Raw genomic sequence first — 72,089 nt, forward strand, 5'->3', positions numbered from 1 at the left:
GAATTCTGGGAGTTGAAGTCCACAAGTCATAAAATGGCCAAGTTTGAAGACCCCTGGCCTAGAGGGGAAAAAAGTGAATTACATCAATGTCTGTGTATGCCCCTCTCTTTCTCTCTCTCTCTCTCTCTCTCTCTCTCTCTGTGTGTGTGTGTGTGTGTGTGTTTTACTTAACACATTCTGACTAAATAAGTTCCAAATAACACTCATATTCTCTCACATACACTTTCTCCTCTTTGATGTCTTGTACAACATCACAAGACGTTTCCCCTCTCAGCGAATTGCTTGTATGTCTCAAATTTACCATATTGGAAAACAAGACATTTGGAGGGCAGCCTCTTAAAGAAGAGTCCAAAGCTGGCCAACCCAAAAAGATGCTTATTCTTTTCTAGCCATTTTGAAAAATGCATTAATATGATTATGAAAACAGAGAAGAATAAGTTATACAAGAACAGAATATATTCTGTGACCATGGAAATGATGATCTAGCAGTCTATGTTTTCAGTTTAAAGGTCTGAATATTGGATAGGACATTTGTAATAGTGTAGTATCATCGGTACTGAAATAGAATATTTAAATAGAAGAGAGGTTTAAATATTTAAAGGGATTCATGGTGACACAGCTCTTACACTCTTACACTCATTATCTATTGTTTATTTAAACAATTTAGAAGCTGCCCAATTTCTGAAAATTCTGAGCAACCTGTAGTTAAAAAATAGGAACAATACAAAAATAGTAATCGTGGAAAGGTAGAAAAATAGAAATGATTCTAATAGAAAGAAAGCTTGAAATGATAGTATACTTGAGCTGCTTCATAAAAATGGCTGATGTAGGTTATATTCATGGTGAAATAACTTAAAAATTATCTATTCAAAAGTTGCTGTTGTTTCAAAGTTGCCCCATGTTGTGTTTTTGGTAGATGAGGTAGAAATCTAAGTACTAGCAATGAGACTATAAGCAGCCTAAGATTCACTGAAACTTACTCTCAAATCAACATGCTGAAATGTCTATTAAACTAATAAGAGCAAATTTGGAAAAGCCATTTCGCAAACTTTTTTTCCTCTCTTGTTACTAGTTCACTTTCAAGTACATTGGATTAAACTGCAAACACTTCCCAGGTCTGTTTCTGAAAAGAAGATGACTATGAGTAGCCTTTGGCAGCAGAACTATTGTTTTTTAAAATCAGTGTATAATTCCACCTGCAAAAATACTAGAGTTTTGTATCTTGAGAATTCACTGTGCTTAAGTGAGTGACATGTGACTGCCATCCAGTGCATGTCCAAACATGATTAAATTTGATTGGTTTTAAACTATTTGAATACCACAGTCCTGTACAGATATATATACTCAGAGAATTCTGAAGTTCACATATCAGAAAGGAATTAAAGTTGGCAAAGAATAATTTATACCAGTGAAAATCACTGAGTAAACTTTGCATATCAGTCTAAAGCATCTTAAAAATGTTTACATACCTAAAATAGTAAAATAACCCCATGAATAATACTCACAGTTTCCTGGAAGAAAGTGGAAGTTTCTGTTTGTGTGTTGTGTGTGGTTGTTTAACAAGAATATAAAAGTGAGCTTAAATGGAAAAAAATCATTTATTTTCAGATCTGTATTTAAGTGTGTTCCTCTAGCCAAAAAAGAGCTTTCATTTAGTTCTGTCTTGCACTTTCTTCTACTACATTTTTAATTCAGAAAATTGCTTTTACATGGTAATTTAACTCAAAATCAAATTTATAATTTTTTACATTGTTTTCTATTAAAGCATTTATATATATATGTAACAACCTTGGCTGGAAGCAGATTTCCATGTTTACTGTAAAGAATGGAGGGAAAAGGATGTATTTCAAAAGTAAAGAAGTGTTTTGGCTTTGGAGGAAGTACCTGTTAGAACTTGAATGGCCTGAATGACAAACGTCTGTCGTTGTATTATGTAAATTTTTGGCCAAGTTTTCCACTTTTTTCTTTAAGGGACTGTGAGCTTGCTTTAAAACCGGAAAACAAGATGCTGTCATCTGAATGGCATGCACTTAATTTGGGGTATTTCAGTGTGGAGTTTTTTTAGTGCAAAGCAAATGCTCTGGCCTTGAGATAGGGTCCTTTTTCCTGTCTCTAAACAGAGGTCTTCTCAGTACTAACTGCTGGTGATCAGTTAAACTAAAGACCTCCCAAGGCCTTCCAGAGCTCTTGTAGATTCAGAGTTTTTATACAAATTGGAAACAATTGCTTACAGTCCAAGCAATCTTATCACAGTTATGAGATAATGGTAATGTAAAATTGCTAGGAAGTGGGTCAAAAAGTACTAACAGAAAATAATATTTGGTTAAAAAAAATAATACAAAGTCCAGATTATATTTTGATAATGGGAAGTCTGTGAATCTAGATTTACACAATGTAATAGAATTTTATGGCTGTTTATTAATGCAAGCCATGTTAATCGGTGATTTTACTTGATGGGAGTCTACAAAGCAATAATCAAATGAGTGGTGTTTCCTAAATAGTATTATATTTAGGAGGAAAAGTACTCCAAAAACTATTGTAAAATGCTACCATTTTATTTTTACCTGCCCTTTGAACTTCAGTAAACATATGACTAAAAATACACACATCTCCTTTTCCTATGTAATTGAAGCATCAGGTGAGCTTTGTGTAATGCTGTGCTCCCTCTGCTGATTTTACAGTACCATAAAAGAATAGCTGTGAAAGGGAATTGTCTCACCGAAATGAATGCCCAGAAGAAGATGCTATGTGTTATGAGAAAGTATACAACCTAAGATGCTGGGACTACCTGCAGTACTTGGGTTTGGTTCCCAAAGACCTCCAGAGTTTGTTATCAAATTTCTAATAAGACAAAAGATGAAAATGATGAGTGTAGGCATCCATACAGGAGGACAAGAGGCAAAATATTTGTCACAATACAACAATTATAACATATTTGCCTCAGATGTTTGGATGAAAATACCTGTGAACATGGTGCCAGGTGCTTTTGTCATCTTTGCTGAAGATACCTGTCTTGAAATGTTACTATATTAACTATCATAGCTGTGCAACAGTTTGGAATTGAAGAGGACAAGGTGCTTTGGGGCAATTATAAATGTAGCAAGTGTAAGAATACTGTTTTTCTCTTCAAATTGAAAGCACTGTACAGCAATCTAACAATCTAACTTAAATTGCATTTTTAAAAGGTGATTAAAACTTGACTTTAGCCTGGCACCACTAACTATTGTGTGATGTGATGTCCATGCACGTCATTCAAATTCACACATGGCCCTTTAAAAGGCCAAAGAATTGATCAGTCAACCCTCTATCCCTTCTGATAGAATCTTCCGTATTCTACCATTCTTTCTTTCAATGTCATAGATTTTGTACAACCAGTGTAAAATTAGGGATATGGCTGCCCATGTTCACAGGTCTAGTGATAATGTTCTGTTTGGTGAAAAGAAGTTATGTCTAGAATGCAGTGCAACAGGACAATCAGGTTAACAGAAGGAAGCTTCTTCATTGTATGGGGTAAACACTGAACAAAATGTTGTTAGCCTATTTATTATTTATTGCCGTCAGTGGCGTAGCGTGGGTTGTCAGCACCCGGGGCAAGGCAAGTAATTTGCGCCCCCTAACCCGTGGATTTTAGCACTCGAGTCTCTTCCACTAGATTAGTTAAAGAAACCCTTACCCCCTAAGCACATGTATTGTTTGTTATGAAAATACTGATGTAATTAAAGTAAAATGCATCTAATGCGCCCCACCAGATGTTGCACCCAGTGCGGCCGGCCCCCCCTGCACCCCCCACGCTACGCCCCTGATTGCCGTAGCATAATACCCAGCAGATATATTGAATGACAGTTTCTTTGATTCCTAGCTGGGTTTTTTTAATTTAGCCACACAATTAAGGTGTGGTAGAACCACACATCTGGAGGAGACAAATTTCTAGAAGACAAAATATGGGAGTCTAAGGGATTGCGGGAAGTTTTCTTCCTATGTAAGCTTGTGGCACTTTGGCCGAAGCATTTTAAATTACTGTTGTTTAAAGATATTCCAGAGTTCTGTGATTCCATGAACTAATTTATTTCCCAATTGGCTGTGGAGCAGTTGAAACCATTGCAAAGTTAGGTGGTGGCTATTTCTTCTGATACACCATGGCTCCATTTCCCATTGGAAGGAGCTATTGTCTCCACCGCCTCTCTCTTCCTTAGTTTCAGTTCTTGTAAAGGAAATGCTAGCCCAATGACTTCACTGTTTACCTCAGAAACTCAACTAAAAGGAGCATTGGTGAAATTGACTAAAGTTCCTCGTTAACACGGAATGAAAATATTTTTTTGTTGTGGCAATCCTGTGGCTCTGCATCATCTTTGGCAATAGAGAGAGTAATTTTTATTCTTTGCCCTCAGCATTTTCTGGAGCAGCTAATAATCTACTGATTTTTTCTGAGGGCTGCAGAAATGAAAACAAGACAATGTGGAAGTATGTGTGGCCAATAGGATAGGCTTACCTTACCCAGTCCCATGCACACTTTCTCAGGAGGGCACTGGAGACCCATCTCCTATTTTTTGTCATATGTATTCCCCTTATGGAGTTAGTAATGCACAGTGCTGTCCTGTTCATTGCCCTTTTTCTATTCCTTGAAAGTAAAATAAAAAGAAATGAAACTCGTTGCCTCCCATGGCTACCAATTCATTTGTGCTAAGTATACTTTAATTAATGGTGAAAGAATAAATGGCACTGCAATTGAGTTAAAGACTCCTGGACGATCTTTGGGAACTACTTGCCCATTTCCTTTTCACTTGAGTTGGTGTGACTGGGAAAGAATAAGCTGTAAGCTTAGGAACCCAAAGGTGATGTGAATGTATTCACCAGGATGCTGTCATTTGCCTATTCCATCTATCACTGTAAATTCTGATCCTTCCTATGAATGGCGAGATGTATGTTTTGAATTAGAAATGCCTCATTTTCAGTTAGAAACAGTCGTTTTGTGCTACTTCGGTCCTTTTAAAGTGTTTTAAGTTCAAAAAATCTTCTTTCGAGATTGAGACACTTTGTAAGTGATTGAAACAGCTCAGTTTGAAACATCTGTTTCAAATTAGAGAAATGGTTTCAAATTCAAAAGGGAACAATTTTCATTTGAAATGATTTGCGCACCCATACATTCATTGGGTGGCTAAATTGGGGGAGTGTGGTTATTACTTGCATCAACATTTTTAAATAGTAGTGAAGTGATTGTTAATCGTAGTAAAGCTTTCTTTCTTTTTTGTTGCCAAGGGATACTGGATCATCTAATGCCAGTCTTTTACCCCTAATATGCTGCATCATTTCTTTACAAAGGCTCAGATTTTGTAGACATAAAAAGGCATCTCTTATTCTTGTGTTTGATTATTCTACATAGCACAACAGTTTCATAACAAAATCCAACAACATTTTCCTCTTCTGGCCACAGTTAGGAGATTTTATTTCTGAAAAAAATTGATAAATGTCTCCAAAGCACCTTTCATACAGACTAGACAAAATAAACCAGAGGAATGAAAAAGATAGGAATATTGTTTCTTCTTGTTTTTTAAAAAGATTATTTCTTCAGTCTGAAATACTTAGGAATTGTAAACTGAAAGAGTTTATTCGGAAGATACCAAGGAAAATTCTCTTACCAATTTCCCCAAAATGTGTCAAAGAGGGCATGGTGTTCCAATAATGCCTACTGTATTGTCATCATAGATAATTCTTAGTTTTCACATTGTAAAAAAAATTAAACCTAAAGTTCTAGGTTGCACTTACTTTAAACACTAGCTCTTTTTGTTCTGATCAAGGTTTTGAGGAGCTGCAAGGTTGGAGCCATACAGCTAGTTCTCTTACTGATGCAAAACCATAGACAAATAACTACTTAATCCTACCTTCCTCTGTGTGAAAAAGAACAGTGGAGGTTTTGATGTATCATTCTAAAAAGCATTTGCCTGCCTCTTGGGTTGTATCAAGATCTGTTCTGATGCAGTTTCAGTATATTGGAAAAGAGAGGGATTAAAGAGTTCTTTGGCTGGATTCAGACATTGTGCAAACTATGGTTTGTTTTTGAATAAGCCATGGTGGCCTGGGTCACACAATCCTAAGCTTTAAAACATGGTTAGTAAATCAGAACAGATAACTTTATTGATCTTGTCAAGCTAAACCTAAGCAAGACAATAATGCAACATTGAATTGTTGTATGCTGCCCAGAGTCACTATCCATGAGATAACTGGCCATATAAATCAGGGGTCCACAACCTATGGGCTGAGGCCCACTAGTGGGCCATATGGGGTTTGCAACTGGGCCATGGAAACTGTCGGTGAGCGTGCATGTGTGCACATGCCTCATTTCTGCGAGCAGCAGGTAAGCACATGTGCATGCTCCATTTAAGTGAGTGGCAGGCACGCATGCACACCGCTCCTGCCAGTTTGCCAGCCACTTGCCCTGAACCATGCCCTCTTCCTCTCTCTCCCGCCGGTCCAGAAAGCCAGAAACGTTGGGGAACTCTGATATAAATGCAATAATTGAATAAATATATTCACCCACTATAATTGGGAGACAGTGGCTGGGGGGGGGATAGTTTGAAAAGTTTCTGGGCCAAATAATTGCCCTTGGGTTCAGTTGGGTAATCCTTAAACACTGAATTTGACTCTAGTTGCCTGTCTTTAATATCAGCTAACTGAAATAAAATGTAAGTAAACAAATAAATAAATATGGTTTTTTAATATATATCACAGTCCATTGTAGATTAAATAAATATGTATCATAAGAGCAAATCTCATTAATATTTGGCTTAGCTTTTTTAACACAACAGGAAGGTTTACAGTCTCAAACAATTGCAGCAGCTGGTAAATTCACACATAAATTTTACATATTAATTGTGTTCTTTTCTGGGATAAGCAATATGATATACAGCACAGATAAGGAGTAAGAAATCGTAAGCCAAAGGAATTAAGGTATGAGAAGAGAAAAGGAAACACACCTATAACTGGTTTATATCAGTACCATTCAGCATTTTTTTCCAAGCTTAGAGTTTTCTAACATTTTCACTGCATTTCTTTTCATCTATTTTTCTTGAACACTAATATTCCCAAACATTTTTCTTTTCAACACATCACTATAATTCTTGCAAAATCTCTTAATGCACTCTGTCTACCATCCATTCAATTTAGCTTCATCCCAGATCATTTCATCACTTTTATTATTTTTAGGTCCATCCATCCTGCTGGAACTCTTTCCAAACGCATTTTTTTTTCTTTCAAAATCACTCTGCATTTTATTGGTCACTTTTAAATTTAGCAGTTTCGTTCTCTTAGCTACATTGCATTCTACTTTTACTCTTGTTTCTTTCACTTCTTTCCTCTCTTCTTATAGGCATTTTTTTTCACCATAATCCCTCAAATCAATCATGCTTTAAAATTTATATTCATTCCATTGTGTCCATGTAGATACTGTAGACTTATCATTAAACCTTGTATTTGAAACAGCGCTTTTTCTAATCAGGTACCTAACAGGCAGTCACCATTCCTATTAATTCTTGGATCTCTGAAAGACCAGTCACGTTTTTTTAATGATCTTTCCTAATTCATACATATCAACCTAACAATTTTACCCCATAGAGTTGTCTTCAAAATAGTGCATCTGTTTCTCATAGCTCATTTCTGGTTCTTACATTATCATTGAGTGTCACACACAATTATCACGAAACTTTGAATTTCTAGCTTTTATTTGCTCCATAACAAGCTAGATGATATTAGATCATATTTTTGACATACATTTTAGCTGTTCCTCTCATAATTAAGCCTATTCTCCCAATTTCCTGTGTTTCCAGGAGCATTAGCTACAGACCACAAGTATTGAATACCTTCATTGAGATCATTCATTAATTCATGCACTTTGCCTTTTATAGAACGTTCAAAGTCACAATTTTCCATATACCATAATTGTCACCGGATGAACTTTGACATTGACATTTACTTTTGCCTGTCAGGTCTTTGGTCACCTGAGCTTTCATAAGATAAAGTATAGATTAGGCTGCCATTTTTGGCCATAGTTATGCCACATGCAGCATTTCCTCAAACCAAAAGGACAGTATCGGTCACTTTTAACACTTCTGACCTTTATGTAAATTCAATCATTTGTAATTAATTTCTGCAAAACCTGGATAAAACCTGATATGGAAGAAACATCAGGCTCAAAACTATAATTATTGGTCTCACATGATGGCTTCCGATGGAGATGGCTATGTGGTGACTAGGAGTCTTTATCTTTGATCAATGGCTTCCCAGGAGCAATAAAACATTAATATAGATTTGGGTGTTGGAAAAATGACAGGATAGCCTTAACCCTCCTTCCCTATTTTCTTCTATTCACAAATTAAAGTTGATACTATACTGAGGGTTTTGCTTAAACTAGGAGTTGGCAATCCTTTTTTCCTTTGTCCATCCTTTGTCCATTGACCATGTGCAGACTTAAAATTTCTCCTTCAGGAATTTTAGCCCCAGGAAAGTGCACTGCTGAATGTTGACAGCAGAAGGACCAAGTGGCGCAATTTGTCAGTCATAGAATTTCTAGGGCTCCTTGGTTAAATCACTGGATCTGATGTATCATTTTGTTGAAGTATAATGTATGCATTGTAGATGCATATTTATATCACCCCCATTCCTCAAGAGCTCCAGAAGCATAGTTAATGTTCCCTCTGCACATTTTCCCCCACAACCACCCCAGAATAGGACAACTGGTCCCAGCCAACTTGTCATGGCCAACTCGCCACAAGACAGCTCACCATGGGACAATTCAATGCTGGATAACTCAAGAGAGGGACAAGTAGAATTGCAGCTCACCCCCAGCCTTGAGGACTTCAAATCTAAAGCAAGACAACGCCCACTGCAATTAATCTGTCCCTCTCTTAAGTTATCCTGTGTTGAATTGTCCCATGGCAAGTTGTCCTGTGGCAAGTTGGCCAGGGTGAATCAGCTGGGACAAGTTGGCCAGACAAGTTGGCCTCAAGAACCCTAGAGTAGAAGTAGGAAGGGTGAGAGAGACTTACTGCCCATATATTCCTCTGCTTTTCAGATTTTTTTTAATTTTTATATCTGCGTCAACAGAAGTTTTAATTTTTTTTTAATTGAAAATATTGAAATCACTTTTTTAAAAGGAGTTTTCCACCCTGCTGAGAAAATGATTTGTTCAGCAGAAAATACTGGTGGAGGAGGAGGGGGGAGGAGAATTTTCAAAGAAGTGTGCAACCTTAAGACATGTCCAGACTCACCCAGGTCACAGGGTACATCTTTTACCAGAGTTGGGACACCCAGGGCCAGTGATATGTTTGCATATGTCACCGAGGAAGTTAAACGTTGACAAAAGCCTCTCCTCCCGAGTCTAATGTGATTACAGTCGATAGACCGTTGCTGCTGTTTTAAAAAACATTTTTGGGAAGGAAGGCAGGGTAGTGCTGGCTGGTTCAAAGTAAACAGAGCCAAACCAGTTTTTATTACATAAAGGTGTAAAGTCCATGCATGCTAGTATTCCAAGTTTCAAATGAAATATCAAGCCAAATACAGTCAGCTTTCTATGTTTATGTAGGCATGTATATATGGCTCTGGGATGTACAGTTCTAGTCTTGCACACACCTATGTGTGTGCGTGTGCATATCATATCATATATCTCTGGTACTAATTATGCAGTTGCCTACTTCAAAGCTGGTATCATATATGCCTAAAAGTAAACGTTCACTTGTGGTCTTGGAAAACACACAGCTTTCTTGCCTCTGTCTCTCCTCTTTTCAAACCGGTATACAGTGTGTGTTTTCTTATTTTTTTAGGATTATTAATAAGATCTAATCTTATTCTAATTTAGATATGAGTACTTTACCATTCCAGACTTGGGGACCAGTTACTGGATTTCCAGTACTAAGCAAATACAAAAATATAGTAGTTGTTGCTGCATTATGTGGAGTCTGTTCATTTGTCTTGAAGTTGACTTCTTTTTACAGTTGTAGGCAGCATTCTGTCTGAAAAAGTAATTCTTGTATCAAAGAATAGTTGTGCTATGTTCTATGGGCACTACTTAATTCTGCTGAGCAAAATGGATTAAATACTGCAATAAGAAGCCACTTCCTAATTAGAATCTGGGACTTCTATGTAGTTTTCTTGACAACTGTACGGAATTCGTGAGCCATGGCCACCTTCTGTGGTGATGTTTCTACTTTCTAATCTAGTCTACAGGCTTAGGATTCTTAACCATTGACCATGTCTTTAACCAGATCCAATTCTCCATAGCTGTCTTGGCATAACTATCACCATCTTATATCACTCCTTTTTCTACTTTATATTTTTTTAACTGCAAAAGCATCATATTGAGGATCTCAAGCAAAGGTCAAAGGGATCATGGTTTATAGAGTGACAATGGCAATAATGCATTTGTAGAAGAATTAATGTAAGTGATATTTGAAGGTTTTGAACATATGTAAAGTATACACCCACAATCAGTCATAACTGCACCTTGTTTTAGGGGCTGATTTTTCAGCTTATAAAGTATAACTTTCAAATAAGCAATTAAATAATATCCACGTTGAGTGTAATCTACAGGAAGCTCTCCCACACAATTCCCACCAAAATTAATTTTGTCATACTAATGATAATAAACTTCCTGGTAGATTATACATTTGTTGATTATTTATTCCCTCCCTAAATTTATTGGATTCCCTTCCCCCAGGGGGAAAAAGTCCAACATACCACTCCTGATATTAATTAAAAAAACCCACTAAAAACAGAAGTTTTGCAAACATTCATAGTCTGTTGATAAGTGTTGCTTTTAAAAATCTTTACAGAACTGTGTCACACCAGGACTTCTGAGTATTTGTGGCTCTGTTCATTATTTTTCCAGGATGTAAATGTAATTGTAGTGACGTAACTTTTTATTTTATAAATACTGAGTCTCACTTTTTTCCCTCTTTCTTTTTAATTTCAGGCTTTACAATGGTTGATACCGAAATGCCGTTTTGGCCCATGAACTTTGGTATTAGCCCAGTTGATCTTTCTACAATGGATGAACACTCCCATGCATTTGACATAAAGCCCTTCAGCACCGTTGATTTTTCCAGCCTTTCTTCTCCACATTATGAGGACCTCCCTCTTGCAAGAACTGACCAGATAGCGCTTGACTATAAATACGATGTGAAATTTCAAGATTGTCAAAGTATGTAAGCTTTTTATGATTTGATCATTGTAATTATTGGAAGAGTGTTCAGCTTTAGTTGGTATCAAACACCACAGCTTATAAATTAACTAGCAAATAGCTTTAAATCAGAGGTTTTCAGGTTGTGAAATCTGTTAGTTAAAAAAAAAGAATCCCCAAACTGCCCAGAGCTGCCCAGAGTAGCCCCTTGGCAAAATGGGCAGAAAATACATTTAACAAACAAACCAATAAGTAAATAGTAGTTCATAAGTTGGTAATTTTAACTAAGATTGATTCATAATATTCATATCCCACCCCAATCGAAATACTGTGGATGGGACACAAATATAAAAATCAAAGACAATCAAGAGTACAAATCTTTATACCTATGGTAGCCACCATCCTTTAATCAACTGGCGCTGTAGCCTCCTGAAACTTCACCCCATTTACCGTATATACTTGAGTATAAGCCGACTCGACTATAAGCCGAGACCCCCAATTTCACCCCCAAAAACTGGAAAAAGTTGTTGACTCGAGTATAAGCCGATCCGCCGTTCTGCAAGCCTCTGCCGCCAGCAGAGGCTCGATCCGCCATTTTGCAAGCCTGAATACACAGGAATACCCTGTGTGGCCGCGGCTCTCGGGGAAGCCCTGGCTGTCCGCTTCCTCGCTCCACGCTGCCATTCGGGGCCCACGCGTTCCCCGGGCATATCGCGGCGCCCAGCAGGCGAGGAAACATGCCCGCTCCAGTCGCCCCCCCTTCCCTCAGGAGACGCGAAGCAAGTGACCGCCCGGAGCTTACCGAGGACTTGCTTCGGTGCTTCCAGGATCGCGCGCACCTCTCCCAAGCCGCCGCCGTCCGGAGACCTGCCGACGTTTAGGGAGGTTTGGGGAGGTGCGCGCGCACCTCCCCAAACCTCCCCAAACGTCGGCAGGTCTCCGGACCTCTGCGCCCTGCCTGCCTGCTTCTTTCCGCAGCGGAAAGAAGCAGGCAGGCAGGGCGCGGAGGAACGGAGACCTGCCGACGTTTGGGGAGGTTTGGGCGCTTCCCCAAAGCTCCCCAAACGTCGCTGGGTCTCCGTTCCTTCGCGCCCTGCCTGCCTGCTTCTTTCCGCAGCGGAAAGAAGCAGGCAGGCAGGGCGCGGAGGAACGGAGACCTGCCGACGTTTGGGGAGCTTTGGGCGCCTCCCCGACGTTTGGGGAGGTTTGGGCGCCTCCCCAAACCTCCCCAAACGTCGGCAGGTCTCCGTTCCTCCGCGCCCTGCCTGCCTGCTTCTTTCCGCAGCGGAAAGAAGCAGGCAGGCAGGGCGCGGAGGAACGGAGACCCGGCGACGTTTGGGGAGGTTTGGGGAGGCGCCCAAACCTCCCCAAACGTCGGCAGGTCTCCGTTCCTCCGCGCCCTGCCTGCCTGCTTCTTTCCGCAGCGGAAAGAAGCAGGCAGGCAGGGCGCGGAGGAACGGAGACCCGGCGACGTTTGGGGAGGTTTGGGGAGGCGCCCAAACCTCCCCAAACGTCGGCAGGTCTCCGTTCCTCCGCGCCCTGCCTGCCTGCTTCTTTCCGCAGCGGAAAGAAGCAGGCAGGCAGGGCGCGGAGGTCCGGAGACCTGCCGACGTTTGGGGAGGTTTGGGGAGGTGCGCGCGCACCTCCCCAAACCTCCTCAAACTTTGGCAGGTCTCCGGACGGCGGTGGCTTGGGAGAAGTGCGCGCGATCCCGGAAGCACCAAAGCCTCGGCCGCGCACAAGTCCTCGGTAAGTTTTTTTTGTTGACTGGAGTATAAGCCGAAGTGGAATTTTTCAGCCCAAAAAGTGGGCTGAAAAATTCGGCTTATACTCAAGTATATACGGTAGTTGTTTTGGGAAAGGCTAACAAGGGACGCGGTGGCTCAGTGGGTTAGGACGCTGAGCTTGTCGATCAGAAGATCGGCAGTTTGGCGGGTCGAATCCCGAGTGCCGCGTAGCAGAGTGAGCGCCTGTTACTCGTCCCAGCTTCTGCCAACCTAGCAGTTCGAAAGCATGTAAAAATGCAAGTAGAAAAATAGGGACCACTACGGTGGGAAGGTAACAGCGTTCTGTGCGCCTTTGGTGTCTAGTCATGCCGGCCACATGACCACAGAGACGTCCTCGGACAAACGCTGGCTCTTTGGCTTTCAAATGGAGATGAGCACCGGCCCCTAGAGTCAGAAACGACTAGCACGCATGTGCGGGGGAACCTTTACCTTTAACAAGGTAATGGCCATGTTTATCTCTGATGGGGCAATTGTTCCAAACAGTGGGTGCTGCCACAAAGCTTGTCATCCACATATTTCAAATGCTTATCATCAGCAGGCCCTCTCTAAATCTCTGAAGTGGTTTCAATTCTGGCAAGAGAAAAGATGAAATATAAAAGATCTGACATTATAGATCTGACAGTATAGAATTCAGAGGAAACTAATGTAGTACTGGCCTGTTGAAAGGTACACTAAGAAGCAGCAGTAGATTTATAATTCTTTTTAATTTATTTTTTAGGTCTCACTAATTTCAAAATTAGTAGTGCAATAAAAATATAAAGAATACAACCAATACTTTTTATTCTTGGAATTAGTGTGCACTAAAGCAAAGCTTGTGTAACAAATCTGTGTAATACATGAAGCAGGATTGCTTTCTACTTCATGGTTGAAGAACTGTAGGGTTTTTTTTCAATCAGCACAACTTTTAGAGAAGAATAATTTAGTAGAGCATGTTAACATCTAGTCTTCCTGTTCCAAAGTATTAGATGCTGCTTAATCTTTAATATGACTTTGGAGAGATAATGGCTTAGAATTTGCCATGGGATTTTTAAATAGTATCCCAAATCAACAGTTAATGGCATGCTCCTTTTGAAAGCCCACACTTGATTTTATGAACTGAGGCACATATAAGATGCTTAATTGACACCAATATGTTCATCATGCTAGACAATTATTTCATAGCACTTTATATAGAAGCCTGTGCCAGTTATACAGATGTAATTATTCATTTTGAAAAGTCCTATTCTTACTTTCATAGTATATAGTATATACTATGAAATATACTATGTATATTCATAGTGTACAGAAATTCTAAAGGATATTATTCCCATGCTTTAGTATAAGGAACTAGCCTGAGAAGTATCAGCAACATATGTGGGCAAATCTTAACTTGTAGCCCCTTCCCCTGGAGACTGGCCTTTTCAGTATTAATAGTTCTTTTAAAATGAAAATATTATGTTTACTACAATTAAAACTATGTTTTGAATAGGATTTCAAATTATGCTTTAGAAAGGTAATATAATTGGTGGCCACCAATATTTTATTTCAGCTTCTTCCACTAGAATGGCATAAAAAATGGTTCTGCATATATACATGAAGAAATATAAAATGGACTCAGAATGCATTTGGGGAAAAGAAAAGGAAGGTTGGGAGTTGGGGTGGAGGTTAAATCTCATTTATAGGCCATAGTCTGGTCAGTGAATTGTTTAAAGTCTTTTGGGAGTTCATACCTGAGATATCTATCCAACAAGGTTAGTTAATAATTCAGATTCCCCGTTGCTGATGTCAGTAACTATGTAGATCTATCTTATATATTTTTTTAAATATCTGAATTTTGAAAACATTCAGATTGGTAATGATTATTAGAGATAATTGGTAATAATCAGGGGTTTGGTTAATCCTTCTTTTGAAATCTTCCTCTTATGTAGATGCAATTAAAGTGGAACCTCCGTCTCCACCATATTTCTCAGAAAAACTTCAGATGTACAGTAAACCTCATGAAGAAGCCTCTAGTTCTCTCATGGCTATTGAATGCAGAGTGTGTGGGGACAAAGCTTCTGGGTTTCATTATGGAGTGCATGCATGCGAAGGTTGCAAGGTAGGTAGTTATAATAATGCATGATTCTTTTAAAAAAATATTTTTTATTACTTTAAAATACTGTCAGGGATTTCTGGAAGCGGCGTTCACACACTTCTGGTGGGGCGTTCTGGGCATTGCAAAAAAGGGCTAGGGCTTCAGTGGGCGCCATCCAGTAGTGGGATTCAGCCAGTTCGCCAAACTCAACAAAAAATTAGCTACTGCTTCTACTGAACTGGTGCCAACCAGTTGAATCCTCCATCTGCTATCAGCCCTCACCATTATATCAATAATCAAAGATAAGAATTCTAATTCAACAAATTCAGTTTATTTCTTTTCTAAGACATGTTAGAACATGCTGTTTTGTATTAATAGAGCCTAAAACATCATCTGAGTTAGTTTTAACTAAAAATTCCTTGTCTGTTTTAACTAATAGGCACATGAAGTAAGGGGACATACTTTTCTAAAAGTATATTTTACAAGCTAATTTTCTGTTGTTAGAAAAAAGCTAAATTGGTAATTGTGCTTGTTGCTTCAGGGTATACTAAAGGGCAGAAAAAAGCTGAAGTGTAATATTCTAATTAGACAAATATATTTCAAACAGGAAGTAAGAAAGTAAAAAAGTGTTTCTCATGTACTCCAAGCTATGAGATAAATACAACCCTTTGACATATGTCATTGTAGACCCTAAAGCATGTTCAGTCTTAACATGTTGTGATATTTATTAATTTATTTATTAAAATTTATTTATTAAATAAATAAATTTATTAAAAAGCCTTCTCTATTAAACATATCACTTTCCCAGAAACTATAATTTAATACAATTTATTACATGAGTATTTAAAATGTTTTGCAGAATTATAAATAAGAAGCTAGAAAATTATTCCATGCATGTGCACACACAAGTTCTCTATTTAGTATACTTAACTCTTGTAGATTATCTTAACTAAGCTACAATGAACTTACCATAAAGTAAATTACACTGGAATTAAAAAGAGTACCTTTAATGTTAATATTTAAAACACACATACACACCATATTGATCTGCTCTGAATGAGTACTGGGAAATCAAATTTCAAAAAACACTACAGATTCTGATCAAATCCACAATAAAATAAAAATATTTCTGGCCAAAAATACATGGTTGGCTTTCAAATTAAATATGATATAGTGGGAAATTCCTTTTGGCTAATATTTTCTGTATTCCTTTATTTTATTGAAGGGTTTCTTTCGCAGAACAATCCGTTTAAAATTAATATATGATCGATGTGACCTCAACTGCCGCATTCATAAAAAAAGTAGGAATAAATGTCAATATTGCCGATTCCAAAAGTGCCTTGCAGTCGGAATGTCGCATAATGGTAAGCATTTGAATTTCTGATTAGTTAATTGGTAATGGTGTATCAAGGGGATGATTTGCATCTGTTGTCTATGTAAACTTTCCCCTCTTCTGCAGTCATGAGGCTCTGTGCATTTTGAATGTACAGAGTTTATAACAGGGTTCAGCAGCTCTCTATATGGAATGTGTCATCCTGTGCAGCCTGCACGCATAAATACTCTTTAACAGTTGCTTGAAAATTTGTGAAATTTCAAATGTTTCACTAATCTCACTTCCATTATATCACATAGGAACATAGACGTCTCATGAAATGCTAAAAGAGTGATTAAAAATATATTTTTAAATATAATGATCGATGGATCCTTTGCCTGTATATACTGTCTTGCCAACCCCAAATTCAACCAGATTAAAAAAAACCTAAAATGGAATACCAGCCTGAAAATACTGAGAATGTATTGGAAGATCTAAGTGTATAGTCCTTTGGCACTTAGATGCAGTACCAGTTCAGTACCGATACAAAGATGTTTAATAATGCCAGTGGCTACAAACTGTGGCAATCCTTCCTACTCATGCAAAATATTTTGTTAAGATCTCAGGGCTTCTCTATGTGAGCAAAGGCTCTTCCAGTCCTGACAAAGGAGCATATCGAGGGAGTGCTGGTTTATATGATAGCTCAAGCAAAATGATTTGGCAGGAATGAAGAAGCATATTCACCCAGCAGAACAGCTTGAAGAGATCTGCATTTATTAGCAAGATGTTAGTTGGCACTTTGGTTGTTGTGTCTGTTGCACACAATAGTTATCTATCTTTGTATTCCCATTAACTGTCACTTAGTTTTCCATAAATTATTTTCTGTTCTCCTTTACTACACTATGCCTTTTGGTATCCTAGCCATACTTTAGAAAGAAATCATACCCTTCTAGTGCGGTGTTTCTCAACCTTGCTATCTTTAAGATATGTGGATTTCAACTCCAATGGCTGGCTGGGGAATTCTGGAAGTCCACACGTCTTAAATTTGCCAAGATTGAGAAACATTGTTCAAGTGTCATTGTAATATGTAGAATATGATACTATCGGTAACATATGAAGTGATTGATAACATACGAACTTATTTTATATCCATCTGGATACAAAATAAAATTCCATGACAATATCGTCCAGTATGGTAATGTATTTCTTGATTGTTGGGAGCTTATATTCTAGCACTTCATTCTTCCTATACTTTTTGGAAAATAAGAAAGTTCACAATAAAATATAAATATTCTCTTGAGGCATAGGCCTTATGTAGGTTTTTTCAAACAGCGAATATTTGGCTTATGTAGGTTATTCAGTAAATATTTGGCTTGAAAAGCTTTGGATTGCTTATTTTACTTCCCTGCCCCTATTACTTCCTCTTCCATTGCTACATCTTATTATGTTATTAGCCTTGTTTCATTTGGTTATTTACAGTTGAGATTATATAACCATAGGTTTTTCTCCCTGTGTGTCTGAAAGCCCTTTTTGTTTTTGACTCATCTGTTGTTTTGCATCGTATACTAATTACATCATTCAAGTGCAATAACATTAACACTTCCAAAATCAGGTGTGCTTTCTTTCTTTCTTTCTTTCTTTCTTTCTTTCTTTCTTTCTTTCTTTCTTTCTTTCTTTCTCTTTCTTTCTTTCTTTCTTTCTTTCTTTCTTTTTTTCTTTCGTTCTTTCTTTCTTTCTTTCTCTCCTTCCTTCCTTCCTTCCTTCCTTCCTTCCTTCTTGAAACTTATTTCACTTGTATGTTAAGGCTGGATAAATATTAATCCATTTTAACTATGGTGAGATGAAAAGATTTTTCCTTTTACCTTTTTTATGCATAATTATTTTTTTAATAATATTTTTATTAATTTTCTAGTTTTACATTTATGTATTTAAAAAGCAACGTGGTGACTGGGTTAATCAATAGTTCAGTAAAATACAAAAATCTTTAGTACAAACTCAAATATTTCCTCTCTTTTTCCCTTAATATCTACTATCTCATATTTAAGCTAATACAGTTCTTATTATATCAACTAAATAAAAACATCATTATTACATTTAACAATACATTTTAGCTTATATATGCCTTAATTACTTTTACATTCAATCTTTACATTCAATCAATGTCCTGTTATTGGTTTTTCCCAATTTTTAGTATCCCATCAATATTCAAATTTAACATTTGATATTTATAATTTCCAGGTTTTAGATAACCAAAGTTTACTTTATCTCAATTCATAACAGAATCTAATATTCAAAATACACATCTTATTTATTTGGATATAATCTTGTTCTATTTCCTAAAAGTTATCTATTTCCCCCCACCTTACATTATCTAATTAATAATACAGTGTCCCCTTTAATAAATCAAAGCCCATTATATATATTATCTGAGTTAATCAATAAATCAAACATATTCATAATATTTTTTTCTTTTGGGTCTAATTTTTAAGTATTAAACAAATAGCATCCTTATTTTCAACTAATTTCCAAATGTTTTAAATTTAATGACCAAAATTTCCCTTAGCTCAACTTCTCCCTTTGACCCTCTTATTAGTAATATGAAATCCCCTCTGATAAATCAAAACCCCAATTTTCTTCAGCCTTATTCTGGCTTTCTTTCTTTGCCAACTAGCCTTCCATGTCAATGCTTTTAAATCATCAAATAGATCTCCCTCTATTATTATATACATATTTTGGGGATAAGAGAGACCATTTAGTTTCCATTTTTTGGAAGGGCTAGCCCATTTGTATTCCTTAAATCATCTCCCTATTATTCCAAATCCCCATAATTGTCCTGGTATGTTTATTTTCCATTCAGTCTGTTCTTCTTCTTGCTCCTCAAATTTCCTCTGATTTATATAGAAAGTCTTTTCCATTTTCAGTGTTGTTAGTCCCTTTTCTGGATACTCCATTGACTGTATTTGTTGGTCAATTGAGTCCTCTGTCATAATATTTGATTGTTCCACTTTATTTATTTTATCACATTTGTATACCGCCCTTTCCCTGAGGACTCAGGGCGGTTTACAGGGAATTAAAAATCAAAACATACAAAAGTTAAAAACCAGTTAAAAAATATTAAATTCACCCTGTACACTTAAAAACCCCAGTTAAAATTTTCTCCTCAGCCTGGGCCCGGGAGCTCAAAGAGCCAGGTCTTCAGGCCCCGGCGGAATGATCGGAGGTCGGGGGCAGTCCTCAGCTCCACCGGCAGCTGGTTCCAGAGGGCAGGCGCTCCCACTGAGAAGGCCCTATCCCTGGGTGTCACCCGCCGGCAATCTCTCACCGGCGGAACCCTGAGCAGACCCTCCCTGTGGGAGCGCACTGGGCGAAGGGCGTTTGATGCCGGCAGCAGGTGTTCCCTCAAATAACCCGGACCCAGGCCATGTAGGGCTTTATAGGTGATGACCAGCACCTTGAATTTCACCCAGAGGGCAACCGGAAGCCAATGCAGCTCGCGGAGTAGAGGTGTTACATGGGAGTATCGGGAAACCCCCATTACAACTCGCGCGGCCGCATTCTGCACCAGTTGAAGCCTCCGAGTGGTCTTCAAGGGCAGCCCCATGTAGAGAGCGTTACAGTAGTCCAAACGGGAGGTCACAAGCGCATGAGTGACTGTGCGTAGGGCGTCTCGGTCCAGATAGGGACGCAACTGGCGCACCAGGCGAACCTGTGCAAAAGCCCCCCTGGTCACGGCTCCTATGTGATCTTCAAAATTGAGCCGTGAATCCAGGAGGACGCCCAAGTTGTGAGCCCTATCGACGGGGGGTAACACCTCACCCCCCATCGTTAGAGGTGGAATAACTTGGTTAACCCGAGACGCCAATATGCACAGCCACTCAGTCTTGGTGGGATTGAGACGAAGCCTGTTTCTCCCCATCCAGACCTGAACCGCCTCCAGGCACCGGGACATCACGGAGAGGGCATCACTGGGTTGGTTCGGGGTGGAAAGAAAAAGTTGGGTATCATCAGCGTACTGGTGATACCCCACCCCAAAACCACGAATGATCTCGCCCAGCGGCTTCATGTAGATGTTGAACAGGAGAGGCGAGAGAACCGACCCCTGAGGAACTCCACAAATGAGAGACCTCGGGGCGGATCTCTGCCCTCCTGTCAACACCGACTGCGAGCGGCCCTGGAGGTAGGAGGAGAACCACCGTAGAACGGTGCCTCCCACTCCCAACCCCCTGAGACGCCGCAGCAGGATACCATGGTCGATGGTATCGAAAGCCGCTGAGAGATCTAATAGGACCAGGACAGAGGAGCAACCCCTGTCCCTAGCCCTCCAGAGATCATTCACCAGCGCGACCAATGCCGTCTCCGTGCTGTGTCCGGGCCTGAAGCCCGATTGGTACGGGTCCAGATAATCAGTTTCCTCCAGGAACAGAGGGAGCTGATGCGCCACCACACTCTCAACAACCTTCGCCAGAAAGCGAAGGTTGGAGACTGGACGGTAGTTGTCTAAAGCAGCCGGGTCCAAAGCAGGCTTCTTGAGAAGGGGTCTCACCACCGCCTCCTTCAAGGCGGCAGGGAAGACACCCTCCTTCAGAGAAGCAGTTATTACTGCATGGAACCAGCCTCGTGTTCCCTCCCGAGCCGCATAAGCTAGCCAGGAGGGGCACGGATCCAACAAACAGGTGGTGGAGCTCAGTCTCCCCATGATCCTGTCCACATCATCAGGGGAAACAGGGTCGAACTCAGTCCAGATAACATGCTCAAGACCGCCTGATTCCTCCACATCAGACTCTGCCCAGTCAGAGTCCAGGCAGGTCCGGATCCGAGCGATTTTGTCCGCCAGATGATGACTAAACTCCTCGGCTCGTCCCTGCAAGGGATCCTCTCTCACCTCCTGGTTAAGGAGGGAGCGAGTCACCCTAAACAGGGCGGCTGGGCGATTATCTGTGGACGCGATAAGGGCGGCAAAGTAGTTAGACTTCGCCGTCCTTATCGCCGCAAGATAAGACCTTATAAAGGTTCTTAACTGCAATCGGTCAGATTCGGATCGGCTGGACCTCCAACCGCTCTCTAGACCTCGTCTCCGACGCTTCATCTCCTGGAGCTCCACAGAGAACCATGGGGCCCAGCGGGATCTGCGCCGAGTCAGAGGTCGCATGGGTACAACGCAGTCGAGTGCCCTGGTGGCAGCCGTTTCCCAGGCCTCCACCAGAGCATCGACTGGGCTGTGGGTAAGGGTGATAGGTATCGGCCCAAGCGCCCTCTGGAACCGGTCCGGGTCCATTAGGCGCCTGGGGCGGAACCACCTGGTCGGTTCCGCCGCCCAGCGGCGGGGGATGGCATGACGGAAAACCAGCCTCAGGAGATGATGATCTGACCATGACAGAGGGGTAATGGACGGAGAACCCCCTCCCAGATCATCCAACCACTGTCCAGACAGGAACACCAGGTCGAGAGTATGATCCCCCTCGTGAGTAGGGCCCTCAATAACCTGGGTCAGGCCCATGGCTGTCATGGAAGCCATGAACTCCCGAGCTAACTCCGACGACCCCCCCAGTGATGGCAGGTTGAAGTCACCCAGGACTATAAGCCTGGGGAACTCCACCGCCAACCCTGAGAGGGTGTCGAGCAGCTCAGGCAGGGCTGTTGCCACACAGCTGGGCGCCAGGTATGTGAGCAACAAGCCCAACTGAACCCGAGGACCACATCTCAAGAGGAGGGATTCACTCCCGGCCATCTGGACAATGGTGGCCTCCCGGGGACACAAAGTCTCCCGAATAACCACTGCCACCCCACCACCCCTGCCCTGAGCCCGTGGCTGGTGCAGCACCCGGAAACCTGGCGGGCATAACTCGGTGAGAGGCACCCCTCCCTCCGAACCCAACCAAGTTTCCGTGATGCACGCTAGATCCGCACATTCCTCCTCGATCAGATCACGGATGAGGGGAGCTTTGTTAACTACGGATCTAGCGTTAAAATAGACCAACCTGAGCTCAGGGGCCTGATCACCCTCATCCCCGGGTAAGAGGGTGCTAACCGGAGGGTCGGAGCGCGCCACCGCTCGGAGATAGCGGGGGCGCGATCCCAGATGTTGATATGGCCCTCCGCGCAAACACCTGCTGCCATTCCCTATCGCCGTGGGGATTTGAAGCCCCACCCCCTCATTCCCAGAACCAGCAGCCACCTCCCCCGATCCCGTCCCGTCAGGACCTCTAACAGGACCAGACTGAGTGCCGGTTAAAGATTCCCTCCCTACCCCCCCCTCCCTCCCCCTCCCTAACCTCTTAAAATAACCGGCTAAAAATTTTATCAGGGGCCTCTTAGCATGTCTTGACTCGAGGCCCCTATCTAAGCCCAGCCACCTCTCGGAATCCCAAAGCTTGGGATCGTCATTAAGGGGAGTATGGAAACAGGCGACAGGTCGCGCCCATGAGGCAGGAACTGCCCTAAGGGCATACAAGTCCGCTTCGGAGTAATGATAAATCATACTGCGCTGGGATAGTCTTTTAGGGCAGATGTTATGAATATGTCCAAAGGAACGCTCAATGATGGTGTATAGATGGTAAAAAAGTCCAGTAGGCATATCTCCTAGTCTGCAAAGCCATCTCAGCTCTCACCTGAGATGGAAATCCAAGGGACAACCTCAGTCGTCCTCTCACTCCGGCTGAGGAGTCCAATCAGGAGCAGAGAGAGAAAAGGGAATCCTGAGCCAGGGCCACCCCAACTGGTCTCTCACACCAGTGAGGTGGTCGCTGACCAGTCCAAAACCGTCCTCCCACCACGGTCCGGTCCCGGCCACACTGGACTATCAATAGGAGGGATCTTAATTCCCATCAGGCATGGAGCTAGCCAAATGCCTGCCTGTCAACAGGGAAAGTAAGAACAGGCAGGCCAGGCCTCTGTCGATCCTCGCATCTCCGGCCAGCGCCACCAGTCCGGGGGGGGGGGAAGAACAGAAGCATTCTTTCCCAAACGCCCGTCCGCCAGTCCAGGCAATCTTCCAACGGCGGAGAGAGGCAATCCCAGCAGATGTATTAAGTCCGGGAATTCGCCAACATGTCCGCCGAGGCCGATGACCAGGCCCACTTCTTCTGTTACCTTCTGCATTGTTAGTTCTTTAGTTGTAGTCGGAATTTGGGTTTGTATATCTAAGCTGACATCTTGTTCTTTTCTGTAACATCTTATTTCGTCACAAGCTGAAAGGATGGTTTCATGTATTGCTTTCAACATGAAAAGAATCTTTTCTTGGTCTTCATTCATCTTCTCTTAATGGTGTGTTAAGTTGAGGACTTTGAAATCAGATGATGAAAATAATTGTATAGCTGGATATGGGACCTCTATTTCAAGTGTTTGTAGGTAGTCTTTATAATAAAAGTCGTTTGTCAAGTAAGTTTTTATAATCCAAGATATTTCATCATCTCAAATAATGACCAATATTCCTCAAATAAAAAAGTAGGAAGGCAATTCCCCACACACAGCTCTAGAAATCAATAAAGGTTTACATTCATAGTTCAAGGAGGCCAGCCATGCCACCCAGAAGTTCTCATTATAGCTGAACTTCTCACAGGTGGTGTTTATCAAAATTAAAAGAGTCTTATTTGTAATCTGGGCTTCAAGCCAAGTCTCCTTTAGGCAATAACAAGTTGTAATACCAAGCTTCACCACAAGATGTCACAGATGCCGCTTAAGGTTTTTTAAGTCCAAAATTTTTATAGTCCTTTTTCCAATTGTATTTCTTTTTTATAGATAAAAATAAAAGTCTTCAGTGAAAATAAGAAAACTTTTGGTCCCCAAGTTTCAGAAACATATAAATCCAATTAGATTAAAGTTATTCTTTTAGTGCTTTAACTCCCCTGGGTAGTCAGTTGCTTCTATTCTTAGAGGGTGGGATAGAAATTCCCTTCCCTCTCTTCTCACAGGGGGAAAGATACTTTGGGCAGCTTTTACAGGAAGAAAAATACTAGGATCTTATACAGAAGATCAGATCTCACCCAGTTTCATCCGCGTTGCTTTAAAAGTGCCTGGTGGTAAGTTTGACTTCGGCTGTCTACAGCCTAGTGACGAGCCATATTGCTATGGCCGGTCTTTGCTCCGCCGGTGTGGAGGGCTGCCCTGGATCAAGCGGAAGGGCTGCCACCCTCCTGCAGTCAAGTGCAGGTCCCCTTCTTGCTTGTCGCCCCTACAGGGTGACTTTCAACCCTTTCCAGGGTCCCCCAGCGGAGCGAAACCAAACACGGAAGACGGAGCTCACTTTCCAGCATCCGTGGCGGCCGCGATGGCAAACCGGAAACCTTTTTTTTTAATGCATAATTATTAATGAAGTGCCTAGCTTTTGGCCGAATAAGAGTTTTTTTTCTTCCAAAGAATTGACTGATAAAGAAATGAATACACAACCATCAGCCCCATCTTCCATAGGCTTATATGCATTTTTGTGTGACTTCATCAATAACCTGGATAGTTGGCCAATACCTCTATCTGGCCACTGAAAGAGTGCAGAATACAGTACAAATGACTACTATTGTGCAGGGGAAAGGGCAGATGGGATCTTCATTGTGGGAAGGAATATTGAAATCCATAGTGTCAGAATGCAGGTCAAGACTGGAATCCTTGCCATTGGAAAACCACTCATCCTACAGCTCCAGAAGAAATGCAGTTAAATGATCTTCACAGCATTTCTGCTTCCATTGGAGCTGAGTTAGCAGCTACTTGGCTTAGCTTTCCACCCCCAATTTAAATCCTATAGTTTCATGGGCTTACAGTTAGTGCCATTCTCAGAAGAAGAAAGTTGCACACTAATGCCATTTCATCTAGTCTGAGGAAAGAAAGAACATCTAATGGCTTTATACTAATTGGTGGCATCAGAAAAGCCCTCTGGTGTCCCCTGATTATCCAGGAGAGGAGAAAAAGTCTTTGCAATATGATTACAATGGCTCTAAGCTAGAAGTACTTGATATAGCGTTCTTTGGCAAGTAGTCTCAACATTATGTGGTCCATGTTTGAACTATCTGAATTTGACCTTGTTATGAGAGTACTTTTCATGAAGTAGTTTATTTGCTGCTACTTATTTATATTTTTATTAAACTTATATGCCGCCTATCCTCCAGTAGGACAATTCTGGTGGCTAATAGAACATAAAAGGATAAACAGAAAAGGAATTAAAAGTTTTAAAACTATGCACATTAAAAATTTAAAACTATGCAGAAAACCAGAACCAAGGAGACAGACAGGATGGGAATGATTCCATCAATCAATTTGAGTGCCTCCCTTGTGATCCCAAGACAATTGGCAAAATCAAGTTTTAATACCCTTCTGAGAGCCCTAAAGAGTGGGAGCAGTTCTCATTTTCAGTGGTAGAGTGTTCCACAGGTCAGAGCCACAGAGGAAAAAGCTCTTTTCCCTGACCCCGCCTGCCAGAATTGCATAGCAGACAGGGTCCATAACTGACCTCTTCTGTTGGAAGCGTTGACAATGTAGAGAAGTATTTCTGCTAAGGGAGGTTAATGTTGTTTCATGTATCCTCATTGGCAGTCCAAACAAAGCCAGGTCTCATTTACCCCAAAGCATTGTGATATTAGGACACTCATTAAATGATTCTACTCAGTAGAGAGAGAAGAGGATGCCAACAAAACAGAACAACAAGATAAAACAAAGCAAAAAAATAGCATGGTCGTAAATTGCCACAAAAGACTGAAGATGTATATTTCCTTTCTTTTCCAGATTACGTCTTATATTCCCCAAAGGCAACTTTTATACTTGCAATTTTTAATGAGCAAAAAAATCAGTAAAAAACAACAACACCCTATTTCTACTTCCTTCTTGCTCATGTTTTTGACATATTCAGTGGTCAATCTTCCTCAGTTATACAATCTTGCCTAGTTCTTCTGGGCTGCACATTTATTCTTCTATTTCCTTAAAGGAGTCCCCACTGACTTTTAAAAGAATATATTTGAGTATAACATACGGTTTGGCCCTAACACAGTTTGAAAGAATGAGGTTGATAGATTTAGGAGATGAATGTATGATATGGGACAATTTAAAGACCATTTAAGTTCATGCTGTAAATTTATGAGAAAATATTTAATGTTATAATTCTTGAGAGAATGAATTCTAGTGAAGGTTCTGTTCTCTCCCTACTGGCAAAGCCAAACGAAAACAGGAATAGAATGTCATAACAGAGTCTTATGTAATTAAAAAAACTAAAGAATTGCAAACATTACTGGGAAAATATCTTTTCTGTGGTTTTTATTTTCTCAGTATAAAATTTAGTTTCCTGACGCCAGAAGAAATTCTTAACTTGTTTTTTATTACCAACAAATAAATTGTTATGAGAAGTATTTTCTCAAATCTGATGTTATTTTAAAGGAAAAAATATTGCTGTGAAAATATTTTTATAGAACCTCATATGGACACACATACTTTGTTAGTTAAGCCCATTCTGAACAGTATACGGTATATTATCTATTATGGAAGAATAGTGAAATGTATGGGATTCCTTAAGACAGAATAGAAAGACATGGGGCTCTAATATACAACTGAATCCAGTGACCTGAACTTTTTGAGATATCAGATTCCATACCATGAATGATAAAGGATCCATCCTTAATAATTCTATGAATTAAGTTAGTATAGCTTTGCATAATCTTGTTTTCTTCAGAAATATTGGATTTGATTTCCAATTTATTTTCAACCAAGATGGCTAAAGGCACTTGGAGTGAAATTGGAAAAGACTAGTCAAACTTTCCTCTTTGCAGACTTGACTGGAAAGAATTAATTCAAGGAACAAAATTCCAAGAGCAATAATTAATAATATTTGTATTAGAATTTATTAGAAAGTTATAACACTTTTGATAAGATGCCTGTAGTATATATTAACAATTCAACAGCAAGAGTCTTGTCTGTTTCTCCTGTTTTGTTGATGTAGAAAAGAAATAAGTCTTGTGAAGATGGGACAGTAGGCATTTCCTGTGCTGATAACTCCCAGTGCTTTTATCAATGTGAGAAATAGTTCTCACAAACAGATTTATTTAGCAAAAGATATATATCAGAGCTTAAAGATCAGACTACCTCCCAGTAAAACAGTTCAAGGACCTTCTAAAATTGCATAAGACTGAGATTACAGCTTACTGACAAAAATAAAGATTTTTACATGCATTTTAGAGAAAGTATAGACCATGTAAACTGCTTAGAGAGGGCTGTGAAACACTATGAAGCGGTATATAAGTGCTAATGCTATTGCTATTTTCGATATCAGATCCAGTCTGCTGTTATTTATGCATTTAGGCAGACGCGTACAAATATCCACACAGCAGCATTTGCTTAAGGAATTGTATCTGTTTTGGATTTTGCAAAGTAAGGGGTCCCCAAAGCAAAGCAGCAGGCTGAAATAGACTGTAGTATGGGTGAGCAAGGGTGCAAAAGCAAATAACCCATAATTCAACTACTTCAGGACCTTCCTTTATTGTTCCATTCTTGTGTTCTCCTCAGATTGTTGGAATTTTGGATGAGGCAACAACACCCATAGGTCTACTTAGCCACTGAGTAGAAAGGATTGACTGGATGTTTGAGGAAAATGTTCTAACCATTAGTAAATGCAGCTTTTTATTGCCCAAAGGTTATATTGGCCAATTAAGTATTCTGTTAAACAGGATTTTACTCAGTAATGATCCAGTACAATTCTTCCAGATATATATTTAGTTTAGGTGCTGTGGATATTCTATTTTGGATGCATAATTTTTATCTGCTTTAGCAAGAAACCATCTGTAATATTAACTAGGGCTGTGAGTGAGTTTCATACTTTGTATTGCACTGGACCACCAAACTCCTTAAGCTTCTCCTACACAACAATCTTACTTTACCTGTTGAAAGTAAAAAATCTAGAGTTTGGATTGTTGCAAAGTTCCATCAGTTATTTTAGGCAATTCCTTTTCCAATGTATATACTTGCTGCCTACATATACAGAAGAAAAATCATGTTTTAGAGGTTTAGCTTTTGTTGAAGTCCAGAATTTATGGTTTACAGCGCTAATCTAGAAATTCTCAGATTGTTAAAGGTACTGTGTGCTTTGCTTGAGTTTATTGTAAGTAAATATGACAGTGATACATGTTAAGGGCTATAAAGCTTGGCATCCTTGGAAACATGCTGTACAAATGAGGATTATAAATAATCCATAGGAAGCAGAGAGTCTTTGATCTTGCAGAGAATAATCCATTTCACTCTATATTACCACCAACATCTTTCAATTGGATTATCTCCACTCTACTACATTTATTTTTAAACATGGGCAATTTGGGTCCTTTGCCCCACTTTCTAAATACATGAATGTTGTTAGAATTGTTTTCATTACAAAATGTACTTATAGTTCTCACCTTATGACCACAATTGGGACCAAAATTTCTGTGATGTCATTTGGCTGTAAGTCAAGTCAGACACAGTTTTACAACAATTTTTATGATGGGCATTAGGCAAATTTCAGTGGAAAATCATGTGGTTGTTAAGCGAATCCAGCTTCCCCAATGGCCATATTTTTTTGCCAGAAATCAGCAAAAAAAGAAGACCACAAATCATGATTGTGTGACCACAGTACACTATAACCAGCTGTAAATGCAAATGTCATGTGCCAGAATTGCAGTCACATCATTGTGAGGGAATGGGGGGGGAATGGTCTAACAGTCATAAGCTCATATATAGGTCTTAAGTCACTTTTTCCAAAGCTGATGTAACTTTAGATCATCATTAAATGAACAATCCTAAGTAAAGGACTGTTTATCTGTGTGGATTGTCCCGGTGCCTGGAGGCGGTTCAGGTCTGGATGGGGAGAAACAGGCTTCGTCTCAATCCCGCCAAGACTGAGTGGCTGTGCATATCGGCATCTCGGGTTAACCAACTTATTCCACCTCTAACGATGGGGGGTGAGGTGTTACCCCCCCGTTGATAGGGCTCGCAACCTGGGCGTCCTCCTGGACTCACGGCTCAATTTTGAAGACCACATAGGAGCCGTGACCAGGGGGGCTTTTGCACAGGTTCGCCTGGTGCGCCAGTTGCGTCCCTATCTGGACCGAGACGCCCTACGCACAGTTACTCATGCGCTTGTTACCTCCCGTCTGGACTACTGTAACGCTCTCTACATGGGGCTGCCCTTGAAGACCACTCGGAGGCTTCAACTGGTGCAGAATGCGGCCGCGCGAGTTGTAATGGGGGTCTCCCGATACTCCCATGTAACACCTCTACTCCGCGAGCTGCATTGGCTTCCGGTTGCCCTCCGGGTGAAATTCAAGGTGCTGGTTATTACCTATAAAGCCCTACATGGCCTGGGTCCGGGCTATTTGAGGGAACACCTGCTGCCGGCATCAAACGCCCTTCGCCCAGTGCGCTCCCACAGGGAGGGTCTGCTCAGGGTGCCGCCGGTGAGAGATTGCCGGCGGGTGACACCCAGGGATAGGGCCTTCTCAGTGGGAGCACCTGCCCTCTGGAACCAGCTGCCGGTGGAGCTGAGGACTGCCCCCGACCTCCGATCATTCCGCCGGGGCCTGAAGACCTGGCTCTTTGAGCTCTCGGGCCCAGGCTGAGGAGAAATTTTAATTGGGGTTTTAAGTATACAGGGTCAATTTAATATTTTTTAATTTGGTTTTTTTTTAACTTTTGTATGGTGGATTTTTTAATTTCCTGTAAACCGCCCTGAGTCCTCAGGGAATAGGGCGGTATATAAATGTAACTAAATAAATAAATACCGTATATACTTGAGTATAAGCCGAATTTTTCAGCCCACTTTTTGGGCTGAAAAATTCCACTTCGGCTTATACTCCAGTCAACAAAAAAACTTACTGAGGACTTGTGCGCGGCCGAGGCTTTGGAGCTTCCGGGATCGCGCTCACCTCTCCCAAGCCACCGCCGTCCGGAGACCTGCCGAAGTTTGGGGAGGTTTGGGGAGGTGCGCGCGCACCTCCCCAAAAGTCCCCAAACGAAGCCGGGTCTCCGTTCCTCTGTGCCCTGCCTGCCTGCTTCTTTCCACAGCAGAAAGAAGCAGGGAGGCAGGGGGCGGAGGAACGGAGACCCGGCGACGTTTGGGGAGGTTTGGGCGCCTCTCCAAATATCCCCAAACGTCGCCGGGTCTCCGTTCCTCTGTGCCCTGCCTGCCTGCTTCTTTCCACAGCGGAAAGAAGCAGGCAGGCAGGGGGCGGAGGAACGGAGACCCGGCGACGTTTGGGGAGGTTTGGGCGCCTCTCCAAATATCCCCAAACGTCGCCGGGTCTCCGTTCCTCTGTGCCCTGCCTGCCTGCTTCTTTCCACAGCGGAAAGAAGCAGGCAGGCAGGGGGCGGAGGAACGGAGACCCGGCGACGTTTGGGGAGGTTTGGGCGCCTCTCCAAATATCCCCAAACGTCGCCGGGTCTCCGTTCCTCTGTGCCCTGCCTGCCTGCTTCTTTCCACAGCGGAAAGAAGCAGGCAGGCAGGGGGCGGAGGAACGGAGACCCGGCGACGTTTGGGGAGGTTTGGGCGCCTCTCCAAATATCCCCAAACGTCGCCGGGTCTCCGTTCCTCTGTGCCCTGCCTGCCTGCTTCTTTCCACAGCAGAAAGAAGCAGGGAGGCAGGGGGCGGAGGAACGGAGACCCGGCGACGTTTGGGGAGGTTTGGGCGCCTCTCCAAATATCCCCAAACGTCGCCGGGTCTCCGTTCCTCTGTGCCCTGCCTGCCTGCTTCTTTCCACAGCAGAAAGAAGCAGGGAGGCAGGGGGCGGAGGAACGGAGACCCGGCGACGTTTGGGGAGGTTTGGGCGCCTCTCCAAATATCCCCAAACGTCGCCGGGTCTCCGTTCCTCTGTGCCCTGCCTGCCTGCTTCTTTCCACAGCAGAAAGAAGCAGGGAGGCAGGGGGCGGAGGAACGGAGACCCGGCGACGTTTGGGGAGGTTTGGGCGCCTCTCCAAATATCCCCAAACGTCGCTGGGTCTCCGTTCCTCTGTGCCCTGCCTGCCTGCTTCTTTCCACAGCGGAAAGAAGCAGGCAGGCAGGGGGCGGAGGAACGGAGACCCGGCGACGTTTGGGGAGGTTTGGGCGCCTCTCCAAATATCCCCAAACGTCGCCGGGTCTCCGTTCCTCTGTGCCCTGCCTGCCTGCTTCTTTCCACAGCAGAAAGAAGCAGGGAGGCAGGGGGCGGAGGAACGGAGACCCGGCGACGTTTGGGGAGGTTTGGGCGCCTCTCCAAATATCCCCAAACGTCGCCGGGTCTCCGTTCCTCTGTGCCCTGCCTGCCTGCTTCTTTCCACAGCGGAAAGAAGCAGGGAGGCAGGGGGCGGAGGAACGGAGACCCGGCGACGTTTGGGGAGGTTTGGGCGCCTCTCCAAATATCCCCAAACGTCGCCGGGTCTCCGTTCCTCTGTGCCCTGCCTGCCTGCTTCTTTCCACAGCAGAAAGAAGCAGGGAGGCAGGGGGCGGAGGAACGGAGACCCGGCGACGTTTGGGGAGGTTTGGGCGCCTCTCCAAATATCCCCAAACGTCGCCGGGTCTCCGTTCCTCTGTGCCCTGCCTGCCTGCTTCTTTCCACAGCAGAAAGAAGCAGGGAGGCAGGGGGCGGAGGAACGGAGACCCGGCGACGTTTGGGGAGGTTTGGGCGCCTCTCCAAACCTCCCCAAACGTCGCCGGGTCTCCGTTCCTCCGCCCCCTGCCTGCCTGCTTCTTTCCGCTGTGGAACGAAGCAGCCTGAACGAAGCAGGCTGCTTCTTTCCACTGCGGAACGAAGCAGCCTGCCTGCTTCTTTCCGCTGCGGAACGAAGCAGCCGGCGGCGGAGGCTTGCAGAACGGCGGATCGGCTTATACTCAAGTCACCAACTTTTTCCAGTTTTTGGGGGTGAAATTGGGGGTCTCGGCTTATACTCGAGTCGGCTTATACTCAAGTATATACGGTAAATAAATTGCCTACACAATGGATCACCATGGAAGCTTTGATTCATGCCTTCTTGGAAGAACTTGCCTTTTTATATCTTTATTTTTTTTATTATATCTGTATTTTTATCCTGCTTTTTTATCAAGGCAGCAAACATACCTAATTTTCCTGCCTCCTGTGTTCCTCACAAGAATGTTGTGAATTGGGTTGAGTTGAGAGAGTGGCCTAAAATTGCCCAGCCAGCTTTCATGGCCAAGAGACGCATAGCGCTCATCATCTGCTGGTTTCTAGGCCAGCACCATAATCACTACAACCACATAAAATCATTTATTCCTAAAACATACAATTTAGTACACTTATTTGGTGCATTGAAAATTTTGAACTTTCCTTCTTTCATGCTTTTAACATTCAGCTAGTACAGGGGTAGGCAACCTTGGCTCTTTTATGACTCGTGGACTTCAACTCCTAGAATTCCTGAGCCAGCTAGTAGAAGGAATGAAGTAAAATATTCTGCTGAAACCGAATCACTTTTATCTTTTCTATGGTAGAATAATTTGAGTTCTATACAGAAAAACTGATTACAGCATATTACCCAGGGATAGACAAAAGAGGCATGTGAACACAAAACAGACATACAGATAACTTTTAAGTCCTAATATTATGTGTCAATATGTTTATTTCTGGCTTTAATCTAGAAACGTTCTTTTGAAATCAGTGAAATTCTTCAAATTATTTATGCCTTCAGCATAGAAAAGAAAAATAGCCTAATAGGTAAATTTTAGGATTTTTTAGCCCACATTAAGCAGCATCCTGAACATGTCTAAAGCTATTCCCCCAGTAGAAAAAGATCAGTTTAGGAAGTATTCTCCTTATTCCAATTTAGAGTCTTTATACAACATGGATTGTACTCAGATGCATGGAAAGCCATTTTTCTCAAAGACAAGAAAGGAGGTGATTTAACAACGATTGGTCACTAGTGATGGTAATATAGAGCACTGCTTTTCCACTGAGAGGAAACATTATATTGCAGTTAGAATCCAAAGCAAACATAAGCAATTTTTCATGATTTCCATTGCAAGGAATAGTAGAGAGGGAAAGGGAAAGTAATTAAATTCACGCTATACACTTCTGCTCTCTATGGATATGCTAGTTTTCTTTTTTCTCTCTCTCTGATAATGGGTGAAGAAATTTGACATAAGATAGAATATTTTAACTCTGCTTTATAGCAGGTTACATTGGAAACTATACTGGAAGTGCGTTCTGTCTTATAGCACAGAGCTATATTGGACACAGAGCTATATTGGACAGAGTGAGCGCCTGTTACTCGTCCCAGCTTCTGCCAACCTAGCAGTTCGAAAGCACGTAAAAATGCAAGTAGACAAATAGGGACCACTACGGTGGGAAGGTAACAGCGTTCCGTGCGCCTTTGTCGTCTAGTCATGCCGGCCACATGACCACGGAGACGTCCTCGGACAAGCGCTGGTTCTTCGGCTTTGAAACGGAGATGAGCACCGGCCCCTAGAGTCGGAAACGACTAGCACACATGTGCGGGGGAACCTTTACCTTTACCTTATATTGGACTGTCAGAAAATGATGCTTCTTATGTAACACTACATTCATTCATTATATTTATATTACAGTTCGGGTCACATGGGCCATGCTACTATGACCACTGAAAATCACTGGTCTGGTTTCCGACAAAATGCCACCAACTTCTCCTGAATTAGCCAAATGTCATAAATAAGCCAACCAAACAGACAGTCAGAGTCAAAGTTTAGTGCCACCAAACTGGGATGCCCTCATTCCCTCTTCACTGTTGGTACATTTTGTGAGCTGATAATTTTTCCCCATTATTTTCAATGCCCTTTTTTCATAAAAGAAATCCATCCTGTAAAGTTGTAAAAGGTGGTGGAGGGAAAATACAATTACAACACAATAGAGATCAGCTAGGTGCAGTTTATGACTGTTGTCTTTTTTCCTTTCAGCTATTAGATTTGGGAGAATGCCACAAGCTGAGAAGGAGAAACTCTTGGCAGAGATTTCAAGTGACATCGACCAGCTGAACCCTGAGTCTGCTGATCTGCGAGCCCTGGCCAAGCTGCTCTACGATTCCTACATAAAGTCTTTCCCTCTGACCAAAGCCAAGGCAAGGGCAATCTTGACAGGAAAGACAACAGACCAATCAGTAAGTGCCATCCAGTTGCTCTTTTCTTCTTTGGGCAAAAGATCTACCATTCTAATCGACTGTATTGTTTTGTTTTTCTTTTAAAATGTGTTTGGTACTTAACATACTTCAAACCAAAGCTGGGACACAGGAAATGGTTGAAATGGGATAAGTAAATGTTATTTGGAAAAAATCGAATAAAATATTTGAATCCCTTACAACTATGTGGAGGTCAACACAACTTGCCTTCCTGTATTTGTTGTTAGCTGCGAAGTTGTGTCCGACCCATCGCGACCCTATGGACAATGTTCCTCCAGGCCTTCCTGTCCTCTACCATCTTCTGGAGTCCATTTAAGCTCACGCCTACTGCTTCAGTGACTCCATCCAGCCACCTCATTCTCTGTCGTCCCCTTCTTCTCTTGCCCTCAATCTTTCCCAGCATTAGGCTCTTCTCCAGTGAGTCCTTCCTTCTCATTAGGTGGCCAAAGTATTTGAGTTTTAGCTTCAGGATCTGGCCTTCTAAAGAGCAGTCAGGGTTGATCTCTGTGCTGTCTAGATTTGCCATGGCTTTCCTCCCGAGGAGCAAGCATCTTTTAATTTCTTGGCTACAGTCCCCATCTGCAGTGATCTTGGAGCCCAGGAAAATAAAATCTGTCACTACCTCCATTTCTTCCCCATCTATTTGCCAGGAATTGAGAGGGCCGGATGCCATGATGTTAGTTTCTTTAATGTTAAGTTTCAACCCAAGTTTTGCACTCTCCTACTTCACCCACAACAAGAAACTCTTTAGTTCTTCTTCACTTTCTGCCATTAGAGTGGTATCATCTGCATATCTTAGGTTGTTGATATTTCTTCCGGCAATCTTAATTCCAACTTTTGATTCATCTAGCCCTGCCTTTCTCATGATGTGCTTTGCATATAAGTTAAATAGCCAGGGTGACCATATACAGCCTTGCCAGACTCCTTTCCCAATTTTGAACCAATCAGTGTTTCGGTGTTCAGTTCTCACTGTTGCTTCTTGGCCCACATATACTGTAGGTTTCTCAAGAGACAAATAAGATGGTCTGGTACACCCATCTCTTTAAGAACTTGCCACAGTTTGTTATGATCCACACAATCAAAGGCTTTAGCATAGTCAATGAAGCAGAAGTAGATGTTTTTCTGGAACTCTCTAGCTTTCTCCATGATCCAGCGTATATTGGCAATTTGATCTCTAGTTCCTCTGCCTCTTCAAAATCCTGCCTGTACTTCTGGTAGTTCTCGATCCACATACTGCTGGAGTCTAGCTTGTAGGATTTTAAGCATAACTTTACTAGCATGAGAAATGAGTGCAATGGTGCGATAGTTTGAACATTCTTTGGCACTGCCTTTCTTTGGAATTGGAATGTAAACTGATCTTTTCCAATCCTGTGGCCACTGTTGAGTTTTCCAAATTTGCTGGCAAATTGAGTGTAGCACTTTTACTGCATCATCTTTTTAAGATTTTGAATAGCTCAGCTGGAATACTGTCACCTCCACTAGCTTTGTTGTTGCTCAGCTTTTCTAAGGCCCACTTCACTTCACATTCTAGGATGTCTGGCTTGAGGTCAATGACCACCTCATCGTGATTATCAGGGACGTTAAGCTCATTCTTGTATAGTTCTTCTGTGTAATTTTGCCACCTCTTCTTAATCTCTTCTGCCTCTGTTAGGTCCCTGCCATTTTGGTCCTTTATCATGCCCATTTTTGCATTAAACGTTCCCTTCATCTCTCCAATTTTCTTGAAAAGATCTCTGGTCCTCCCTATTCTATTGTTTTCTTCTATTTCTTTGCACTGTTCATTTAAGAAGGCATTCTTATCTCTTCCAGCTATTCTCTGGAATTCTGCATTCAATTGGGCGTATCTTTCTTTTTCTCCCTTGCCTTTCGCTTCCCTCCTTTCCTCAGCTATTTGCAAAGCTTCCTCAGACAACCATTTTGCTTTCTTGCATTTCTTTTTTGGGGGGATGGTTTTGGTTGCTACCTGTTGTACAATGTTGCGAACCTCTGTCCATAGTTCTTCAGGCACTCTGTCTATCAGATCTAATTCCTTAAATCTATTTGTCACCTCTACTGTATATTCAACCGGGATATGATTTAATTCATACCTGAGTGGCCTAGTGCTTTTCCCTACTTTCTTCAGTTTAAGCCTAAACTTTGCAAGGAGAAGCTCATGGTCTGAGCCACAGTCAGCTCCTGGTCTTGTTTTTACTGACTGTAGAGAGTTCTGCATCTTTGGCTGCAGAGCATATAGTCAATCTGATTTCTGTGTTGACCGTCTGGTGATGTCCATGTGTAGAGCCGTCTCTTGGGTTGTTGGAAAAGAGTGTTTGCTATCACCATCGTATTCTCTTAACAAAATTCTATCAGCCTGTGCCCTGCTTCATTTTGTACTCCAAGGCCAAACTTGCCTGTTATTCCGGTTATCTTTTGGCTTCCTACTTTAACATTCCAATCCCCCATGATGATAAGGACATCATTTTTTGGTGTTAGTTCTATAAGGTGCTGTAGGGCTTCATAGAACCAGTCAATTTCATCCTATTCAGCACTGGTGGTTGGGGCATAGACTTGGACTACTGTGATATTGAATGGTTTGCTTTGGATTCAAACTGAGATCATTCTGTCATTTTGAGGATTGTATCCCAGTATTGCTTTTCCTATTCTTTTATTGACTATGAAGGCTACTCCATTTCTTCTGAGGGATTCTTGCCCGCAGTAGTATACCTGATGGTCATCTGAATTAAATTCACCCATTCCTGTCCATTTTAGCTCGCTGATACCTAAGATGTCGATGTTCAGTCTTGTCATCTCTTGTTTGACCACGTCCAGCTTTCCTTGCTTCATGGATCTTACATTCCAGGTTCCTATGGAGAAAAAATCTTTACAGCATCGGACTTTCCTTTCACCACCAGACACATCCACAGCTGAGCGACCTTTCGGCTTTGGCCCAGTCGCTTCATTCTTTCTGGCGCTACTAGTACTAGCCATCTGCTCTTCCCCAGTACCATATTGGACGCCTTCCGACCTGAGGGGCTCATCTTCCAGCGTCATATCGTATTGCCTTTTGGTACTGTCCATAGGGTTTTCATGGCAAAGATACTGGAGTGGATTGCCATTTCCTTCTCCAGGAAATGATTGAAATGGGATAAGTAAATGTTATTTGGAAAAAATCGAATAAAATATTTGAATCCCTTACAACTATGTGAAGGTCAACACAACTTGCCTTCCTGTATAGTTAACCCTTTTTCTATAGGAATCACCTACATCAGGGGTCTTCAAACCTGGCCCTTTTATGGCTTGTGGACTTCAACTCCCAGAATTCCTCAGCCAGCATGCCTGGCTGGGGAATTCTGGGAGTTGAAGTCCACAAGTCATAAAAGGGCCAAGTTTGAATACCCCTGACGTACATTATCCAATGGAGCTTCTGTATGTCTTAAAGCATCCACGTTGGGCTACGGTTCGATTCCTTTCTTGGCATTAGACTGGATGTTTTTAGGTCTCTGGTAGAAAGGATATTTCAAGGACTAGTCACATCCTTTTGCTAAGGTTTCTCAGCCTTGACAATAGACATATGGATTCAATTCCCAGAATTCTCCAGCCAGCATGCTTGTTGGAGAATTGTAGTAGTTGAAATCTATACATCTTAAGATTGTCAAGATTATGAAACTGTGTGTTAGAAGAACAGCAAATTCACATTTTTGTTGTTTTAAAACTAATCTATCTAGTCCCACTTATCTTATTATTTTCAGTTGTCAACAAATGTCTAGTGTTCAGTACTTCCAATATTTACTTCCTTATACTCTACCTGTTTAACAATTCGTCATAATTTTACTAGTTGTAGGCTCATGAAAATCCTTGTTTACATCCTTTATTGCCGACTTGTAATTAGATCTGAGCAAATTTACTTTTTTTATTTTATTCTCATTTGAATAAGATTTCCTTGGTCATAAAGAACTCTTGTACTTCCTTGATGCTATGTGATGGCCTTGCATATGTCCACTTGTCTCTAATGGTATGTTCAGCCTCAGTATCTCTAGAAGGCCACCAGCTCTGTCAATCATAAGTTGCATTTTCACAGCATCTCACAGATCCCCTCCCCTCTTCTTCTTGAGCTGGTTGATGGTGGAAGGTAGGGTTTAGCAGGAAGGACAAAGAGGCCTTAACACCTAAGTGAAGGGGAAAGTTTCAAAAAACAAAACAAGGCAGGAGTTTTTGACAGTAAGACTGTCTGTTCCGCAACTCCCAAGGAAATACTGCCAAATTGTCTTTGGAGCATTTCCTCTGGAACAGGAGTTAAGTTGATATTTAATCGGCTTGGCTTCTCCAGACACTCCATAAAATTTATGGAGTTGATGCTGCTCTCCCATTGAAAGAAATGCATTGAAAGCAATCTCAGTTTGTTTTTCTGAAGGAGAAGACACAATTCTATCCACGAAACACACAAAAGAGTGGCCACCCTGCAAAATGCCCCTCTCAAATAGAACATTGGGCAGTCTTCACAAGATGTTCAGGATTTGGCTGTATATAACCAAATATACTATTTTGCAAGACGTGAACAGGTTCACACTCTCCAAAACTGATATATTGAGAAAAGGTTGGACTTCTACTTCCAAATATTTTTACAGGATCTGTGTGATTTATAGATACGCTGTCTGTGTATTTGGTGGACTGTGTGTAGATGTGGCCCCAGTTATTTGCAGAGGTCCATTCCAGCCTAACAACTGTGGATAATAAAACAAGGATTATTTTATTGTTTGTTAACCCCATATGGCCACCCATCTTATAAAACACAACTGTGGGCAGCTCACAGCAATGATAAAACCACAAACAATAAAAAACAAGTATACCAGGTACCTGACCCACCATCTCCAGTCCATCATGCTATACAGTCCTTGAATTCCAATCTTGGTGTATCCCAGTACTCAGGGGGAAAGCCAGCCCTTTACAGTTTTTTGCATGGCTAAAAGTGTGGGGTCCTGGCAGTTACCAGTGGGAAGGGTGTTCCACAGGGCATGGGCTGCTATGGAAAAGTCACGTGTCCTCTAATGGCAACATTTAAGGGATGGAAATCTGGAGACTTAAGAAAAACCAGACTTTACACATGGGTAAAAGCAATCTGTACACATATGTAAACATTCTCTCTCTCTCTGTCTCTGTCTCTGTCTCTCTCTCTCTCTCTCTCTCTCCCTCTCCCTCTCCATCCCTTCCCCCCCCCGTCTCTCTCTCACACACACACAAGCACACTCCTTCAAACACAACCACATATCCAACTCTGCTGATATGCAATACTTCTTACTGAGTTCTGCTGTGCCAAACTTTGGGTTATGGAACGTATGAAGAAGGTATCAAATGGGAGGAGTAAGGATGAAAGAAGGCCCACCAAAAACAGAATGTTGTTTATCAATTTCCTTTCCATCAGTAATCCTGCCGAAAATCAGATATTTTTATGGTTGCCTATAAAAGATCACATTTTGATAAGCATTAAATAATATTTTAAAATGTGTGACTTCAAGGTAAACAAGACAGCAGTTTTCTGTTTATTCCCTGAATAAAGAAAATCTTGAGACTGGAAACTCTTTGAAACTGGGCTTTCACATTCCGAGTCTGATGTGCTAAGAACTGCATCTAAACTGGAACGTTTGTGTGCGTTCTTGTGATAATGTTCACCTATCCCTAATTAAATTCCAAATATGAGGACAGTGTTACTGGGGTAAAAACTAGAAATGAAAACTCCGTATAAAAGGCCAACTCTTTCTTAGTCTTTCCTTTAAAAAGAATGAGAATAAATGTGCTCATTCAGTAAATAATGTATAAAACAATTTTATTATGTGATGGACTTTGGGTTCCCAAACATTAACATGTTTATTGTGGACACAATTCTCAACTATGTTCCTTCTCAGAATTGTGGGCAACACTTCATAATGTATAAATGTGTAAATGACTGGTAATGCTTAAAGGGTTGTACAGTTTAAAATAATTATGTAGACAATTTTTTCTGAGACATATAGTGCTCACTAGCCTTTGCAAAATATACTTTGTTAAATCTATTTCAGGTTCTCTAGTTTTCAACAGTTAGTATTATCTGCAATGTTCTAAGAAATACCACTTAGAAATAAGGAAGATCAAGGAAGCACTGAAAATAATAAAGCGGCAAATAACAGTTATAGCCAAAAGGTTCAGCAGACACAAAGTGTGAAATGCAAATTATAGGCAGAACTTTCAATTTCAATCCAATAAGAAACATTTCTACCAATCAACAGTGGAGAGGCTGGAGTGAATCAGACACTACTTGATAAGGAAGAAACAGTATAGTTCTGGGGCCAGACATGGGATAACCCAAAGTGTGTTGTATATGTAAATAGTTCATTAATCAATGTGTATATATGTAAACAGTTCACTAATACTGCATTGACAAGTATAACGGAACAAAGCGCCTGACAGAAAACCACGCGGGAACTTTGACAGCTGTCAAAGTTCCCCGCACAGCGCAGGCGCCACCACTGACAGCTCACGGCTGTCAAAACTCCGGACCATGAGGAAGCCTGAGCTGTCAAGCTTCCACCACACAGCGCAGGCGCAACCACTGACAGCTCGCGGCTGTCAAAACACTAGCCCATGCGGAAACCGGAGCTGTCAACAGAAGACGGCGCGGATTGGTCCCTGTTTGACACGGCGCCAAAACAAACACTGCTGATTGGTCCTCGCTACCAGCTGCCGGCTATAAAAGCCGGACAAGTTATTCAATGTTGCCTTGCTCTTAATAAACCTGTTGTTAACTAGCCTGTCGTCCCGAGTGGTCCTTAGGCTACTTCACTGGCGACGAAGGTGGGATGCTCCGGAGCTGAAGTCACGGCCGAGGAAGAGAATTCCCGGCAAGAGCTGTCACGGAAGTTTTAACTTCCATCGGAGCAACCCAGGACCGGACGACATGGCAAACTTCGGCCGCGTGAGGGAATTTGATACCCGCCATCCCGAGAGATGGCAATCACACCTAGGCCAGGTCGAAGGATTCCTCCTCGTCAGTAAAATCACTGACGACCGGGCAAAGGCCGCCGCTCTGCTGTACATCAGCGGACCGCCTGTGTATGATGCAGCCGTCGGTTTGTTCAGCCCGGTGCCCATCACTGAAGTCTCCTACGCGGACCTGGTGGACCAGCTGAACAAGTACTACATGCCGGCTCGTTCAGAACTGTATTGGCGGGTACAATTCGCCCAAAAGAAACAACGGCCGGACGAGCCCGCCAACGAGTTCATCGCCGGGGTCAGACACGCCGCGCGGAACTGCTGCTTCCCCGACCTGGAAGACCGCATCAGAGACCAGGTGGTGATCGGTCTGAGGGACGAGAGGCTACAGAAGAAACTGACGTCCAAACCCGACATGAACCTGGCAGAGCTAACCAGAGAGATCATGGCATACGAGCACAGCCACAAGAAGAAGCCGACGAACACGACCCCAGAGAGCCCCGCGACCGTCTATCAAGAAAGCGCAACCTTCAGCGACAGTGGAGAGTCGGTGGATTTCACCGATGGAGAAGCCCTACAGCGCAGAATGGAGCACCGGCAACCAAGGAGAGGCAACACGTCGGACCGCCGTAGGTCCAGGAACCTTCCGCCGCCGCCACCGCGCTACGAGCAACGAGCCGCCTGTGCCAGCTGCGGGGGCAATCATGCCCGAGGAAGCTGCCGTTTTAGAAACGCGAAATGCCACAATTGCGGAAAGACTGGCCACATCAAGCCGGTGTGCCGCAGCAAGGGCCGGGACAACATCAATGATGTGGAGGCAAACTCCCCAGGTAGGCCGGCTGCCCCAGCCAGCAGAGAAAACCCACCAGGGCCCCTGGTAGAGACAATTGACAGGGTTAATAGCTTAAGCTCCAAGGTTAAGATCTGGGTCAAAATCCAGGGGGTGCCCTGCCACATGGAAGTGGATTCAGGGTCAGCAGTCTCCTTAATTTCACTAACCACCTATCAGGAGATCTGTCAGCAAGGCCAGGAACAAATCCCCCTGAAACAAACCCAGGTACACCTAGCTGATTTCCAGAAAACCCCCATTCCGCTGGAAGGGAGAGCCAAGGTTGTTGTGCAGTACAAGGGGTTCAAGGGTCCCTTAGAGGTTTTAGTTACGCCAGGGAACCGTACCAACTTGATAGGGCTAAACTGGTTCAGTCCACTAGGCATCGCCTTAACGGGGGTTAACACCATTCAAGCACCCAGCCTAGAAGCCGTTTGCGATAAGTACGCCGACGTCTTCGATGGCACTTTAGGAAAATATACGGGTCCCCCCATTTCCTTGCAGCTAAATCCAGCAATCCAACCAATTAAAATAAGAGCCAGGAGGGTACCTTTTGCCCTTAAAGAAAAAATTGAAAACGAACTGGATCGCCTTGTAGGACTAGGGGTGCTTGAGCCAACTGAGGGGGGAACCTGGGAAACCCCTATTGTCACCCCAATCAAACCTAATGGTGAAGTGAGAGTGTGCGCAGATTATAAGGCGACAGTCAACCTAGCCCTCAGCCCCCATGCTTACCCGGTGCCAGCGGTAAGGGACGTATTCGCTTCCATCCGCTCTGGCGCCATTTTCGCCAAGCTCGATCTCACGCAGGCGTATTTGCAACTGCCTGTCACGGATGACACCGCGGAGGCCCAGACAATTGTCACCCACCGCGGTGCCTTTAAAGTAAAGAGGCTCCAATTTGGCATATCGGCGGCCCCGGGTATATTCCAGGGTATCATGGAGAAAACCCTGAAAGGAATACCCGGGGTCTGCCCCTATTTCGACGATGTTCTCATCGCCGGAGATAACGAAGCAAATTTAGCTGACAGGCTGTCAGCTGTGCTGAGCCGGCTCAGAGAAGCCGGCCTCAAACTTAAGCGGGAAAAGTGCTCTATTGGAGTCACCTCCACTGAATTCCTAGGGTACAAAATAGATAGCCAGGGCATTCACCCCACCTCAGAAAAACTCCAGGCTATTCAAACCGCACCCAGCCCTAGGAATAAGCAAGAGCTTCAGTCCTTTTTAGGACTGTTAAACTTTTACCACGCCTTCATCCCCCATAAAGCCACTATTGCGGAGCCTCTGCATAGGCTCCTAGACAAAGGTACAACGTGGTCCTGGACCAAAGAACATGAGAATAGCTTCCAATCGTTAAAAAAGATTATCTGTCACAGTTCAACTGTCACCCTTTTCAGAGAGGACACCCCAATATGCATCGCTTGCGATGCATCTCCCTACGGAATCGGGGCTGTCTTAAGTCACCTATTCAAGGACGGTACACAAAGACCCATAGCCTTCTATTCACGCACTCTGACCAAAGCTGAAAGGAACTATGCTCAAATTGACAGGGAAGCCCTAGCGATAGTGTCAGGGGTCAAAAAATTTCATGATTACCTGTATGGAAGACCCTTTACTATATTTACGGATCACAAGCCCCTGCTAGGCATATTCACTTGGAATAAAACTACTCCACAAATTCTCTCTCCGAGAATTTTACGATGGTCCACATTCTTAGCAGCCTATTCCTATAAGCTAATACATAAACCAGGTAAAGAATTGGGACACGCTGACTGCCTCAGCAGACTACCCATACAAACCAGGGACTCAGACCCAGCCCCAGCCAGTCAAATTTTAGCAATCTCCCAACTTCCAGAATGCCCCTTGACTGCAAACATTATAGCTAGTAATTCAGCCAAAGATAAAATACTTACCAGAGTCCTCAAATGGGCCACAACAGGGTGGCCAGCTCAAAACCCACAACCCCAATTCCAGCCTTATTTTAACAGAAAAGATGAGATCTCAACACATAAAGGCTGTCTGCTGTGGGGAAATAGGGTCATCATTCCAGAGAAAAACATAGACCAAACATTACACATTTTACATGAAGGACACCCTGGGATTGTAAAAATGAAGGCAATGGCTAGAAGTTATGTGTGGTGGCCAGGCATAGATAAACAAATAGAAAAGTATATAGGTGGGTGTTATACCTGTCAAGAGACCAGAAACGAACCACCCCAGGCACCAATCCATAAATGGGAAACTACAAGGAACCCTTGGTCACGCATACATATAGATTTTGCAGGACCTATCCAGGGCCAAAGTTTCTTAATTGTAGTAGACAGCCATTCTAAATGGCTGGAAGTCACCCCCCTTAGAAAAACAACGTCCAAAGCCACTATTCAAGCCTTACGAAAAATATTCGCTACACACGGCCTACCTGACACCATAGTTTCAGACAACGGACCTCAATTCACCTCTCGTGAATTTCAGATGTTCGCTATGAAGAATTGTATTAGGCTGGTCACGTCGGCGCCGTTCCACCCATCGTCGAACGGGATGGCTGAAATTATGGTACGATCCACAAAAGAAGCTTTAAAAAAATTCGTTAAAGGGAACTGGCAGAGGCGTCTCAGCCAGTTTCTCTTAGCACAACACACAACTCCATGCGCTACAACCGGCAAATCACCGGCTGAATTAAGATGGGGGAGGAGGCTAATAACACGTCTCGACAGGCTGCACCCCGACACATACCCAGAAGAGAAACAGCACCCCCATCCCGCCCGCACACTTAACCCTGGTCAATTGATATGGGCACGATCCTACACAGACAAAAACAAATGGGTACAAGGGACAGTAATAAAACAAACAGGGCCCATCTCATACCTTATAGCGACGCAAGCACAGGGCAACATACGCCGCCATATTGACCAACTCAGACCCAGACAACCACCACATAATTCTGAGCAACCAACCAATGCCGAAAGACATCCTCCACCGGAAATGCTTCCGATCCCAACCCAGGAAGAGGAACACCAAAACGAAGGACCAGAACCAGACCACCCTCCAGCCCTTCGCCGCTCAACCAGAAATAGAAGACCACCCACCTACCTAAAAGACTATCAATGGGCAGGTTCCAACATCCAAGACGGAAGGAACGCACCAGGGGAGGGGTAAGGGGTGTGTTGTATATGTAAATAGTTCATTAATCAATGTGTATATATGTAAACAGTTCACTAATACTGCATTGACAAGTATAACGGAACAAAGCGCCTGACAGAAAACCACGCGGGAACTTTGACAGCTGTCAAAGTTCCCCGCACAGCGCAGGCGCCACCACTGACAGCTCGCGGCTGTCAAAACTCCGGACCATGAGGAAGCCTGAGCTGTCAAGCTTCCACCACACAGCGCAGGCGCAACCACTGACAGCTCGCGGCTGTCAAAACACTAGCCCATGCGGAAACCGGAGCTGTCAACAGAAGACGGCGCGGATTGGTCCCTGTTTGACACGGCGCCAAAACAAACACTGCTGATTGGTCCTCGCTACCAGCTGCCGGCTATAAAAGCCGGACAAGTTATTCAATGTTGCCTTGCTCTTAATAAACCTGTTGTTAACTAGCCTGTCGTCCCGAGTGGTCCTTAGGCTACTTCACAAAGAAATACAACAAGAATGCAGCTTGGTTAAAGAAGGTGGATAAGTATAAAAAAGCAGTTGAAATGAAAGAATTAGTAATAACAGCAGAAATGGTAGAGAAAAGAGCAAGGAAGATCAAGAATTGGTCAGCACCAGGTGAAAATCAACTGGTTGAAACATCTGACTGGTCTACACACACTTGTTGCCAAGCAGTTTAACAACATACTGCAAGGAGGTGAAATTGAAAAGTGGCTAACATCTGGCAAAATATACCTGATAATGAAGGTTTCCTGCCTAAGCAGGGGGTTGGACTAGATGACCTCCAAGTTCCCTTCCAACTACTACTACTACTACTACATCATCATCATCATCATCATCATCATCATCATCATCATCATTATTATTATTATTATTATTATTATTATTATTATTATTATTATTATTATTATTATTATTATTATTATTATTATTGAGCCTTGGTGGAGCAGATAAGAGCCTTGGTGGAGCAGTGGGCTAATGCCTCCTTAAGTAACACCAGCTGCCTGCAATTAGTGCAGGTTCGCATCCCACCAGGCTCAAGGTTGACTCAGCCTTCCATCCTTCTGAGGTAGGTAAAATGAGGACCCAGATTGTTGGGGGCAATAAGCTGACTTTGTAAAAATGCCGTTTGGGGGGGGGGGGAAGCCCTAATAAGCAGGCATATACATAGAATGAAGGCTACTGCTAAGCTTGTAAGCCGCCCTGAGTCTTCGGAGAAGGGCGGGATATAAATGGAATTAAAAAAATAAAAATTATTATTATTATTATTATTATTATTATTATTATTATTATTATTATTATTATTATTATTATTATTATTATTATTATTATTATTATTATTATTATTGATCCAGCAAAAGGGCAGCACCAGGCAACTATAGGCCAATTACCTGCTTACCAACAACTTTCAAATTGCTGACTAGTGTGGTAGCTGATGAAGTCCAATACATCTAATTGAAAAGAAGCTCTTTTCACCTGAGCAGAAAGGAATCCTTCCAAACAACAGAGGAACAAAAGATCAACTCCTAATTTACCAGATGATTTGGGAAAACTAAAAGAGAAGAAGACCAACCTGAATGTAGTATGGATTGACTACAAAAAGGGATTTGACATCCTGCCACATGTTTGGATAATCGAGTGTCTAGAAATAACATTAGTCAGTAGAAATATCTGCAGCTTTGTGCAAAGATCAGTGGCACAATGGAAAACAATATTGCTGGTCAATGGTGATAGATATCAAATTAATATCAAAAGAGGAATTTTACAAGGTGACTCACTATCATCACTACTGTTTGCCATTGCACTGATTCTTCTGTCAATACTGAAAAAGTTGCCCTATGATTATCGAACATCAAAAACATATGCCAGGCAATCTCACATCTTTTACATGGATGATCTGAAGCTGTATGGAAAAACACTATCTGAAATTGAATCACTACTCAACACTGTCCAAGGTATTTGCAATGGAGTTTGCACTGGACAAATGTATCGCCCTCACCATCAGTAGGGGAAAAATAGTGAGAGCTGAAGGATGCCCTACAGAAATAACATCAAGAGTCTAGATGAAGAAGATCACTACGAATACCTGAGCATACTTCAGACACAAGCACACTGAAGTCAAGAAGAAAGTTAATAATAGATCATCAGAAGAATGAACAAGATCTTAGAGTTCAAACTCACTGGTAGAAATACCATTAAGGCAATTAATACTTAGGCAATTCCAGTCATTAAATACACAGCTGGAATAGTAGACTGGACTAAAACTGAACTAAAACCTCTGGATAGGAAGAAGAGAAAAATAATGACATTGAATCATGCCCTTTATCAGCGTGGTAATGTTGACAGACTCTACTTACCAAGGAAAATAGGTGGGTGTGGAATGTTGCAAGTATACCAGACAGTTGAAGAAGAAGGAAGGACATTGGAAGAATATCTGAAGGACAGTGAAGAAGATACACTGAACCCAGTACACTAGGAAGGTTCACTGAGTACTGTGTAAACCAAACTGGCCTTCAAGAAAGACCAAATGAAAGATAGTTAAGAGACATGACAAGGCAAAGTATTACATTAAAAATAGGAGGCAAAGCAGATAACAAGACTTGGCAATGCCTCAGAGCGGGAAAATTGAAGACAGAGGGGCAAATTCTGGCTGCATAAGATGAAGCCTTAAGAACAAATGCATACAAAGCCAAAATTGAGAGGACAGCAACAGATAGTAAATGCAGGCCTGTGCAAAGAAGTTGAAGAAAAACTTAGTTGATCGCAACAGAAGATTACACAGACTGACTCTATACAACAGCATGACAAACTAGCAACAATGGTGCACTGGAATATCTGCAAAAAGTACCATTTGCATGCCAGCAAGAACTGGTGGCTCAACAAAACAATAGGAAATGAAAAAATTCAATGCCTAAAGTACAGATAGGCATTGGCTAGATAATATCTCAGACTTAACAACTCTGGATAAGAAAGGAAAAAATGTTTGGATAGTGCATGTTGCAGTGTCATGTGGTGCCTTTAATCTAATCCTTATATAGGCAACAGATCTGAATTTTGACAATCCTCTTATCCTCTGTGGCAACAGGTCCATACTCTTTTGGGGAGTTTTCCAACCCTCCCATTTTTAAGAGATTTCAATGAGTAAGGAAGAAAAGCAGAAATCAGATCCTCCACCTTTCATACTATATATCATTTTCCATGTCTGACATTCCTTTGATTTTAAAAACAGTTCATCAAAGTCCAGTTGAAGCAAATAATGCTCCAGCACCTTCTACTTTTCATCCCCATAGCTACCTGGTTCATTGTGATGACTTTAGAATACATCCTTAGGAAACACATTCTTTAAGAAGTGATCACAATGAAACAGCCTTCTAGATATGTCTGTCTGTCTATATCTATCTATCTATCTATCTATCTATCTATCTATCTATCTATCTATCTATCTATCTGCAGTTCATCAATCACAATTGTTTACCTGTTTTTGTTTTAAAGAATCAATGACTCATCATAAGTATTATTGATGTAGGGATAAATTCAATAAAATACCATAAAGGGATTTGCTGCGCAGTGCTACTGTCTTCTATTTCTATGGGAGTAATGGCTTATCTTCCATTTTGCTTGATGAGTTTTAGAACTAAGGTACAAGTAAACATTTCTATTTCAGCTTCTCTTCTCTATCATTGAGAATGACGGTGTTACATTCCACTCCTGGGTTAAGAACATTCAGTAAATGTGTGTATGATCATGGGGAGTGGAGGGAATCAGCTGACAATATCCCAATCCCATTCAATAAATTTTCCATGGGTTTTATTGTCCATTACAAATCTATGGCAAGGAAATTCAGAAAACCATAAAAATACAGTTTAGGTTTAGTAATAAAATGTAGGAGCCTAATTGTAATGGCAGTATTATGCTGGTATAACAAGTTTCCAAAATGATAAAGCAGATATGCTATTGGTTTTAAATGATTGCTGTTTCTTAGCAGTTCACCTTGAGGGCTTTATTTACCAAAACAAAATGGTTTTCTTCAAAAATATGTCCTTGAAAACTGAGAGACCTATTGCAGCTGAGTTCTTCACATTCACGCACTTAAATCTGTCTTCTCCAACCTGTTTTTCAGACAGTCATGGTGTTTCGTGTTGCAAAAATCCTGATCATCAACTGTATCTTCTTTTTTTTAGCCATTTGTCATTTATGACATGAATTCCTTAATGATGGGAGAAGACCAGATCAAGTGTAAACATTTGGGCCCCATGCAAGAGCAAAACAAAGAAGTGGCCATACGTATTTTCCAGCGCTGCCAGTTTCGCTCGGTGGAAGCTGTTCAGGAAATCACTGAATTTGCCAAAAGCATTCCAGGTTTTGTGAGTTTAGACCTCAATGACCAAGTAACTCTCCTGAAATATGGAGTGCATGAGATCATCTATACGCTCCTGGCCTCCATGATGAATAAAGATGGTGTTCTCATATCCAATGGACAAGGATTCATGACTCGGGAGTTCCTAAAGAGTCTGCGGAAACCTTTCTGTGACTTTATGGAGCCAAAATTTGAGTTTGCTGTCAAATTCAATGCACTGGAATTAGACGACAGTGACTTGGCAATATTTATAGCCGTCATTATTCTCAGTGGAGGTAAGTGTGAAAAAGTTTCATAGTTCTCCTTGATTTGCAAAGAATTTAGCCAGGGTGCATGACTTCTGAGCCCCCCAAGCACCCCATACTTAGTATCAGGAGTCCTAGGAGTTCTCACAGTCTAAATTTTTGGATCTGTATGCAGCTGCTCCGTATCCAGTGACTGCATATTAGCCAGTTGATTCATTTTAGACTCTGGACTAACTCTACTCATGCTGGTCACTGGATTGGATCCCCTTGGGAAGAAAGATACAAGAATCCTTGTGAAATAATCTTTGCTTGACCAATCAGATCTTTTGGAGCCCTGGTTTCTTTCTATACCCATTGATCGCCCTTCAATCTGAAACTCTGCTTGTCCTTCAGTTCTTGTTCTTTGGTCCCAGCAAACTGATTTGTCCCTTGTCTCCTGACTGCCTTCAGACTGCTGTCTCTGGGCAGCCCTGGCAGTTCAATCACAAAACTAAGGTCAGGAAAACTATCTTATACCAGAACAAACCATGGAACCCAATATTATTGGTTCTGTTTAATAGTTGTTTGTCAGCATCTGCAGCAGAAGTCTTGAGACTGAACATGGGGCCACCTATAAACAAGTGTCAGATGGAACTGTGTGTTTCTTTGTTATTCTTTACATCCCCAGTGTGACCTTACTGAGTTGAGTTGCTGCTGTTTGTCACCATAGGCATTGCTATGTTTTCCTTATACAGAACCAGACACCACCACCACCACTTTACATAATTTCATTTCTCTGACTGCTTCTTTCTCTCAACCACGTTTGAGAATTGCATGATTCAACAAGTGTCGGGATTAAAGGAGCTTAATTACTATTTGGCACTTTTCGCTTGGTACTGCAGCATTAAAACATGTTGTTAGTTAAACTAAAATCTCATTTAGCAAGAATATACACTGTAAGAATTTTTGAGAAAGATGTTGGGATAAGTGGATTCCTGAGTGGCTGTGTCTTCACCTTGATATGACAAATTCAAGAACCTACTCTAAATAATACAATTCAACAAAAGTAAATTGAACGCTTTGAGAAGTACAGTGTCTTGGAATGCAAGATTGTTAGGGGGGGGGAAATCACCTTCTATCTCAAGAAAATCCTTTGAGTTAGATGGTACTTTTTGATAATAAAGGTTAGAAAATGTCCTCCTGCTTGCTTTCCTCAAAACACTGAACACATAAGGAAAAAAGAAAGCTGTATACATCTCAAATATGGATGTTTCAAATATGAATACTTCTTAACCTTTTTTATTTTATTTTAACAGATATTTAGAAATGCAAGGGAGGGAAACAAGGATATAAAGATTTCTAGGTTGTAAAAAATTGAATAAGAATTTTCAAAGTAATATTAGTAATACCTTTAAAGATAATTCTAACTAGTATTAAAAGCAAATCAGAAATATTAGTTTATGAATTAAGAAATGTTATCCTTATTGTAAAAAAAGACAATTGTCACTGTTATCTAACTGCAACCCATCCTTCTTTTAATAATGCTAATACGTAGATAGATAGTTAAAACAGTTTTAAAGGTTGCCCTAGATAAGAGGAAATAGCTGCATTTCTGAACATGATGGCAAAACACTTCTGGTTGAACTTGATTGATATAGTACAATTTTGTATCCAAAAATTGACTCTGTGTGTGTGGGGGGGTGTTTACAATTAAAAAACAAGAGAAAATTCAAATCCATAAGCCAATACTATACACATTGAGTTCTGCTGAAAAGGAATCTCTGGAAATTAATTTCTTCAATAGGTGTGCTTAAATCCATATATTTTCAGTGCAAGTAGGGCTAAGGTATAAATTCACATCCTTTCCCGTTCTTCTTTCCACCTGGAAACTCTAGAATAGGATCTACTAGGACTCTAACTTAGCCTGGATGTGCAAAGTAGTAGTAGTAGACTTTATTGTCATTTTAACAATATACAGTACAGTACACAGTGAAACGAAACGTTTCCCCAGGACCAAGGTGCTACATCAGACGACACGAATCAAAAAAAGAACAGAACACAAACTACACATAACTCTAAACTAAAAACTTTAAAAAAAACTACAAATACAAGTACTTATAGTTCCAGTTTCTTCGTGTTGAGAATTCTAATGGCTTGTAGGAAGAAACTGTTACACAATCTGGATGTCCGAGCCCAAATGCTCCTGCACCTCTTTCCAGATGGCAAAAGAGTGAAGAGTGTGTATGAAGGGTGTGTGTAATCAGCCACAATGTTTCTGGCTTTACGGATGCAACGTGTGATGTAAATATCCATGACAGAGGGAAGAGCAACCCCGATGATCTTCTCTGCCATCCTCACTATTCGCTGTAGGGTTTTGCGATCTGAAACGGTGCAGTTTCCAAACCAGGCAGTAATGCAACTGCTCAGGGTGCTCTCACGTCCAATCCTTGTTAGAGATATTCCAAGCTTTTATTGATCTCTGTGAAGTTTTGGTGCAGCTGTAACTTGTGGTAAAATTTACCAAGTGGTTTTTGCAAACTGGACTGAATTAACTAGTAGACATTTCTAGCAAGGCGTCATTTAGTGCCTGTGAGATTCTTGCATGAGAAAAATTTTCCCTAATTGATTGATTATATGCCATCAAGTTGATGTCAACTCTTAGCTCTTCCAGCAGCAACCCCTATCATCTCTGTACGTAACTGAATCTATCCACTTTGCTACTCATCGTCCTCTTTTCTTTCCTTCTACCTTTCCCAATATTAAAGCCATCTCCAGAGTGCTAGGTCTTTGCATGTCTCCAAAGTAGAGTAATTTGAGTCTAGTAGTTTGGGTCTTAAGTGGGAACTCTGGGTTGATTTGTTCAATGGTTTGTTTTCTTGGATGTCCACAGTATTCTCAGGAGGAGTTTTTTTTAGATCTTGGAATTTTTTTATCCCACACTTAATTAGATGAACACACCTAATTCTCTTCCTTACTCTTATTTTCTCACAATAACAAACCTGTAAAGTGGATTGGGCTGAGAGAGTGTGACTGGCCCAATGTCACCCAGCTGCCTTTCATGCCTAAAGTGGGACTAGAACTCACATCCTCCTGCTTTCTAGCTGGGTGCCTTAACCACTGGACCAAACTGGAGTCTTTTCCAACACCAAAAGCATCAATACTCTTCCTATTTTGTTTCTTTGGTGTTTTTGTATAAATATTTAATCCTTAAAATAGCAACAAATTTGGCAACAAATTTACAATCAGATCAATTGTAAATTAAATTTTCAGAAGGATTTAATATACCCAGAATAAAGCTCCCACAAAATGGACAGTACAAGCTGCTGTTTTTACCAGTCTTTTAAATCTTCTTCAGGCATAATCCAACAGAAAGTACATTCAAGATATTACATATTCCCAATAATTGTGCCTGAAGTTGTACAGATTAAAGGCTATCAAGTAATAACTCCACTGCGGCTTGAATAATTGAAACTATTGACAAATGTACAGTCTAGGAATAAATGATTTTGAAGATGAGCATTAAGTCGTAGTTTCCTTCGTAGTTTGATCCAGTTTTAATTCTGCTACCAGAATTCTGCCCAAAATGGCCTTTCCTGTGAGACAAGAGGAATGAGATAATCCTTGCCAGTTTCATTTCACTGAAGCTTCATCACCACCTTCCCGGTTGCTCTGGGAATTTCAGGGGAAATTTACAGTAGGAGAGAGGGGATCAGAGAAGATTGCCTCCCCCCTTTCCACTGGAGGATTCCCATACTACATTAACAGTCTCCTGTAGAAAAAAAAGCCATCTGCTAAATACTTCTGTTGGATCCAATCTAGTTGAAAATGCATTTTTTCAGGGCTTGAGCTATTTTATCAGTATAGGAATTGCTGCCTTACAGACTGAGAAAGACAAACTCTCATTAAAAAGGACAAGCCAGTCAACAATTTTGAGGGCTTCTCCACCTATTAAGGATCTTTTTATATAACTTGTAAGATATGTGCAGCCAGTGCTAGTTTCTTTGGATTTAAAACCTGATTCTGTACTCATTAAAATCAGGCACGCAACTGCTGAGTCACACTGACATTATGATAAGAGTTCCCAGCCAAATGCTTATTCTTGTTCTAAATGAGCTTCAGTAGCAATTGCTCTTAAGAGATAAGAATACACAGGAATTTTGCAAGTGTACATAGAACATAAAATAATTGTTATGAACATTTTGTAAGTGAATGATTAACAGAAAGTAAGGTTCTCTTTGAGAATGTTGAAGAATAAAATAGACTTCCACATTGGATAAAAGCCTATCTCTAAATATGGTCATCTACTTTGGGAACATTGTTTCAGCTTTATATTTTACATAATTATCAATCTTTCAAAAATAACTTTGATATTATTGATATTACAGTAGCAGTATTCTTAAAGTTTGTCTGTAGTTAACTAAACTGCAGTTTAATTTTAAAGTAAAAGAACTGTAGAAGTTGGTTTTTATCTTTTCTGTTTAACGTTTCCTAAAAGGAGAATCCATGACTATTTGGGAAGACAGGCATGTGTGCCACCCTATGTTAGGACTTCGTCCTAAAGTCTATCTGGAATTTATCTTTAAATGTGTTGAAGGGTCCAACTATTCAAATTCCAATTAGGCTTCATAATTTTTTTAAAATGCTTCAGCATCATAAGCTTGGCCTTGATTTGAGGGTACTTTAAGAGGGAAGATTCTTGGAGAAAGCATTATGTAGGTTTTCTGTTGTTGTTTTTTGCGGTGAGGGGGGTCTTTATTTATTTATTTTTATTTTTAATCCCATTTATATCCTGCCCTTCTCCGAAGACTCAGGGCAGCTTACAATCTAAAACACAAATCAATGTGCTTAGCAATAGCCTTCATTCTATGTATATGCCTGCTTATTAGGGCTTTCCCCCCCCAAACGGCATTTTTACAAAGTCAGCTTATTGCCCCCAACAATCTGGGTCCTCATTTTACCTACCTCGGAAGGATGGAAGGCTGAGTCGACCTTGAGCCTGGTGGGACTCGAACCTGCACTAATTGCAGGCAGCTGGTGTTACTTAAGGAGGCATTAGCCCACTGCTCCACCAAGGCTCTTAATGCTCCACCAAGGCTCTTAAATCATGATAAACAAGCAAAACAGTTTATCATGATAAACAAGCAAAACAGTGAGAAAATAGATAAGAGCCTCAAATCAAAGAAGATATCTGGATCTCTTGATAAATTCCTGAAACAAAAATTATGTCTGACAAAAATATCCTTTTTTATTGTAGAAAGGATCTGTACAATTCAGTCTGTTTTTGTATTTGCTTGGGTTGCAAGGAAGTTACTTTTAGACAAGTTGAATATTACTATATTGTTAACAACATTAAAGACTATTAGTGAAGCAAGCAAGGGATTTTCTAGATCAGTGGTGGCAAGCCTATGGCACGCGTGCCAGAGGCGGCACTCAGAGCCCTCTCTGTGGGCACATGCGCTGTTGCCCCAGCCCCACCTCCCTCCGCAGCCCACTCCTCACCAGCAGCCCCCCCAGAGGAGAGTCGCCCCTGAGCGGGGGCCCGTGCAGAGCAGCGCAGCCAAGGAAATGGCAGCTGGGCAGCAGGGACAAGACTCTGCCCTCGTGCTCCATCGCATGCAGTTGATGCTGCGGGGTGTGGGTGGAGGGCGTGGCTGCTATGGTGCTGCTGGGATGCCTGGGTGATCTGCAGGCTGTAGAGGCGGTGAATAGCCCTGAGGGGGGGCGGGGTTAGGGGCAGAGCGGGCCGGATGGGGGGCAGGGCAGGGGGCGGGGTGCAGCCAGGGCCGGTTTTTGGGCACTTGGTCTCTAAAAGTTTTGCCATCACTATTCTAGGTTTTCAAAAACAGTGGGAAAAGATGCTGCAGACTTTACATTTGCTTAAAATTTATGTTTATGCACAATGAGTCCTACCCAGATGTTTTAGGATTTGCAGATTATCAGAATACTATTAAAATCTATGTGATTTCCCCAAAACCAGACAAGTAACATTTTTTAAAAATATTAACTGCCACATCTCTAAAAATGTTTACGCACACATATCCTCCATACATAGCAGACAGCTCTAAAAGTTTTGAATAAATGACCTTGAGTGTCACATGAGTAGGCTTCTGTTTGTGCAATATTACATGAACAAAGTTTGTCTCTCATTTCTTTTTTCCTTTTTTTCCTGAAAAAAAAACTGTTTTGCTTTTCCAAGCTTCTTGAGCAAATTTGGAACTGGAAGGAAGGGGAAGTCTGTTCTAACTGCAGAACCTCTTTTGCTGGAAGAAAGGCATCATAGGATATAATTCTTAAAATAATGTAAACCCAGTACGTCAACTCTTTTTGACACAGCTTTTCTGTGGGTCCTTTTTTACACTCTAGTGTTATTCCTTCCTCATTTTTTTAAAGTAGAATATTAGTATTGCTTATTTTTTTAACTAACTTATGGATTGGGTTTAGAATTTTGTAGTGGTAGCGATAACCTTATGATTTCTGAAAAAAAATAAAGCATTTGAGAAAAATGGTTCTATGTTCTTGTTATGTAAATAGGGGGGTTATAAAATTTCCTATAACATTAGGTCTAGTTAGTCAGTGTGAATTATAATGTAAAAACCCAAGTTATGAAAGTACTATCGGGTAATTCAGTTCCAGTTTATATGGAATGCTGCCTCTTTTTGACATCTAGGGTAAATAAGTCGTTTTGTGGTTTATATAATCAGGTTGTAAATCCTTACAAGAACTAGTTCAGCCTACATGAACTCCTTTAAACAGACACAGAGCTGATTTCTTGCTTTCTCGTCTGTTATTGTTTTAACTTCCTTCGCTTAACACCATACAATTTCTATGACCTTGAATAAAATCAAATTCCAGTGACAAAACTGAGAACTTAAACCTGGCAATGTAATCAACAGCTTTATTTAAATAACTTAATAGCAGTCAATTTGGGCCTCTGGAGTTTGAGCTGCAGGCTTAATTGATCAAGGAAGTTACCCTTTCGGGTATAAGAATTGTTCTATAAAAACTGCAGGAATGGCCACCATGAAATATCTGGTATTTATAAGCCAAACCTGGGAAATGACATTGAGATTTTTGTTAGGTATCCAAAGACTTGCACAACTCCTAAAGTCATCCTTTGTTGATTTCGGTCTTCTTCCCTTTATTCTTTGACGATGCAGGAACTTTGTCATGTGAGGGTGTCATTTGCTCTGTTCCCTCCTGTGTCAGGCTGTAAATCCTAGACAACAACAGATCAATCTCCTTTTGTTGGCGTTGTGTGACTTGCATCATCATTATCATTGTCCCCATGAGCATTCTGAATGGGACAAATGGAAATTTCTTGCAGCACAGCTGGAGGGCACTAGATTAGTGAAAGCTGTACAGTACACCTTATCCAAACGCATCTGAGCCTGTACCCGATGCCCTCATACCATGACAAGATGACACCCAGCTTGTCCACTTACTTGAATGACTTAGCAATTGTTTTACTTATTAACTTTTGCCTTGCAGCATGAAGCCGGTGGACTCTGGCTATTAAGATGTGGTTTCACATTGCCAAGTGAGTTTAGGAGATTATATATTATCAAGAGAGGCAGCAATGGTCACTTGCAGATGTTGTCAAAATAGGAACATTGTGCACAATTATTAGCAACATTTGGCTGCATTTTCATCCCTTTTGCTTGTAGAATTGTAGAGTTTCTCCATTTGTCCAAAAGTTCAACTTAAAGACAGGATTACAATTAAGCTGTGGACCTGGTGTCTACCTGGTGGAGAGATAGCTGAATGTTGTCAACAACTACCTGTTAAATAAAAATCATAAACAAATGGCAAGAAAAATACAGTGGAAACAGAGGTACAGGTAAAAATGTGTGTGAAGGGAGAATCACTAATGAACTGAGACTAGAAAATATCTCTGACCCTAAAAAGCAGATTTTTGTGGCAGTCAAAAACTTAGAGTAATTCCAGTTCAGGTATTTCCTCAGTGCTAGAACTGCAGCAGACCCCTTTATCGTTCAGCTATACCGATGGCCATGTAGCTACATACATTTTAAAACAAATGGTTTTATTTACTTCTAGATCGCCCTGGATTACTGAATGTGAAGCCTATTGAAGATATTCAAGATAGTTTGCTGCAATCACTAGAACTCCAGTTAAAGCTGAATCACCCAGAATCATCACAGCTGTTTGCAAAACTGTTGCAGAAAATGACAGACCTCAGACAGATTGTAACAGAACATGTGCAGCTGTTGCAAATTATAAAGAAGACGGAGACAGATATGAGCCTTCATCCACTCCTACAAGAAATTTACAAGGATTTGTATTAAGGGTCATCAGATTTCTAATTCATTTACATAAGTACGTTCATCAAATTGCACTATTTCTTTAAGAGGGAAAATATTACATACCTAAGAAATTACTGTGAAAAAAAAACATTTAAAAAGAGACAGAGCTTTACTATTATAGATCTATTTTATGCATATTGTTTATAAAGATACATTTACAATTTGCTTTTAATATTAAAATGTCTATATCATCAAAATGTTGACTGTATTTACCAGATTCTTTTTTTTCCTGACTTGTTTGATATAATAGCACTGCTTTTTCAACCTTAAAAACAACATTGGAGGAAAAGTATAGATCAGCTTCACTGCAAAGAAGAGTAATTTCCCCCTTGAGGGAAGTTTTCTGGATCTTGATGTGGTTGTGAATCAAAACAATTATACAGGTCACTGCGTTGTTTTAGAGTGCTCAAATTACATATATCTAACTTTTAAATAAGTTTTTTCAGAAAGGGGCAAAAAGGCCCCAATTTTAAAACTATAATTAGCGGGCGGGGGGGGGGGGGTTCTTAAAACATTCTTGACATTTAGCTGGGGTTTGAAAGAGACTGCCGGAAGAATGAATATTTATGATTTACATTTATATTAAATAATATATGTACATTTCAAGGTGCTTAGGATACATCATCCAAAATTAGTTTTATGGTGGGTTTTTTTAATGCTTCGTTTATATTGTATGCTGATTTCAAATGTGAGCTGCACAGCCTTTCTCTGCTGCCTCTAGCGGTAATTTGGCACAGGACCAGAAAATCGGATTTGCCCTGAGATGTAAAACACTCCCTCTGTGTGTGTGTGTGTGTGTGTTGGAGGTGGTGGCAACAGCAGGCTCTTTTGATCTTGGCAAAGCTGGCAGTGAGATCCCTCATGTGATTGCCCTCAAGCAAGCCAAACCGTTGCAAAGCAACAGGGCAGACTTTATGGGACTGCTGTTTGGATTAGTATTTATAGGGCAGCAAGTTGGAACAAGATAGCATTCATCACCTGAGAAAGGAAATTGTTATTCACTGGAAATGCTTGGTGACTTTGGGAAGTCCACTGGTGTCCCTGTTCAGGCAGATTGTGCATCTGTCCTGCTTTTGGCATGCCGGGAGTTTGGGAGCTGAGCCAAAATGGAAATGTAGAAAGCATCCTTTCCCCTCTTCCCCCCCCCCCGCCCTCTCTCCAAGTAAATATGCTGCTAATGCTAAAGATTAAGACTGGCGTAAACGGCCTGAAAATTACACCATTGCAGGCAAAGTACCGATCACCATGATCTAAATACTATGGCTCAGGGAAATTCTCCATAGTGAGAGTGAATTAAATCGGAGGTAGATAAACAAGTGGCAGTTCAGATATTGCTGAATTAGAGCTTCCAGTCTCCCAAGGCCAGTTGGTGAGGGATGCCTTGGTGGAGCAGTGGGCTAATGCCTCCTTAAGTAACACCAGCTGCCTGCAATCAGTGCAGGTTCGCATCCCACCAGGCTCAAGGTTGACTCAGCCTTCCATCCTTCCGAGGTAGGTAAAATGAGGACCCAGACTGTTGGGGGCAATTAAGCTGACTTTGTAATAATGCCGCTTGGGGTGTGTGTGAAAGCCCTAATAAGCAGGCATATACATAGAATGAAGGCTACTGCTAAACTTGTAAGCCGCCCTGAGTCTTCGGAGAAGGGCGGGATATAAATGGAATTAAAAAAAAATTAAAAAAAATGCTAGGAGTGATAGCATAGCAACGTCTGAATGAAGTAAGTTACCCATCCTTGCTATAAACTCTGAATAAACCAATAGCCTTAATCAGGTTTTTGAACCCACTGTGGATCTTCAAATCTTCTCTCTAAAATTCTCTAAGGAGAATAGTTGGAAATAACAAGGAAGTACCATTACAGGTCACAGGGAGTTAGCCTATCAGTAGCCATGCTTCTAAAGAGGGTTGAACTTGCTAATCTCTGCCTTGAACACAATTGTGGTTCCCTCCAGAAGGATATAGCTATCGATTGGTGCTCCTAGAATGATACTGCCAGGTATCAAACGTAAGAGTCTTATACATTGAAACCTCTGATTTGCTTCCCACACAATGAACAAAACCATACCAGGAGATATGGAGAAGTGTACACTGGTGAATCAAACCAATAGGACTGCATATCTAAAGCAATTCGAAAGTGAACTGTATTTATTATCAAAACTGAAAAGGAGAGTCATTCACTACACCCTGATTCCCCATGGTTTATATATTGTATATTTAATCAAGGTGTAAAGCTTGAACATAAAGTGGGTTCTTAAATCTTGCAACTTGTGACATGCTGCTAGATAGAATTGGCTAACACTAATTCCATTCTAATGAGTTGGTTTGGCAGGATATTTATTCTATGTTGAAATGTGTATTCAATACTTGGCAAATAGTAAATTAGGATTCTAGAATACCTGCAAAGGAGATTTGATGACATTGATTTCCAGCTGTTTCTCACTTCTGCTTTCTATGAATGATTTACAAGTGGGAAGCACAATATTTAAGAATTTAATGAGAGCTTCTAGATTAAGTCAGAGTAGCAATCTAATCTGCCTCAAATAAAATGCCATTTTTAATTTCCTTACTGAAAATAAGGAAATTACCTATTTCAGATTTTGATTTCAACTGGTGCTAGTAGCTTGAGAAAAATTGAAAATGTAAAGTGATAAATAAAATTAATATTATAGCTTAGATATATTACATTTTTCATATTAAAATTGGTTTTTCTTGCAAAAATGGTGTTCCGGAATCTAGGCATTTGTCTGTTTAAAAGTGATAAGCAGAATTATGAATGAGCTACAAGAATATATAACTTTTTTAGCATGTATCAGGGTTTGAAATAAGAAAAAAGATTTTCACCATGGGTTCTGTACTTAATTAGACCATTCAGCCACTTCAGGGAAAAACCGTTTTTCTAAAGTCCTAGTATTTTCTCATGTGAATTATAATTATAATTTTGGTTTGAGTTTAAATATATTCTGCTTCTATGGGATTTTATTTATTAAAAAAAAGCTTGCTCATGTCAATTTATGTAGGCTGTGTTATTTTCAGAACCTCGAGGGCTTTGGCGAAAATATTCCAAATCATAAATCACTGACTGCTTTTTGAAAATATAACTATAACCCAAAACATTTGTTAACTTGAAATTAACATGTGTGTTCTTTTCTTTTCTGTTTTCTTTCCTTTTTTCTGAATGCAGGTATATATTGTAAAACAAGTAAGAAGAATTATTTTTCCAATTTGTATTATCATGTTCTTTTTTAGAATAGTTGTTACATAAATGGGAAAGATTTTGATTGGGCAATTCAGTTCAGTTCAATTCATATATATATAAATCTTAAAGTCTAAGACAAAGTTAAAATACATTTATAAAACAACCTAACTAACGTATATAAGTAAGGTCCAAGATGCAGTCTGTATCAAATTATAGTATGCACATCAAAATTAGTGTCGTGGGCAATATGTTCCCTCCCTCATTTGAATACACACGTGCATGCACAAACATACATAGCCATAAACTTCTGGCATATGCAGATTTTTAGGACTATCGGAGTCTGTTTTCAAGAGACCGCAATGTTTGGCTGTGACGCTTCCTGCTTTATTTTGTGGGGCTGCTGGCAAGCAACTCCCCTCACCCAGAGAATTAGGACTATCATAAACCACTGAAGATACCAGTTGTGTTTGTTGAATACTAATGGATATACAGTAGTTTGTTTAAAATTAATTTATTGTCTTCAGATGCTAAAAATTCAGTAGCATATTTCAGAAAGAAAGGCAGTCTTTAATTTCACCACTGTAATACATTGAAAACTTTGTAGAATTTTCACTCTTTATTATTTTTAGTAAATATAATTCATATTACTAGATCTATTAGTCACTGCTGATCACAGATTGAATCCATGAATGGTAATGAACTAAATTTGTAAACCTAAAACAGAGGTCCCCAACCCCCAGTCGGCAGCCCAGTACCAGGCCGCAGCCTCTTGGGAACCGGCCCACGCAAGTGGCGGGTGAGCACAGGAAGCTCCATTTGTCTAAGTGGCGGGCACGTGCATGAAATTGTCCCCTCTCCACCCTGCCACCACTACCGCTGTAGATCCGCAGAGCCAGAAAGGTTGAGGACAGCTGACCTAAAACAGTTAAGGGAGTTTCAGATAAAACTGAAAAGGACTGAAGTATCTCCAGTTCACAACTTTGAAAATATTTTAACAATTGGTTAAAAAGTTGTCTCCTGTATAATAGGTAACCTTTTCAGAGAACAGTATTTGTTTTTATATAGCAGTGGCAGTCGTAGCACTACTCACTTCTAGGATACTAAAACAAAGTGATAAATTGTGATTGAAACTATTCTTGCAGAGAGCATGCCTGTAATCACCGGAGCCACCTTTCACCACCCTTGCAGTCTGCCAATCTATTGAAGGCTAGACAAGCTACATGTTATGGGAGCTGAAGTTCAACACATCTGGAAAATACTCATTGGATGGAAGGTTGAGAAATCTCTCCTTAACCGTTATGGAATAAGAACTGTTGAGGGGGATTTGGTAGTGAAACAGCAAAGATTGAATTACAATTTCTCACCTCTAGTCCATACTTTCTATTCCATAAGATTTGATGTAAGGGCCCTGAAAACTAAAGGTAAAGGTAAAGGTTCCCCCGCACATGCGTGCTAGTCATTTCCAACTCTAGGGGCTGGTGCTCATCTCTGCTTCAAAGCCAAAGAGCCAGCACTTGTCTGAGGACGTCTCCATGGTCATGTGGCCGGCATAACTAGATGTCAAAGGCGCACGAAACGCCGTTACCTTCCCACCGTAGTGGTCCCTATTTTTCTACTTGTATTTTTATGTGCTTTCAAACTGCTAGGTTGGCAGAAGCTGGGACAAGTAACAGGCGCTCAGTCTGTTACGCGGCACTCGGGATTCAACCCGCTGAACTGCCGACCTTCTGATCAACAAGCTCAGCGTCCTAACCCACTGAGCCACCGTGTCCCTGAAAACTAAAATGCTTTAAAAGCACAAAATCAAAGTATGCAGATGTCATCACAAAGTAACTATATACTCCTTATAGTCACTGGGCTGTGGACCTATGTAAAGGGCATACATATAATATTCTGCATTGATAAAGTAGGCAAACACACAACAGCTAAAATAAAACTCTTGCTAAATCTTGCTCTCAGGCTACACAAGTATTTTAATAGCTACTGTCCAGATTTAACATATCCGAATATAATGTGCCTTGTGTGCAAAAGCATGACAAAACCATTTCACTGAGAAATTGTTCTCTTCATAATCACAACACCCTACAGTAAAAACAGTGAAATATAGGGTTCAGCCAGTGGTGGGATTCAAATATGTGAACAACCAGTTCTCTGTGTAGATGCCACTTCAGGAATCCATTCTGGGCCTGGACAAGAAAAAATTAGCTACTGGTTCTGCCAAACTGGTACAAACTGGCTGAACCCCACCACTGGGTTCAGCAATTGCTGAACTACAGCTGACAGCACTCAGGACCATAACCAATGATGACAGATGATGGGAGTTGTAATTCTGTAATATCTGGTAGGCTGCAAGTTCTCCAATCTTGATCTACATGATATAATCCTCAATCAATACTCAAAAGCAGTGTTCCTCAACCTTGGCAACTTTTACGCTGTATGGACTTCCTTATATCACACTGGCTGGGGAATTCTGGTAACTCAAGTCCACACATCTTAAACAATTAACCAGTGGAACAAACTGCCTCCAGAAGCTGTGAATGCTCCAATGCTGGAAGTTTTTAAGAAGAGCCTGGACAACCATTTGTCTGAAATAGTATAGGTTTTCCTGCCTGAGCAGGGGGTTGGACTAGAAGACCTCCAAGGTCCCTTTCAACATCATCATCATCATCATCATCATCATCATTATTATTATTATTATTATTATTATTATTATTATTATTATTATTATTATTATTCATCGCACAGTCAGCCAGATGTTCAGACTGGATTTGGCATTTTTGTCTACCTATCGAGTTTGATGGTATTATAGATATTGTTGCAGGATGGAAGCAGTTCCTAGTGAGGCCGCCTTTTGCAATTGACTAATGGGGAATTTGTCAATGCCAATGGTGTTCAAGTATTATTATTGTTGTTGTTGTTGTTGTCAAGGTTGTGAATCACTGCTCAAAGCAAATGAAGTGGGTTTGAGTACACAAGATAGAACAGAAACTACATGAAAACTAACTGAATGTGCTATATGAAAAGCCTTCCACGCAGGATGAGAAATTCCAAAATTTTGGACTTAACTGTCTTGTGAATCATATGACTCTTGTAGTATAACAATTAGGATCTTTGTGCCCATTCCAATACAATTAACATTAAACAAATAAAAATGGGAATAGAATATGGTGGGAGGGGGGGGAAGGGAAACGAAATATAAGCACATTGTGAACTGACTTACTTTTTTAAAATCCCACTTGCATACACTTTGGATAGCAGTAAAAACTGAACAATCATTTCACAGATAAGCCAACTGACAAGTTTATGAATTTATTTTGCTACCTGAAGTGGAATAGCAAATGGCGTTTCCTCCTAAGTGTTGAATAATTAAGATTTTACTACTTTTTTATGACATTCAGATAACTCATCTGATGCACGCCCTCCTTTTTATCTCACTTACTCTACAACTCCAAAATGAAGCTCTATCACTGTAATTTTTTTCAAAATTTGTTGCTTTTCATGGATGCGGGACTATCAAAGCAGATAAATGCATACAGGGCACACCTCAGGGCACAGTTAAAAGGATTAAGATGGCAGCACTGCTTCAATCACCATTTTGGCTGCTATCATGGCTTTTTGACTGTACTCTGCAGACACCCTTGAATTATTGCAAAACTAAGATAAAGACCTGGGAATTCTCTTACACCACAACTGAGGTTTTCACAAGGAGGCTACCCAACCCATCCATCCTCAATGCCTCTTCATGCCTATTAAGATTTCCAGATTTTAGCAATAAATCTGGGATTGAGCCAAACTGGAAAATACTTCACGGAAAAGGTACAGATGTGGCCTTTCTACTTCAGAGAGAAAGGAAAGGGGCACCAGGTAATTCTTCAAACAAGATGCAGAGCAAGTCAAATGTAAATAAAAAAGGATATTTTTGATTCAGGTCAAATGGAAGTTAATCCTGCAGAATCTCAATTAAGTCTCAATTAAAAAAGATTGTGTTACTAACCTAAAAACTGCAGTGATTCACTTAAGATCTGTGACAAGAAAGGTCATAAAATAAAGCAAAACTCACAACAAATGTCTTGCTATTTTGGGTTGAATTGTAGTCATAAGTTGAAGGCTATCTGTATTTCTAAAAGCCCCAATAAACAGTTCATCGGGTAAACACAGTACATATGAAGTCAGTAAAAAAAAATCTCTAAGTGTAGCTAGTAAACAGTCTAATCTATTGAAATACAAACTTTTAATTTTGGCTATAGCTCTTCCCATCCTCTATATAAAATATGACATATGTTTGAATATGAACAAATCATCCAACTGGACAGACTCCAACACTGGGCGCTATCTAACAAAATGAAATTCAATGGTGAAAAAAGTAAGGTTCTACATTTAGGCAGGAAAAATCAAATGCACAGGTATAGTATAGGTGATAAAAGGTAAAGGTTCCCCTGCACATGCGTGCTAGTCATTTCCAACTCTAAGGGCCAGTGCTCATCTCCGTTTCAAAGCTGAAGAGCCAGCGCTTGTCCGAGGATTTCTCCGTGGTCATGTGGCCGGCATGACTAGAGGCTAAAACATATAGGGAACGGTTGCTGGAATTAGGTATGTGTAGTTTAACGAAGAGAAGGGTGAGGGGGTGACATGATAGCAGCGTTCCAATATCTCAGGGGCTGCCACAAAGAAGAGGGAGTCAAGCTATTCTCCAAAGCACCTGAAAGGAGGACAAGAAGCAACGGATGGAAAATAGTCAAGGAGAGAAGCAACCTAGAACTAAGGAAAAACTTCCTGACAGAACAATTAACCAGTGGAATAACCTGCCTCCAGAAGTGGTGAATGCTCCAACACTGGAAGTTTTTAAGAGGAGACTGGACAGCCATTTGCCTGAAATGGTATAGGGTTCCTGCCTGAGCAGGGGGTTAGACTAGATGACCTCCAAGATCCCTTCCAACATCATCATCATCATCATCATCATCATCATCATTATTATTATTATTATTATTATTATTATTATTATTATTATTATTATTATTATTACTTTTGGGTCAAAAAGGAGGGCTGATTTTTTTCAAAATCTAAAACAGGATCCCCCAAATTCATTATCTTGAGGTCTTCCAAAGGTTTCGTGCAGTGCTTTTTTTGTAAAAGAAAAAGGTGCCGGAACTCACACATGTCATACAACTTGCCTTGCCTACCCTACAAGGTTCTATCCAAAAAAGGTGCCGGAACTCCGTTCTGAGCGTTCTATGAGAAAAAAGCCCTGGTTTTGTGTAAACAGAGAATAGGACAACATAGGTTATCCTTTATCCTGGGTGTAGGTGCTCCAAAAGACATGTTCTGCCTTAATGTTTATCTGTATGTTTCAAATGATGTTGTCCCAATTGGAATTCATCACAACTACAACATTCCAGACCCATATACTAGATGCCAAAATTTTACAGATTTTATACACTTTCATTTTTATAGTAATTTTATTAAAAAGTACAATTGACAACAATACCTGGACTGTAAACTTTCAAATGACCACTAGCTGGAAACAAAGAAATACAGAAAACTGTAGCCCATTGTTGCCATCTAGTGATTGCCTTGATTTTTTGCAGCCCAGATAGTGAATTTGTATTCTTGTGACCTGTGTGCTATGATAATACTCTCTAAGTAATCTATATCAGTAAAGTGTTTGAAAGGCTAAACTCCACCTCCATTCCAAATATGGAAGACTAGCCCAGAAAAATCTCACCTTCAAACCCTCCATTTATCACTAGTTACTGAGTGACCTGGATGAAGCATCCTATTTCATATCAGCCTCCTCCCAGCATAGGTACAAGGACAGGAAAAAGTCATGCATGCAGTCTTGCTTTCCTTAGAGGAAAGGTGAGCTAGTTAGATAAATGATGGTGCCCCGAAACTGAATATTATATTATTTATTTATCATACTGCACTTACATTCATCTGGCTTAATGTAAAGGTAGCTTCTTTTAGAGGAGAGTTAGATAGATTACAGACATTTAAAAGAAGGAGAAGGCATAAGAACATATGTGGAGTTTGAGGTTTTAAAGGCCTTGTTTTCATGTTAATGGGCCATTTTTCATACCCTTGTGTGGCAACGCTGAACATTTTGGCTCATTTCATAGAACATGGTTACCCAAGAGATCTCTCGAGCTCAGTGGAAATTTCAAGGAAAAAAAAGGGCATTCTCCAGAGACAGGGGAGGGAAGGTGAAGCAGGAGCCTCATTGGCTCTTGCAATGGGAAGAGCTGGCAATGTACTGGAGTATCTTGTCCTTCGTGCAGCAAAAATGATTAAACCCGTTCTGTTGTGTCAGCGTATCCTCAGTTTGTTAGTGTTAAATCTCAGCTGGCCATTGCTTGCCAGAAAGAGTGAAGGAAGCCTGCCAAACAGGCTTAACAAAAATGCAGCCTTAAATATAACAAATGAGGCTGCATTTTGCTGTGGAAATATTTCCTGAAAGATTAAAAAAAAAAGATGTGGACAAGCCAAACGGCCATGTACTTAAGGGAAGGGAAACAGGAGCTGATGAGGAAAAATCAAGAGAGTCCATTCATCTGAAAGCCTGCTTAGATAATATGGAGCTCCAATTATTTTGATTAGCCTCCCAGCTAATTTAAGGCAGGGAACATAACCCATACTTTGGCCTCCTATTTTCCTCATAACAACAACCCTGTGAGGGGTTGAGAGCAAGTGATGGCCTAAAGTCACCTGATCAGCTTTTATGCCTGAGAGAGAACTAGGACTCTCTCTCTCTCTCTCTCTCTCTCTCTCTCTCTCTCTCTCTCTCTCTCTCTCTCTCTCTCTCTCACACACACACACACACACACACACACACAGAGAGAGAGAGAGAGAGGTTTCTTAGGCTAGCACCTTCATCACTAACCCAAATCCCAAGTGATGGATGGGGGTAAATTCCAAAATTGATGTGAGGCCTTTACTTACCATTGGTCTAGTGCCTAGGGCTGCCTATATTTCAGAATAATTTGGAAGGAGTGCCTCAGAGCTCACTCATGACCAGCACCTCTCCGCTTGTCTCTAGTGCCCTGCCAGAGCCTGGAGGAAAAGGGCTGCAGCTGCTTGGAGAGCTGTTTTAACTCTACCAAACTGAATGCTTATACCAGCTGTCTTGCAGAAGCCTGGAGAAAGAAGGGCTCTGATGAGTAACAGAGGGATGCTGTACTTGTGAGATCCAAAGCATTCATTCCAATCAGTCAAAAGTCTTCTCCAACCTCCAGTCAACAATGTCCTCTTTCTGTCACATTCACTATCAACGTTTTGAGCTCTCAGCAGCCACTTGTAGCCCTGAACATCTTCTGCCTTAAAATATAGTCTTGCTCTTCCAGGATGCTTCCAGCCTGTTTTTTTGCTTTGTTTTGTTTTTAAAACACATACTATTGCAGATGGTGATGCCATATTTTGCCACCATCTTTTATTTCTTGCAGTAAAGGGAAATGATTTGATGGTATTGGTCTTTGGTCTTTCTAGTCTAATAATAATAATAATAATAATAATAATAATAATACCACCACCTTGATGTGGTTGTGGGGCTTGTGTACTCTGAGGAAGATGAGAGCTATGCCAGAGGTTCAACCATACTGGACAGGTCTCATCAGAGGAGTCAGACAAAGAGTGTCTCTCCCATAAAAAATATGGTGAGACGTAAATTTCAGAATGCCATACTGGCTCGGATGTCGCCCGGATTAACAAGGTCCACGCTAGATTTTGGAGTTCCTGGATATCTGGTGAAAAATGGGTTACAGGACTCAGGAGTGTTGGCTGAGCAACCAGGGCCAGCAGCTGCAGAACTACTGGAAGAAAAGGTGTTTACCCATCACAAATACACAGTGATTGAAAACAAAGAAATAATGATCTGTTATTACGGATCAAGTCCAACAAGAAGAGGATATCTAAAACGAATGTACCAGTTCTGGAAAGAACAACATCCAGAATCAGAAATAACAGAACAGAGACTAGCAGATCAATGCCGATTTATAATACGAAATAAAGTATTCACAGAAACAGAATTGGATGAACTGCATAGGTTTACCCAAGGCAAAGAAATCAAAGCCTTGCCAGAAGTAATTCAGAATGTAGAGGCAAGCCCGGGGGAGTTGGCAGTGAATTAATCCCACAGAGATATACAACTGTTCTCATTTGGAAACCAGGCACCTCTTCCTCAGGAAGAACAAAGCCCTCTAACTAAAGAAATAAAAGAATTGAAACAAAGAATAACTGAGCATCTAGAACAGTACAAAAACAACAGAATAAGGCTCCCTGCATTGAAGCTTGTTCCAAAGAAACAGTTAGCACAAGCATTAAAAGATGCAAATATTGCAATATCAAGTATAAGCACCAATTCACTGCAAGAAACAAACCAATGTACAGCACAGCTGCAGTTATAACTGAATACCTGGGATGCAATATCAACAAAGAAGAAAAATAAACAGTGCACCACAAAAATGGAAGGTTAGATTAGAAAGTAAGATCAGCAAGTTAAGATTACATGCAAGCAAGCTAGAACAGATGAAAGAAAAGAAGCTGAAGAACAAGAAGACCAAAGAAGACCTAATCAAGAAACACCACTTAGAAACAAGGAAGATCAATGAAGCACTGGAAATAATAAAGCAGCAAATAACAGCTATAGCCAGGAAAATCAGTAGATATAAAGCTCGAATTGCAAATTATAGGCAGAACCTCCAATTTCAATCCAATCAGAAACGTTTCTACCAATCCATCAATGGAGAAACTGCAATGAATCAGTCAGTACCTGACAAGGAAGAAACAGTGCAGTTCTGGAAGCAGATGTGAGATTACCCAAAGAAACACAACAAGGATGCAGCTTGGTTAAAAGAGGTGGATGCAAATAAAACAAAAGTTGAAATGAAAGAACTAGCAATAACAACAAAAATGGTAGAAAAAAGAGCAAGGAAGATCAAAAATTGATCAGCACCAGGTGAAGATGAACTGCATGGGGTTTGGTTGAAACATCTAACTGTTATATACCCACTCATTGCCAAGCAGTTCAACAATATACTACAAGGAGGAGAAAATGAAAAGTGGCTAACAACTGGGAAAACATACCTAATAATTAAAAATCCAGCAAAAGGGGTAACACCAGGCAACTATAAGCCAATCACCTGCTTACCAACAACTTTCAAATTGCTAACTGGTGTGGTAGCTGATGCAGTACAACAGCAGCTAGTTGAAAATAATCTCTTTCTACCCTAGCAGAAAGGAAACTGCCCCAATAGCAGAGGAACAAAAGATCAACTCCTAATAGACAAAATGATTTTGGAAAACTGCAAGAAAAGGAAGACCAACCTGAATGTGGCATGGATTGACTACAAAAAGGCATTTGACTCTCTGCCACATGACTGGATAATCAAGTGCCTAGAAATAACAGGAGTCAGTAGAAACATCAGAAAATTTGTGCAAAGTTTGATGGCACAATGGAAGACACAGTTGCAGGTCAATGGTGAAAGACTGGGAGAGGTTAATATCAAGAGAGGAATATTTCAAGGAGATTCATTATCACCACTACTATTTGTTATCGCGCTGTTTCCTCTGTCAACAATACCGAATAACTCAGGACATGGCTATCAAACATCAAAAACATCTGCCAGACTATCCCACCTCCTTTACATGGATGATCTGAAGCTGTATGGAAAAACATCATCTGACATAGAATCGCTGCTGAACACTGTCCATATATATAGCCAAGATATTGCAGTTGAGTTTGGCTTGGACAAATGTGCCACACTTACTTTCAAACAAGGAAAAATAGTGAAAACTGAAGGAATAAAGATGCCCCACAAAAATAACATTAAGAGTCTGGATGAGGAAGATTACTACAAATACTTGGGTATCTTTCAAGCTGACAACATCAAGCACACTGAAGTCAAGAAAAAGATTAGAGGTGAATACATCAAGAGAGTGAAGATTTTAAAGTCCAAACTCAATGGAGGAAATACCATGAAGGCAATCAACACTTGGGCAATTCCAGTCGTTAGATACACAGCTGAAATAGTGGACTGGTCTCAAGCAGAACTAAAGAAATGGATAGGAAGACCAGAAAAATAATGACAATGAATCATGCCTTTCATCCATGCAGTGACATTGACAGACTCTATCTACCAAGGCAAATAGGTGGATGTGGAATGCTGCATGTACATCAGATGGTTGAAGAAGAAAAAATGGCTTTGGAAGAATATCTGAAGGACAATGATGAAGATGCACTGAAATTAGTATATCAGGAAGGCTTACTGACTACTGGAGAGACCAAACTGGCCTACATAAAGACCAAATGAAGAACAGAATAGAGGCATGGGAAGACAAAGCACTACATGGCCAGTACATTAAAAAATTAGCTGGGAAAGCAGATAACAATACCTGGCAATGGCTAAGAGCAGGAAAGTTGAAGAAAGAGACCGAGGGACTAATTCTGGCTGCACAAGACCAAGCCTTAAGGACAAATGCTTACAAAGCCAAAATTGAGAAGACAGCAAAAGACAGTAAGTGCCGCCTATGCAAAGAAGCTGAAGAAACAGTGGACTACCTGGTAAACTGCTGCAAGAAGATTGCACAGACTGACTACAAGCACCGGCATGACAAAGTAGCAACAATGGTGCATTGAAAGATCTGCAAGAAATATCATTTGCATGTAAGCAAAAACTGATGGGATCATAAAA

General features: G+C 41.2%; 1 protein-coding gene across 1 annotated transcript; it reads left to right on the top strand.

The window, feature by feature from the left end:
• Positions 1-10,968: 10,968 nt before the first annotated feature.
• PPARG (peroxisome proliferator activated receptor gamma) lies at positions 10,969-58,195 on the top strand (the record flags this gene model as incomplete). The annotated part of the gene is made up of 6 exons (XM_081320463.1): positions 10,969-11,188; positions 14,862-15,031; positions 16,233-16,371; positions 34,172-34,371; positions 49,493-49,943; positions 57,948-58,195. The coding sequence occupies 6 exons, from the start codon at positions 10,969-10,971 to the stop codon at positions 58,193-58,195; spliced, it is 1,428 nt and encodes a 475-aa protein (XP_081176589.1).
• Between the last annotated feature and the right edge of the window lie 13,894 nt (positions 58,196-72,089).

The sequence above is a fragment of the Vipera berus genome (assembly GCF_964194415.1).
Source record: "Vipera berus genome assembly, chromosome: 2".
Taxonomy (NCBI): Eukaryota; Metazoa; Chordata; class Lepidosauria; order Squamata; family Viperidae; genus Vipera; species Vipera berus.